The 70167-nt window shown below is 32.9% G+C and overlaps 10 protein-coding genes across 10 annotated transcripts; all 10 read left to right on the top strand.

The window, feature by feature from the left end:
• The first annotated feature begins 3491 nt into the window (after nucleotides 1-3491).
• LOC142976281 (uncharacterized) lies at nucleotides 3492-6003 on the top strand. The gene is made up of 5 exons (XM_076119570.1): nucleotides 3492-3559; nucleotides 3930-4146; nucleotides 4818-4951; nucleotides 5329-5484; nucleotides 5852-6003. The coding sequence occupies exons 1-5, from the start codon at nucleotides 3505-3507 to the stop codon at nucleotides 6001-6003; spliced, it is 714 nt and encodes a 237-aa protein (XP_075975685.1). The 5' UTR covers nucleotides 3492-3504.
• Nucleotides 6004-9244: 3241 nt separating this feature from the next.
• LOC142976105 (protein takeout-like) lies at nucleotides 9245-12214 on the top strand. Its single transcript, XM_076119335.1, has 5 exons — nucleotides 9245-9300; nucleotides 9922-10135; nucleotides 10379-10512; nucleotides 10864-11019; nucleotides 11372-12214. Exons 1-5 carry the CDS (start codon nucleotides 9246-9248, stop codon nucleotides 11533-11535), a joined length of 723 nt encoding a protein of 240 aa, XP_075975450.1. The 5' UTR covers nucleotide 9245; the 3' UTR covers nucleotides 11536-12214.
• An 823-nt stretch (nucleotides 12215-13037) lies between these two features.
• On the top strand, nucleotides 13038-14728 carry LOC142976184 (uncharacterized). Its single transcript, XM_076119442.1, has 5 exons — nucleotides 13038-13100; nucleotides 13282-13495; nucleotides 13751-13884; nucleotides 14161-14319; nucleotides 14512-14728. The coding sequence occupies exons 1-5, from the start codon at nucleotides 13046-13048 to the stop codon at nucleotides 14673-14675; spliced, it is 726 nt and encodes a 241-aa protein (XP_075975557.1). The 5' UTR covers nucleotides 13038-13045; the 3' UTR covers nucleotides 14676-14728.
• A 1799-nt stretch (nucleotides 14729-16527) lies between these two features.
• On the top strand, nucleotides 16528-20027 carry LOC142976136 (circadian clock-controlled protein daywake-like). Its single transcript, XM_076119375.1, has 5 exons — nucleotides 16528-16603; nucleotides 17047-17260; nucleotides 18912-19051; nucleotides 19350-19508; nucleotides 19836-20027. The coding sequence occupies exons 1-5, from the start codon at nucleotides 16552-16554 to the stop codon at nucleotides 19973-19975; spliced, it is 705 nt and encodes a 234-aa protein (XP_075975490.1). The 5' UTR covers nucleotides 16528-16551; the 3' UTR covers nucleotides 19976-20027.
• A 1019-nt stretch (nucleotides 20028-21046) lies between these two features.
• On the top strand, nucleotides 21047-23913 carry LOC142976097 (circadian clock-controlled protein daywake-like). The gene is made up of 5 exons (XM_076119324.1): nucleotides 21047-21163; nucleotides 21642-21861; nucleotides 22383-22516; nucleotides 22844-23002; nucleotides 23436-23913. Exons 1-5 carry the CDS (start codon nucleotides 21106-21108, stop codon nucleotides 23585-23587), a joined length of 723 nt encoding a protein of 240 aa, XP_075975439.1. The 5' UTR covers nucleotides 21047-21105; the 3' UTR covers nucleotides 23588-23913.
• Nucleotides 23914-24936: 1023 nt separating this feature from the next.
• Nucleotides 24937-29525, top strand: LOC142976060 (circadian clock-controlled protein daywake-like). The gene is made up of 5 exons (XM_076119266.1): nucleotides 24937-25043; nucleotides 25486-25705; nucleotides 26073-26206; nucleotides 26535-26693; nucleotides 29205-29525. The coding sequence occupies exons 1-5, from the start codon at nucleotides 24986-24988 to the stop codon at nucleotides 29354-29356; spliced, it is 723 nt and encodes a 240-aa protein (XP_075975381.1). The 5' UTR covers nucleotides 24937-24985; the 3' UTR covers nucleotides 29357-29525.
• Nucleotides 29526-33186: 3661 nt separating this feature from the next.
• Nucleotides 33187-38227, top strand: LOC142975947 (circadian clock-controlled protein daywake-like). Its single transcript, XM_076119111.1, has 5 exons — nucleotides 33187-33306; nucleotides 33896-34115; nucleotides 34575-34708; nucleotides 36648-36800; nucleotides 37916-38227. Exons 1-5 carry the CDS (start codon nucleotides 33249-33251, stop codon nucleotides 38065-38067), a joined length of 717 nt encoding a protein of 238 aa, XP_075975226.1. The 5' UTR covers nucleotides 33187-33248; the 3' UTR covers nucleotides 38068-38227.
• Nucleotides 38228-43075: 4848 nt separating this feature from the next.
• LOC142976116 (circadian clock-controlled protein daywake-like) lies at nucleotides 43076-55087 on the top strand. Its single transcript, XM_076119351.1, has 5 exons — nucleotides 43076-43236; nucleotides 44554-44773; nucleotides 51501-51631; nucleotides 53175-53327; nucleotides 54569-55087. The coding sequence occupies exons 1-5, from the start codon at nucleotides 43179-43181 to the stop codon at nucleotides 54718-54720; spliced, it is 714 nt and encodes a 237-aa protein (XP_075975466.1). The 5' UTR covers nucleotides 43076-43178; the 3' UTR covers nucleotides 54721-55087.
• A 1773-nt stretch (nucleotides 55088-56860) lies between these two features.
• LOC142976282 (circadian clock-controlled protein daywake-like) lies at nucleotides 56861-59100 on the top strand. The gene is made up of 4 exons (XM_076119571.1): nucleotides 56861-57090; nucleotides 57496-57626; nucleotides 58351-58506; nucleotides 58946-59100. Exons 1-4 carry the CDS (start codon nucleotides 56861-56863, stop codon nucleotides 59098-59100), a joined length of 672 nt encoding a protein of 223 aa, XP_075975686.1.
• A 1842-nt stretch (nucleotides 59101-60942) lies between these two features.
• Nucleotides 60943-65242, top strand: LOC142976146 (circadian clock-controlled protein daywake-like). The gene is made up of 5 exons (XM_076119395.1): nucleotides 60943-61079; nucleotides 62632-62851; nucleotides 63185-63315; nucleotides 64323-64478; nucleotides 64932-65242. The coding sequence occupies exons 1-5, from the start codon at nucleotides 61022-61024 to the stop codon at nucleotides 65081-65083; spliced, it is 717 nt and encodes a 238-aa protein (XP_075975510.1). The 5' UTR covers nucleotides 60943-61021; the 3' UTR covers nucleotides 65084-65242.
• Nucleotides 65243-70167: the final 4925 nt, after the last annotated feature.

Genomic DNA, 70167 nt, shown 5'->3' on the forward strand with positions numbered 1-70167 from the left:
TTATGCAGTACCCCAAATGTTAAGTTACATAATAAATTGTCGTCTCAAAATGCAGAAAAAATATTTAAAATACTGCATCTATTGCGTTGTAGTGATAGTGTCTACGTATATTGATCACGAGATCTCTTACAAAAATATGTCATTTACTACTTTGTAGGAGATTTTCATAAAACGGAATCGAATTTCTTCTGGGATAAAAAATACCAAGAGCAAAAAATTATCGATGAGTTGTAACGCCTGCCATTCTACATAGTCATGACTGTATTATTAATAGGCTCATACAATTACTGCCACCCACCATACAAATCACGTCAAAGGCCTTCGGGCGGCTTGAACAACTTTGACACTAGGTTGACCACTAACCATACGATAAGAAGAAGACCATACAAATATTTTTCGAGTGCAATGCAATAAAACATATTAAATCGATTGGTATCGGTGCACTAACAGAGAAGGAATGACACTTGAGCAAATCATTATGGTCCGGGAGCGAAAAATATTTTTATGTTGTTAAAAAAATTTAGAGTATATTGAAATAATTCGGAACAACAACAGACCCGTCTGATCTGCAAAATCTATGTCACATGAGAAAGGTTTATTTGTTAACTTATCTTACTATTTGTGATTGTAACTAAATAGAGAACTTTTTTATTTGTTTGTGTTAAGAGAACAACATTATTCAAAGTGGTCTATAATCTATGAATGGGTTCTATGGTAAAAAAGAGCAATGGAAGGAAGTTGCTGATAAATGTAACCTGTGTCGTAAGAAATAAAACTAAGACGAATTTATTCAAACGTGTAACGACTCAATTACTTTGGTCTAATTTGGTTAAATATGAATAATTAAAAATAAATAGTATGAGAAACAATGGTTTCACGTGTACGATACTGTTGTACAGATTGTAGCTGTATTAAGCGCCTACTTATTTGCAAAGGGTACTGCTGAGTAAATAACCGAATAATATAATTAAGTTATTGTATTTTCCTCTCATTCATGACGTCTTATCATGATATTCATTAAGTACAAAAAATATTCTTTTTATATCAGAAGGCCTATTATTGTAAATGAAATCTTTTAAAACATATTTCAGAGTCCAATCTAGTTGTTTTCAAACAAAATGTTGAACCATATGTGTTAATTCGGGTCTATCCCACTAGTCCCGTTGAGTTGTCCCGTGACGGGACAACTGGCACTATTTTGTCCCAGTTGTCCCGTGGCGGGACAAGTGACACTGTTTTGGTGCCAGTTGTCCCGTTGCAGAAAAATCACGGGACTAATGGGACAGACGGAAGGGTCAAAACGACTGGTTCCATTGAGTTGTTGTGTGACAACAGGTAATTGGTACTTTGGTAAGATAGCAGATGATGAGTTGTATGCTTATCTATGTAAACTTTAAATTCACAAGAAGATTTTTTACCATTTAGGCTTGTATAGTAAGCAAACTCGCAGAGACTCTTTTAGACAGTTTTAGTATAACAAAGATGTAATGGGACACAATCCGGTAACTATCCCTGTGTACACTTTGAGTATTTTTACTAAGATATAGGTTTAAATACCTTTGGTTTTACAATTTATCTACACAAAAATAGTGCATATTGCATTTGAGATATCTACCCTTGTTAAAATGTACTAGTTTGTATAACGTCTGCTATCTTACCAAAGTACCAATTACCTGTTGTCACACAACAACTCAATGGAACCAGTCGTTTTGACCCTTCCGTCTGTCCCATTAGTCCCGTGATTTTTCTGCAACGGGACAACTGGCACTAAAACAGTGTCACTTGTCCCGCCACGGGACAACTGGGACAAAATAGTGCCAGTTGTCCCGTCACGGGACAACTCAACGGGACTAGTGGGATAGACCCGTTAATTCGATTAATTAACATTTGTAGAACTTAACAAAAATTAAGAGATTGACCCTCAGATTTTTCATGTTTGTTTTATAGCTTTTTTAAATTGTTAAACCATGCACTTCTGAGCATGCACTTTTAAACAATTTAGCAAACCATAATTGCTAATAGCGATGCAAGACCTTAATTGCACTATTCTATTCTTAGAAAGAAATACAAAAAGCGTAGTTCCCACCTGAAAGTTTGGTTATCTATACTAATATAATAAAACTGAAGAGTTTGTTTGTTTGTTTGAACGCGCTAATCTCAGGAACTACTGGTTCGATTTGAAAAATTCTTTCAGTGTTAAATAGCCCCTTTATCGAGGAAGGCTATATAACATCACGCTACGGTCATTAGGAGCGGAGTAGCAACGAAACAGGTTACCAAAACGGGGAAAATTTTGACCCATTCTCTTAGGTGTCGCAAGCGAAGTTGCGCGGGTCAGCTAGTTTAATAAAATAAACTTGGTCTGATGAGTTTTACAATTTAGCTAAAGCAGGTACAAATATTAACAGATCGATTTATGAAACAAAAATATATAACAAAAAGAACAAGAACGGGTGCTATCTACTCCATCAGAACAAAATAACATTAGTTTTGTTGTAATAATATTTGTGGGTAAAAATGTAATTATTTTGGGTTTTGTACTTAAAACCCTCATAATTATATTTAATTTCAACAGTTCTTGAAGGAAAGTCTCAACTTGTCTAGACCGCGAGACTTACTCTTCCTCATTCCAGTAGGTCTTAAGGGTTCCTGCAAGAAAAAATAAATACATAATCGGTTGACAATTAAAATCACTAAATATAATTTTATAGATCTATAATGTCTGCAATGACCACGCTTTACGTTAATTATTTGTATTAATGATGTATGAAAACATGTGAATTTTGGTTAAGATCAACCACCTAAGACTTGACCGGACTTCACCTCGCTGATAGTTCAATCCCAGGCGTCATAATGAATCACCGCTAATAAAATAAAATTAACATTAAATATAAATTAACTACCAACTAGCTGTCTAGTCCAGCTGTGTCTGACTATTATAAAGTATTATGAAACGAATATTTGCGCAATTGCTAAGCTCTTAGACTTAGTTTACTCGACATTCCTCCGACCAGGATTTGACTTCTTTCGACAGCCAAGTAGCCATTGATCAATTTTGCAGTAAAAACTAATCAGTAACTATTAATTTCGCAAGAACTTTTTTCGCAAACCAATAATAAATATCCGAATAACACAAATTAATGAAAATTGGACGTACTAAAATGCTTGTTAACCCGTTACAGGCGTTAACACATTTGTAATGTGAGATATTAAAACTAGATACCTGAGATAGTATTGGAAACTTCCGTTGCTATCCCTCTGTTGGGCAAGGGTCTCCCTCAAACGAGGGAGGGGCCTAAAGTTCCTTGGGGACTTTGCATGCCCTCAAAAAATATATTAACACTTACCTAAAAATGTTAGCGTCTTGAAACAAAGTATATTATATCAACCGAACCATTACAGGCTTAGATCAAACTAACTTGATAGTGTTAATGAACTCGTAACTTTTGAAGAGGACTATAAAAAATGGGCAAAGGTGTAACAAACGTCATTTCACTTCTGAAAATGTTGTCCATACGTTGCTTAATATTTGCTGCGATTTGCTACCAAAATGTTTCGTGTAAGTTTTTATTATTTTCTACATTATAATTAATGAACGGTATTTGTTTATTGCTATTAATTATATTTTTTTGTGTATTTTGTTACGGTATTCTATGGTACGTGGTAGGTACCATTATAGAGTGGGTTTAAGTTTGCAATTACTGATAATATCCCAGGTCGAACTAACAGAAATTGCATCCCGAAAATATGTTATAGAATTATAAGAAAAAAGTAAAAGTGCAGAATATACCTGGTTTGAAAATTAAACGGAACGCATATTTTGTTGTTCTATGTTGAGTTAATTCATAATTTGCGACGAATAATAGATTACTGAAACCCCGTAAAACAGGCATTCTAATAAATTCAATACTTATTATTCAAAATTTCAGGTGGTCATAAACTTCTATGTAACTTTGAAGACTCGGACTGCCTCACATCGGGTACGAAGAGAATATTTCAAGAATACGTGAATGGAAATCTAAGAGGAGTGTCGACTTCTGACCCTCTACACGTAGAACTAATTGAAGCAAGTCTTCCTACGATTGATTATAAGCTATTTAATTCAACGCTTTCTGGAATGAGGACTTGTGAACCTGAATTAGTGAAGTATGCTTTGATTCTTCTTCATCTTAACAACGCCGATACAATATTTGAGTCATCCTGGTATAGTAGAAGTTGGCAGTTTTCTTAGAAGTACTCGAGCATTAACATTTCAGCATTCAAAATCGCGATTAAAAAAAACTTGCACAAGTTTAGTGTAGCATCTTCCATATTTTCTGCAAAGGTTTAGTGTGGAACTTGAACCTACGACCCTGTAGCAGTGGCGTAGCGCTCAGCTTAACTACTACATTACGTAAGATACCGAAAAATAAAACATTGCCTTTATTATAACAGTTTATACCTTTCACCATATTTCAAATTTTCTGCTCAGTAAGCACACTACAGTGCGCGCATTACCTGTAACGAGATTTTTGTTTGTAAATTTGAATTATTTTACCTGTATTTTTTTGAGTTCATTAACCTGGCTAATTCATTCAAACTATTAGAGTTTGTAACAAATTGGATTTTAGTATACGTTGTAAAAAAATACCAAGATTATTTTTTATGATTACTCTTCGTTACACGAGCTACCACGTTTATAATTCATTCTCATTTTTTAATCAGATAGTAATTAAGTAACACCACTAGCTACAATCCCCATAACGCACGTTAAAAGACGTAATCATTCTGTGTTTTATTTTAATTGCAGCGGTTTAAAATGTTAATTCTTTTTTCAGGATCAGACAATCAGACCAAACTTTTATCTACCACGTAGCATGTAAACATCTGATTTTAGAAGGCCAGTATGAGTGCGATGGTGACATTGGTCCAATTTGTGTTAAAGGAAACGGAGACTACGAGATCAATATGTGTAAGTGAAGGCCTAGAGATATTAATTCATTTCAATTTAACGAGAGGTGCCTTGTATCGCTGTCCTGTGATTTTCTAACACGATCCACAAAGCTGAAATTTTAAAAATTTGTACCAAAACTGGACCAGCGCCTCTACCGGGACCAGCGGGAACTAATTCTTAAGTACATTTTATATGTCAACACTCAATACAGGACCTACTAGTACTGACTTAGAAATTTTTATTTTTTTTATTTTCCATAAATAAAATTTATCATTTGAACCCTAGTGGCACGTGGTCTTAAAATGACCGAAAAATCAAGCTAGCTAAAACTTGAACATCAAGGAAAAGCTAATTTAAGTGACGACAATCTATTGCGTATTTCCTTTCTTTTTCAGATGACTACGTTTTCATTTTAACTGGTGAATACAACACATTCTTTGATAAGGAAGAAAGGCTGCATCTCCAAGCTAAAAGTTTCAAAGTAGATGTTGATGCCAGAGGAAAAGTGGTATACGATTACAAGAACTTATTTGATGGAGACGAAGAAAAATGTGAGTCTGTTACTATTTTATTCTGAAATTGTGTCCAAAGAAAAAAATTAGAAAAGGAGGTGGGATAATATACTTTTGGCAAACATGGTGGAATATTTAATATTACTTATAGGTAACTTGAAACAGTCTTGCAAATCAGAATGTCGAGAATCTATCTCACTCATTTCGAGATATCGACTCCTCCACTAAAATAAGACATTTTGTTGAAGAGGTTAGCTTCATTGTACTGTATAATCCACAATTATTAAGAAGTCGTCAAAAATAAGTTAATAAAATTGATAAATTTCGATAATCTGTCAATCGCCTGGTAAGCTTTGGCCTTTCTACGTGACACTTGACTAAATAACGTATTTTTCTATAATTACAGCTGCAGCCGCGCATAAGTTCGCGAACGCAAATTGGAAGCAAGTTGATAAAATTGTCAGAGGACCAGTATGGGATCAGTTCGTTGGGTTATTTATGAAAAATGCTAATAATTATTTGAGAATAAAACCTATTGATTATATTTTTAGGTTTTAAACTTGTAATCTAAAGAATCTGTGTTTTATTCTACCCAGTATCAGTATCATAATTGTTACAGTACCTAACAGCATTGCAATAAGACATAAAAAAAAATAACATTGAAATCGATCATACTGCTACCGCTCTAGCGGTAAATCTTGACAATACGACGTCCAAAATTACTCTCCATGTGTGTATATCACTTGAAAAAAACAAATTAAAATACACGCAATTCTACCTACCAATACTTCACATTCATAAACAAATAGGTAATGCGACAGCTAAAACTGAAACTCACTATAACAAACGTACTTACTGTACGTTCACTTAAATTACGAAACAGCAAACCTGTACGTAAACCCTTACATTACAATAATGTTTTAAAAACAACAATTACTGACGATTTAAACAAGCAATTTACATTAAATAATAATTATTTTTATAACAATAACATAACAATTAATACATACATTTTATTACACTTGAAACAAAAGTCGATTGTATTCTCAGCGTTGGTAATTTAAATGCATTTTAAAATTAATTAAAATCCCTTAAAGGTTTAATTAAACAATTTTAAGTAAGTTAAAAGAATGCTGTCTACAAACCTTACCTTGCCTTGGAATAATGTCCTTAGTGTAAAGATTGATAGAACATGATGTGTTTGGGTACATTATATTATGTAATGTTAACTGATCAAAAGAAGAGGTTCTCAAGTCAGCTGTATTCTTTTTGACCGGGATATTGATTGAAGGCTAGCGCTAAAATTGATGCATACCACATACCCGCATGCCCTTTTGAATGATGATAACCATGTTATTTTATATGGAACCAAAATTTATTTGTTGAATTGCCACGAAAGATTTCAATACTAAAGAATACATTTTGCGGTAACACTTTGTAATTGTAAATATATAATATTTTCTATATTATGTTTCTCGTGGAGATCTCACGCCTCGAATTTTTATTAAGTTCTGCTGAAACAACATAGTTATTACATATAATTTTATTCGTCATGGTATTTTGTACTTCTAGCCTACACGTTTTTTTTTGCAATTAATGTTATCATTACCATTACCCAAAAAAATCTATCTCACTACCAGTGCTTTAAACGAGGAAGGATATATTTTGTCGAACAATAAAAGTTAATTGTGAGAACTAACAAACGATTAAAGATTAAAAAGACTATATTTCTAATGTTTACGGTACTTTTTGAAACAACTGGTAGGTAGCGCAATTTTTTGACCCCTCTAAGAGGTCCCATAGGTACTAGTTTTTAATACATGACCTCACGATAATTGATAGTACCGACTGTAGAAAACGCGTTTTTCGCGTCTAAACTGCTATACTGTAGCGCGATTCTGTACAGTCGATACTGTCGAGTATAGAGACTTTGATATTTAATATTAACCGCCAAAATAGTTCCTACGACGCCCCTCAGAGGCGCTGATCAGATTTTCATACAGAATTTCTTGATGACAGGTCGATTGTTGGTAGTCGATAGCAAGAAAGAATCGAGCCACTGGCCGGAGTATAATTTAATAAGATACTTTAACGTCGGTTTAAATTATTACAGATATTTTACACCACATTTTAACAAAAATATACATTTGTAGTTATTTTGAACAAAATAGACTTATTTGCCAATTCAAGGAGTACCAGACGCTTTAACTGAAAAATAAAATAGAATGGAATATTCTCTGTAATATTAAAAATATTTAATTTTTGTTAAATATTAGTTATTATTTAGCTAAATACGTTAGTTAGTTAATTACTTAACTAAAATATACAAAAATATTTTTAATTGTGACATTTCCTAGATTAACCTAATAATATAATTGGTAGGTGACTAAAAAGCAGCATTGAAACATAACACAAACGTCATAGATGTCGTGAACAAAAACATTAAAATGCTATTTTATAGTTTTTACTTACACTTGTGGGAAAAACATGAAGTTATTTTTATTGAAAATATAATATTTGTTAAAGATTTTGTTAAACACTGTGTACATTTTTATCTGAGAATAAAACACTAAAAGGCTTTGAAAATACTGAACAACCATTATAATGTCGCAAAAGCTATCAATCATTTTAAATTTTTATCATTCCCGATCTTGTAATTAAAGTTGTTAATCACTGCGTTCGCAGTTCAGGGTTAAAATATCAATAAATTGTTAAGGTACAGCCACATGTCCCGACACGAAAAAAAAATCTAAAGCGCTTATAAGATAAGATAGTCGGCAGCCCTTTGCAGGTAAACCAAACCTTTATGATGAATACAAGCAGCGGTAGGTCAACCAATAATGATAGACTTGCGTCCGATAGAACTGATGAACCTATTTCAATTTAAGTACTAGCAAAAGCCATCGAGGATGTAAGATGACTGCCAAAATGAATAATAATACTTATACTGGTCTCATCTCCTGGCAGAAAGATTTATAATTCAAGTAAGTCATTAATTCTAAAGAAAAAATCCTTACCTGACTAAAAATGTATCGAACGAATCTAACAGCTTTTCCCAAAATGTACTTTTCTATCTTAAAATTAAAAAAAATCTATTTTACGTGTATTAAAACAATACCGTACGCAATAACTTAGAAGTAAAATTGATTTAAAAATGAAGAAGAAAAACAAAAAAACTATAAAATTACAACAATGTGTAGTACTGTCCATAATCACCTTAAGTACATTACAGTAATTAAAGTTCTATCTGGTTTGTAAGAAGTTTCTCAGGCTAAGTGTATTATTTATAACATATTGTTGGTTTGACAAATTCACATCAAAAGAATTACGTTTTTTCGAAATTAGGGTTGCATGTTTGAATAAAAAATTCTGAACTAATCTTTTAAAGGGCGTCATTTTAATAGATGCCGCAATAGTTTTTCTGTCATTTCACCCTTGGGATATCACAATTGTTTTCTGGATAGTGTTTTTAATCTTTACCCCTACTATATTTAAATTACTGTACAGTAGGTATAGAAGTATGTTACCAAGGCAGACATTTCAAAGACTTTTTGAAATTGGCGTTGAATAAATAATTCGTTGGGCTTATTTTCTTGACCACAGCTGATTGACATATGCATTTTATTTGATCATGAGTAGAATGCTATATGCTAAACCTATAAAATTTGTATGAAAACAAATTAAACATATACTGAACCACTTCCAAAGTAAGTCAAAATCTTGCATAAATTGCCTATTCGTTTTGATTTGAATAAAAGCAACGGAAGTCCAGACACCAGAATCATTCTACAATCAGAAAAATGTTGTCTACACGTCTTCTCGTTCTTGCTGTGCTTTGCTGCCAAAATGTTTGGGGTGAGTTTGTATTTTATTATAATAGATTAATCATTGTCTTTAATTTCCCATTTTATATTTACATTCAAATTTCTCCTCTTTACTTTTTTATTAATGCTATGTTTTATGTTTATAATGAAAAAGTGTTTAAATAATATTAAGGTGGTATTAGTGCTTTATAATGCATATAAAAGTGCACCGAAATTAAAAGGTGTGTATTAGAATGCTTGAAGAGTTGGAGGTTGAGGGGCAACATTTTATAAGAAGCATTGTACAAGTCACTGAGCCATATTATTACAGACTTAAATCTCGTTAACATCAAAAATATATAGTCTATCAAAAAGTTAAAGGGTCTTCATGTACTACTTTTGGTAGTTCAAGTTATACAAGGCCTAGAGACTTGGGCCTTTAAAATGAATATTTAGGAGTACCTAACAGTGGGTTTCTTTAATTGTTAGCTTAACCACAGTCACGTGCAGTGAAACGTTGGCTTAAACATCCCGATTGTAATTAAGAATGACGTCAATTTCGTTATTGTTTTAGCCGAAAAACGTCAATTATATTGTTACTATAAATTAATTCTAACAATCGAGATTAAAATTCTTCCTCAAGATAAGTAACTGATTAAATTTGCAATTACAGGCAAGCAAGTTATATGTGATTTTGAAAATACAAATTGCGTGACGGAAGGAGCAAGAAGGATATACCAGGAATTCGTGAATGGTGAAGTAAAAGGAGTTCCTTCTTCAGGCACTATGTTTGCAGAACTTATTGAAGTGGAATTACCTTCTATAAAATACACGTTGCGTAACTCAACCTTCTCGGGTCTAAAGAACTGCGTTCCTGAATTTGTATCGTAAGTTTTGTTGTCATTTAATCTGGGTTCAAAATGTAGCTGCATTTTCGCGGGCAAAGAAAGCAAACATATTTTAGAATCAATTTACTGTCATAATAATATTTGTTAATTACTTTCTGCAATATTTCTGATAAAGAAGATATAGTATTGTTGACATTCAAAAAGGGTTTTTTTTTGACATTATCTAAATAATTAATAAATTATTTTGCTCAGACTTATTAATAATTAATATTGTGATTCCAGGATCAATACCAAAGAAAAGTCTTACCAGTACAATTTGGCTTGCAAACATATAACTATGCAAGGAAAATACGTAGTAAACGGCAAGGTTGGCCCGATGGATGTTGAAGGAAATGGTGATTACAAAGTCGATCATTGTAAGTATACAAAATATTGATTGTCTCTTCTGACTTCTACAATGCCAGCTTAAACAAAAGTTTTGTGTGAAAAAGCTTTGTGTGAAAGTTGTAGGAGGGTTAAACAATAATTTAAAATCATCTTCAAATACTTTATGCGTCATATTTTTTTAGCATAAGTATAGTAAGATCGATCAGGTTTTAATTAAGACTAGTCAAAAGGTCATAATACGAAATTTTTAAGATAATGTTTTGAGCTGATAAATAATATAATCGAATATATACGGCAAAGAGATATTTTGTTCTTTATACATACAGGTTTAAGCTTGTTATTGCATTATGATGTTAATAAAATAATGTTTCTTGTTTCAGATGACTACGTGTTTCAATTATTTGGAGGATGTGTGCCTTTTGTCAAAGACGACAAGCTTCATATTAAAATAACTAAAGAATTCAAATTGGATATAGATGCTAGAGGAAAAGTGACCTACGAATATACGAACTTATATAACGGCGACAAGGAAAAATGTAAGTATTTTTAAAAAGTAATTTCATATTCTCAAAGTGTGTGTAATTCATAATAAGTCGAGGCACAGTTTTATACAAAAGCCAAAGCAAACTACAATAATAAAGCTGCTATTGCTTCTTGTATGATAGCATTCAAAAACTTATTAGACTAGATTCACTCAATAATATCATTGCCAGTTAATTCCAAAGATAATAAAAATATTTTAGTCATAAAAGCTAATAAGTATCTTTTAAAAGTTGTCCACTGCAACGCAAAATTTAGCCTTGATTAAAATTTTCTTTCAATTTCTTTAGTCTCTGCTACCCCAATAAAAGAAAACTTAATTTGTATGTATGTTTGTTATATTTGCAGCGGACGCCATGCATAAGTTTGCGAATGAAAACTGGAGACTAGTGGACAAGACTATCCGTCAACCATTCATGGAGAAGTTCATGGCCTTATTTGTAGAGCACGCTAACACTTACCTGGACATTCTTCCGATAGAACATTTCTTTTACGAAGAAGTTTTGGACTAGACGTTAAACAAAGATTTGTTACAACTTGAATGGTAGACTGAAAAAATATTGCATCTTACTGAAGAATCAGACAAAATGTCACTAGTATTAGTATTTATTTGTATTCAGGTTTAAGGTAGTTATATACAAACTGTTAAGTAACATTTTATCGATAAAAAAAAATATCAGTAGTTACATACTACTGATATTTTTATATGATTGGTCACGATAGAATGTCGGGCGTTTGTTACAAAGTTCGTAATCTCTCTATTATTAAAACAATTATTGTTGTTGACAAATATTTTTAAATTTGATTGCCCAGGGGGGCTATCACATATCTCAATTGACGACAATTTGAAAGCCACTATGCTTTACATTGTGTTCTTTCTAAGATTATTGTGATTTACAGCAGCAATGTAACGCATAGTGGCTATTAATTTGACGTTCACTAGTTGTCAACTGAGATACATGATAAGCCCGCAGAGTTGTAAGCATTGTTGTAAGCTATTAAAGAGTTAAGTAAAGTTATTGATAAGTAATTCTGTTTTTGCTTATTTCTGTAGACAGGTACACGTAGTAATTGAAATTCAGGCAACCATTTATGCTTTGGGTCTGACAAGATTATTTATTGTGTTTTGTAATAAATATTTTATGTTGATAATCGAGTAAATTTAAATAAAGGTTTAAGTTGAAAAATGTTTATGATGTTTTATTTTCAATAAAAAATATTCCTGTCTGTATTTGTGTATTTCCAAATACAAAAACCCAGTGCTGAAGCACTATCTTACTTGTCCTAGTAGCTGCTAAACAACCACAACTGCCAATTTTTTCTAATCTCCTCAAACACGAAAGTCAATAGTATCGAAACTGTTGTGCTACTTCTATATATTTTAACTACACCGCGTATTATAGATGTCAGTAAGGCTAAAAATGAAACAACATAAAAAACAAAACAGTAACTACAGTCAAAAACTACTTGCGTATTACGTAACATGTCTTTTCATTGTTTGTATCTGGAAAAGACAAAATATAATTTTGAAGATACGTTTACTTGAAAAAATTCACTGGACTATTCCCATCTAAAAAAATGGTACCTTAAGTGTTGTCTTCCTGTGATTATCGAGGAAAGACGGGAAATCAATGGTTTCTGTAAAGACTGACTTTCAAAAGGCATCCGTGGGGTGATTTCATACTATTATCGACTATTGACTAACCAGTCAGCTATCGAGAAATGTATTAAATCCTGATGAGAGCCCGGATAGGGTGTGGTAGGAACAATAAGTTCCTATGACACCCTCTCCATCACATTTTAAATGTAAAATCCTCGATATTAGTTAGTACCGGCTGTAGAGTATCGCGCTACTGGGAACAAATCCTAAATCAGTGTTTTACATAATTAATTGTTTTCTTAAAATTCATGTATTACATACTGAACCAGTATCAGATAGACATATTTTTTATTTCTTCCGTCTTATAAACACTATAAAAACGCCAAAAACCTACATTAGCCATCACTTTATCTACCGACAAAATGTTCACAGCTAGTCTGTTAATTTTAATCGGACTTTACAATCATAATGTTTTAAGTAAGTTATTGTTTTATAAAACATTCATTATTATATCTTTACTTTATTAATAACCAACTGTTTGGTGACTGAATGGTGACTTTTATTAACAACTTTCAGTTCATTCCATTTTTGTATCGTTTTCTTCCATAACCGTATCGGTTTCTTCAATGAAACAAAAATGTTGCAATTGTGATTACAGGCAAAAGAGTTATATGTGACTTCGATGACACTAATTGCGTCACAGAAGGTTCGAGAAGAATTTACCAAGTTTTTGTGAGCGGCGAAATAGAGGGAGTCCCATCTTCAAATACATTGTGTGTTGATACGATTGAAGCAAATCTTCCTACAGTGAAATACGTACTACGAAATTCTAAAATACATGATTTGAGGAACTGCTACGTTGAGTTTGCGTCGTAAGTTTTATTTAACATATCACTGGTGAAAGATGGATTAAAATAAATGGTACAGGAATAAATAAATTTGCAAGAACTAAAGCATTATCAGGGAGAGTTCATCACGCTCTTTGTGTAAGATCCTTAATCAAAATAAAAAGAACATTATTAATTCGATGTATTATAAACCATTCTAACTTCTGTAAGAAATATGTAAATATTATTAAAGTAACCTAAGAAATTAAAGTTGCCTAAAACAATCGTTGTTGATTTCAGAATTGATACCAAGTATAAAAAGTTTAACTATAACCTTGCATGCAAAAATTTGACGCTTGAAGGAGATTACGAAGTAAATGGTTATGTGGGATCCATGTTTGTTGAAGGAAAAGGAGACTATCAAATTGACATGTGTGAGTACATTGTATAATAATATTTCGCGGTTTACTTTATTTTCTCGAACCCCCAAAAATGATTTGTTTTAAAATCTGTTTTTTTTTGGATAAATGAGACAAAAAATGCTCTAAAACGTTTGAGCGAAATGAAATCATGAAAACGGATTATAGTAAAAAGTCCGTTAAAACTCCGCTCGACCCGGGAATCGAACTCGATAGCTTGTAATCAGCAGTCGTAAATACTACTGCCTAGTTTTTCTCAAACAAATAGCCTTAATATTGTTTCTGTTTCAGATGACTATGTATTTCTTTTATCTGGTCAAATAGAACAAGATATCGATAAAGAAGGAGGTATACATGTACAATTAGCCAAAGATTTCAAATTTGATATAGATCCCAGAGGAAAAGTGGTGTACAATCTTAAAAACTTATATGATGGTGACGAAAAAAAATGTAAGTTCTATTTAAATTAAGCTTTTATTATAATTAGGTATATAATTACTTAAAAGGAACTTAAATGCAAATGTTTAAAAATTTTGCTTCAAAGCCTGGTTGAAACTTAGAGCATTAAAGCATGTAAAAATGTAAAAACCATGTATTGCATTTTAAATAACATGTCTTCTTATTAGATTCTGTTGTTTTCAGCTGCCGCAATGCATAAGTTTGCAAATGAAAACTGGAAACTAGTAGATAAAACCATTCATCGACCATTCATGGAGAAGTTTATGGCCTTATACGTTGACCATGCAAATACTTTTCTAAAAGTTCTAGCAGTTGAACATTTCTTTTATCAAGAAATATTAGACTAAGAGCTAAAACATTTAGTGATAGACCCGAAAATTAAAGAATAAATAAAATTAAAATAAACATCGTAACTTTTATTGTGTTATTTATTGTCCCATTCTACTTGTCAAATAATAATCATCCTATTATTTTGCTTTTAAAAAAAAATCATAGATGGCGTTGGTTGCCGGCCATGTCGATAGAAGGAGAAGAAATAAATATTCTATGATTTCAACATCTTAAAAAAGCAGCTGAGGAGTAAATTACTCGTAGACTTTATAGAACACCTACAATAACCTAAAATTTAACATTCGCTACAATATGCAAAAAACCTCCTTTAAAGAACAATTTACGTATAAGTTTGCTAAAATCCTTCAACAATAAAAGCTATTTTAAGACCAACAGCAGTTCATGACGAAATGCTCTTGTCTGCTAACCTACGGCGTGATTTTTTGAAAACAAAAGTTTGACATTTGAGATACGTTTCATGTTTAAGTGTTTATGAGCGTGGTTAACATTTTCATAAAAAAAATATATATGGCTGTAGATAGCAGATAGTACCTAGTAGGAAATCGGCCCTGCTGACTTATTTGAAAACTACTACCAGAATTAGGTAACACTTTCCAAACACGCAGTCACACCTTACATTCCACCTAACGGCGACCTGTAGAACCTTCAAGTAGACCTGTAGTTACCCTTGAATCACCCGTAATAAGTTTGCAGTCAGACAACAAACATTATATTCAACAAAGATGTCAGTAAATCATATTGTCACGTTTATTTATTTTCGTGTGAAACTTTTTATTGCCCCTTTATTTTTTGTTATGAAAGGGAATGTCCTTCTTTTTATTATGACAACTCCTAGTATTTTATTCAATCACAAATTATGCTATATATATTTGTGTCAATTTATTTATTGAAATATTTATTAACGATTTTATTTCTATCAATACACAATCATCCATTTAAACAAAACTTTTCTCGTTGTGCCGGTTACAAGAATTGAAACAACATTGTTAATTATGGTATATAATCATAGAAATGTAATAAAAAAAACTTAAATAAATGCAAGTTCCATTTTTGGGTTCCTTGTATAAACATTGCATAATTCAATTGTAAATTACCTACGTTTAAAATGTTGCTGTCTACACAGCTTGCTAAGCACGTAGTCGGAAACAACGGTCAGTCTAAGTCTTAAGGGTAAAACATAGATATTAAGTATTTAGGACAAGCCAAGGTGTTTTAGTTTAAAAGCTTAGTGAACAAATCTATACTAATATTATAAAGCTGAAGAGTTTGTTTGTTTGATTCTTTGAACGCGCTAATCTCAGGAACTACTAGTCCGATTTGAAATCTATACTAATATTATAAAGCTGAAGAGTTTGTTTGTTTGATTGTTTGAACGCGCTAATCTCAGGAACTACTAGTCCGATTTGAAAAATGATTTCGGTGTTAGATAGCCCATTCATCGAGGAAGGCTATAGGCTATATATCATCACGCTATGACGAATAGGAGCAGAGTACCAGTAAAAAATGTTATAAAACGGGGAAAATTATGACCCATTCCCTCCTATGAGACGCAAGCGAAGTCACGCGGGTCAGCTAGTATTATAATAAAGTGAAAATTCTCTTTATTGTACACTGTAGAGTACACATCTTTGATAGGGAATATATTTCAATACTGTTCAATTGGCGGCCTTATCGCACTGAGGCGATCTCTTCCAGGCAACCAATAAGTATTGTTCACGTATTACATATGAATTAAAGAAAAATACAACACTAGAAAAATAGTAAAGAACCACTCGTAAATAGTTAAACTTTGTGCTTATCTGAATTGGGTAGTAATATAAACAGATGTTGGGTTAATTTAACATACATTTGATTTTTGGTAATTCAGCAAAGATGTTTTATTTTAAATTTGTTTTTATATTGTTCTGTTCAAACTACTCGTTTGGTGAGTAATAGTTTTATTGTATTAATGTAATGTAAATGTATTTTTTTTCATGTGAACACACATAAATATATTAAAACATATGTATTTATCTTATTTATTTTGTACATTTTTTTTATTACAGCAACAAAGTAATCTAATATACCCTAGATCCAGATTAGGTTTTCAAATTTGAGTGTTCTTGAGGTAAATTAACAGTGGCCTCTCTCTATTGCAGTTTAAAGCAATTACCATTGCTGTACCACGAGATACATAAAAGAAAAAACATTTCAATCAAATCAACCCGTTGCTATTTTACTTCTTATAAAAGGCATTATTTTTAAATACGGCCTTGATTCCACAATTCATTCAAAGTTGGGTCGGAATCATTGCACTCCTTTAATGGTATTGCATAAGTGAGTTTTTGAATTGCAGAATTTTCACTATCAATATTCATATATTTGCAGGTCTTAAAAAGCAGCCATGTGGTATAGACAAGGAGTGTCTGATCAACTCAGTAATAGACCGAGTATACCCAATGTTTGTAGCGGGAATGCCTGGAGTGGAAACTTCAGATCCTTTACATCTCGATGCCATAGTTGCTGATCTTCCTACTATAAATTACTCCTTGTATAACGCTTCAATGGTCGGTTTGAAAAATTGTGAGTTTGTGAAATTGAAGTAAGTATTTATGTACATAAAATTTCTCATTTTTGTTTAGCCCTGGGGAGGATAAAAAGATATACAAGTGTTTTGCTATTTATAATGTTTGTCTAATTTATTTAACGCGCACGGTTTACTCTTGAAAAAATGCTAATATAAGTTTTAAGAGACCAATAATTTCAAAAGTCTATATTGTGTTTACGGTTCGGCTACACTTCGGTCTGAGAATTGAATGGAACTAGTTATAATATTCAGCAAATGTTTTATTAATTATTTTAGGACACATCCCGAAGTTGGGTACCGTGGCCAGAAAATTGCCAACACTATGCCTCCAAGAAAATCTTTAGAAATTACCAGCTCTAATTGAACGTTATCTCAGTCAACAGAATTACTAAGTATAAAAAATATTACTAAAAATTAATTTAACTAATAATATTTTTAAATCATAGTTAAGTATTCTTGTAGGTAAAATATTGAGATAGTATCTATCATTTTGTTAATAGTCTCACGGTTATTAGGATGTAAACTGAACAATGACTTATTATGACGCAAAAGCATTGAGCGTTTAAATAAGAACCAGTAGTATCTATGTATGATACCGTCTAATCATATTTTGAATCAGTATATGAAGACCTCTGACTGAGATAAAGTATTATATCCAAATATTAAAACAACATTCAGTTATAAGTTACCCTACACGTTCGGTTCAAAATCACCCTTGCATTATTGACACAATATATAACTTACATACATGTTCGACGGTTGAAATATAACATAGATTATCACTTACTACGAAGTATTATGTACGTATTGACTGTATCGATCACATTTATGACGAAAGAAGAAAATAGAAATAACCGTTGAGGAAGGTTCGAAGTCAATAAATGTGGTTCGAAGTCAATAAGACAAATTCCATAGAACCATTTTACGATTCGCGTATGTTCTACCATAGACATAATAATACCTATGTAGCTAGTGGCAAAGAAAATTCGCACATGGTCTACTGTAGTTTCAATAATACGTATCAAGTGGCAATGAAAATTCAAATTTTTGACAATCGATCTGGATGAAAATACAAGTCATATAAGTCTAATAATAGATTACACATAAAAAAATCTGAGTCACATTCATTTCATTTTACAATACACTTGTATATTCAAATAAAACGTGTACTTACACGTTTTTGAATTAATAAACTAATTAACTGTTTTAAGAAACTGATTCATTGACAATATAATTTAGGGATACAGTTGTTCAAACTGATACACGTGAATAACTATCGAACAATGAAGTACTAATATTTGATGAATAATTTTGATGAACTGTCAATATTTGCCCTCGTGAGAACGTTTTTGTGAATATAATAAGTTTACTACGTCACGTGGCGCCGCGTTGAACGTCATCGACCATGTGTTTTTCCGCGGCGTGTAAATGTATGAATGCGTGAAAGCACTGGGCATAGAAATAAATATGTATATTTTCACGTGCCTTCACGTTACATGTGTCAGAATTTATTCTAATATTCAGGGTTTTAACTATTGTAGTATTAAAAATACTAATCTGGGCCTTCCATTAGTCCAGTCAATAGCATAGTCCTCCATAGTTAGTAGCAATTGAATTGATGAATAATGCAGAATAAGTAATTAACATTTTATTTGTATTTTTTCAGTGTTTCAAGAGAAACCGAAAGCACACTCTTTGACTATGCAATAGAATGTCCAGTTTTGACGGTCACTTCAGAATACGAACTGAATGGTATCGTCGACTCAGTACCAGTTGAAGGAAAAGGGACTTGTACCATGACTTACGGTAAGTAAATAGGCCGTGAACATCTTGTTCTAAGACCTTCAGATGGGCTAGATTTAATTTCATGATCGATCGTACTCAAAATCATTTGATACAAAGCATATCCATTCCTAGATAGACTAAGAATTGTTATAATAAATATCTATAACCGCTTCTAGGATCGGGGCCGCAATTCAAGATATTACACATATAATGCAATAATAATGGGCTGTAATGACAATAATTTATTATTGCTATTTCAGAACAGCACATAAAAAAAACACATTCATAAAGAACATGATGAATTTGATATTAATTTCAGATGACTACTATATCTCAATATCGGGCAAGCACGTGAGGGAAGAGGACAGTGAAGGCAAATTCCACGTGAACATTATAGATTATACTGTAAAACCAGTGTTAAGAGGAGGTGTCAAGAATCCTGAGTATAGCGGTCTGATCTTCAGTAACGATGAGACTTGTAAGTTGAATCTTCATTTTTTGCCATTACTGTTAACGTAAAATAAAATTGAGAAAACCATATAAAAACTATTAACTAGTTTTAATTATGGCTTTCAATTTTATATTATTTTTACTGGCTTGAGAGAGAACTTATTTACTAGCAACAAGTAATTAATTCAGAGATATTGAAATGAATAGGTATTTAATGCAGTAATAATTAATCTGCATATTTTAAAGTAAAGCGACCATATCCGATGATATTATATATAACTTTAAGGACACATGTATTGTGTACTTATTTAGGAGAATAGTTCAATAATGTTTTAATCATCTTTTTAATTTCCAGGTGAAAATCGTGTGAAATTAATAGAAAAGATCACCCGCGATACTGTAATGGATGTCTTCATGCACAAATATATACAGAATCTGAAAAACTTTCACAACCTCGTACCTATCGAGGATTTACATTTTAAATACGTCTCCTAAAAATGTATTATTATCCTATATCATTAATTTAGTCTCAATAAATTGTTTACCTACCTATTCAGTTTTTTTTTGTTTCATTTGTCTGAGTTGCCCGGTGTTTATATATATGTAGTTTAAGTTGTGTTACTCTGAATACATAGGATTTGCGATAGGAGACTGGGTAATTGACTTGCACAAAAAATCTCCCAACACGAGAACTTGAATTTAGCTGCAAGAGTCGACATGATTAATAAAAATTGAGTGACCCACTGATGGAAATATGAAACTGTCTTTAATATTTGTTAAGGACAGTAACGATTACCGACAGTGAAAACCGGCACAGTACATTAAGGGCCAGTTTAACGCATGGGTGTCCGATAATCTACTTTATAAATAAAGTGACAGCAAATATATGAAAACAACTATCAAAATTAGAGATAATCTAACCGATACTTATTCAGGAGAGGTAAAACGAGAGCTAATGACAAACGTGTAGAATCTAGATCATTGTATCTCAGTGTAATAGACGACTACTAAGTAAATGAATGAGCGTGTGTCACCAAGTCACTAATCAATACACACACAAATATAAATAGTAATATACTAGGCGATGAAACGAGGTTTCTACATCAGTTACAAAGATAAACAGCTTTCGAACGAAAGCCTGCTAGAAAGTCGCTTTAATCTTAAATTAATTTACGCTTACTATCACAAAATATTAACTTGTCAACATCATTAGCGCAGTGGTTTTGCTGGTGCTACTTGCATGAGTTGTATGACCTACAATTTTTTTGACGAGTCTTCGTTGTGTATTTTGAGTGACAGTATTATTTTAAATAAAAAAAATATCAAGATCATCTACCGAGTTTTCATTACCATGTATTTTTAGTACTCGGTTATTTTTGGTTCTCGATTTAAACTGAGATAAGTAAATCGTTATAAAGGTAACAACAAAAGAGGCTTGCATTAAATAACTCGAAAGCGTATGCTTTCTTTTTAAGACCGTTATCAAAAGCAATCAGGCATTCGTGTATGTAAATATAGCATTCATTTTTATATTTCTTTAAACTTGTTTCTCTGATATTTCTGGGATATAAGCTGACATTGCGAGAAATGTCGGTTATTCGTTCCAGAGTCGAGAAGTGTTAAACATGTATCGGGAAGTTTTCTTCATAACTTGTGTTTTTGCGGGAGTACTGTCAATACAAAGTGAGTGATATGTTTACTAGTACTAATTAAAAGTGTGTCAAAACGGATTAATTTTGGCGGTGTGTTCTGGTGACCTACTAAACTCTTGAACTAGATATTATTATCTCCATCTAGTAAAGCTTATTCCACAAATAGATATAAGGCCCTCTTTTGGTTACCTAAAACTTGTAGGGACTTCCGAGTTTTGACTTGAAATCATATTTCGCACAGTTAAGTGTGTGTGTGTGTATGTTAATATGCGTAGTAATGTATGGCATACGAAGTGCCGTAGGCCTAAAATGTTTCCTATATCTTCTAATAAACTATTGAGTGTCATCAACAACGTATATGAATTTAAATAAATATTTAGAAATATCTAAGCAATGTATTTTTTTTTAATAAAAGTGATAACACCTTTTATATAACAGGCTGGTTTATCTTTTCCAAAACACTTGTTACTAATTGGATGTAATAATAAGACAGGCTGTTACTATTTCAGGATTCAATATCACACCATGCCGGACTGGAGATAAGGTGTGTTACACTAGAACATCCGAACAACTGTACGCTATGTCAATGGCAGGGGACCCTTCATTGAAGATTGACTCCCTTGACCCAATATACCACAAGCAAATTGATGGAAAGTTTGCTATCGTCGATTATAAAATGTACAACAGTTCTGTAGAAGGATTAAGTAATTGTCATGTGGCACAATCAGAGTAAGTAATAGAGGACTGACTTTTATATTCTCAGAAATATCGACTGCTGATCCCCAAGTCTGGGTTCAATTCCCAGGCTGGACAAGTGTAAATAGCGAAATGTGGATGTATTTCACACACCTCTGCCTACAGCTTAGGATATAAGGATCTCACGCGATTTATGTACATTTAACTACTACATTTGAAAGAAGAGCACATTAGCTTTTCCCATTTTGTCAGACTCTAACAAAGTTTCAAAAAACCGTTGTATTTGTAAATTGTAAATGTAAACTAATTGTATAATAATATATGCAAATTGTAAAGTCAAGCAATTCAATTTTCCTACATACTGATTTATCTTTCTACTTAGCATTCCTTATAATAAATACTTTCAACGAAACTGTAACAATGAAGAACATTTTTTAACTCGTTTCGTTCCGACTGCTGCGCATGGGCTCCTCCGATTTGAAGGAGGGGTTAGGCCTTGAGTCTAATGAAGTTATATAACATTATTTTACTTGTAATTTTCTCTCACGTTTCAGGCTCTCATTGCAGAAAAGTACGCTGGTATTTGAATTATCTTGTCCGTATATTCTTATGACCGGACAATATGACATATCCGGAATACTGATCGTTGTTCCTATTGAAGGATCGGGAGACTTTGCTTTAAAGTGCAGTAAGTTTATGTTAATCATTCTTTTGATATATTTATTAACACTTTTGCAAATCATACGGCAATATGCCAAAATGCCACAAAATTTAATGCAGCACTTAAATCATGATTCTTCTCTGTCACTCTAAAGTGATTTGTAGCGACAGAAATACTTTTGAGTGTAACTTAAAGTTGACTAATAGAATAGAGTACAAGTTTATAAGTAATATTTCTTAACTATTCTCTGGCAAAGGTTTTTAATACACAAATTGCTTAAAAAATTGTTAGGAGTTACAAGTCATCGTTTTATACTGTAATGTCCAGTCGTGACTTTTTTTTTTTTCATTCCAGAAAACTATCACATTTTGGTCGAATCTGATATAACGGTTAATCAAGGAAAAGATGGTCATAGACACGTCCGCATAAAGAACTTCAAAGCTACCGGCGATTTGAGAGATGCATTGAACATACATCTTACGAATTTATTCAATGGACAGAACAAGGAATTAGGTAAGATTAAAAATCTTTAAATTAGTTTTAAGCAGATATATGCTACTTTGTATTGTATACGACTGTCAAATGACTTAAATTCTCGGTTCGTGTGAAAAAATATTGAGTTTATAATCTTATTGCAAAAGCCTGGTTTCATTAGGATACTTTGTTATCACCACTCTTGGGGTTTATCTACCAAAGAACAAATATTTATTTTGGATCTGTTTAGTGTTAGGTCAATTTGAAATGATAACATTGGTTTCAATTCAGGAGTCCTTGAGTGGGCGACTTTAAAACAATCTTTAGATAATTTTCATATTTGAAAAACTCATACCTGCATGCTAAATGCACTCAATTCTATCTCTATATCGGACTGCATTATGATCTCACAATGATATTGGAAAAGCTTTTGGAAAAAATCATTAAAAGAAAATTTTGTTTTTCTTTACAGCGGATGCTGCGTTGACTTTCGCAAACACATACTGGAGGCCAGTTGCAAGGGAATTCCAAGGACCTGTCATTACCGCCAATGTTAAAAGAATTATCAAAAACCTTAATAAATATTTGAAACTAATTTCTTTAGAATCAATGGTTTTCAACTAGTGTTATGAAGAGTCGTAATATTTGAGGCTATAAAAACTTATTGGAACTTATAGTGAAATATAATAATTTATTTATTTATTTATGACTAAGATGAAGTCTGTAGAAAATAAGAAAACTGTAATAAAATAAATTTGGATACAATTGGTATTTTTTACTAATTCCCTTCCAAATCGTATTTTACATACGTCATTTGAAGTTTGACTCCCATCTACTAAACGTGAATTCACCAGCCTGTTCCACGAAGTAATGTTATGCGTTTATCTACTACTTATGAGTAGAGTGTAACTTAACTATGTACCTACTTTACAATAAACAATTATTTACTAGATACTTTTATTTTACAATTTTCACGTTATGACAGTATTTAATTACTGCCTTTAGGGCTCGTGCAGCCTACCTAGCCAACGTGTTGTAGTGTAGCCGGTAGCCGATTGCTAACAAAGGCAAAGTGCTAAAGGTTTCTTCTTATTTTATATTAGGATATTTCTCAATGGTATCCTGGAGTTTGAAAACGTGCCCAATACATGGCAATAAGCTCCCCCCTATTATAGGGGACTAACATTATGAATGACGAAACGTGGGTGTATTTCATACACCTCTGCATACGCCTACCGGTGAAACAGGTGTGAAGTTATATAAAATCTTAATATCACGCCTGTTCAACCCGGGGTACAAACGCCTGTTACACCCGACGGTTTAGGCTTCCGAGTAATGTTTTTATTTTGAATTTTAACTCAGAACTGACCGCCTGAAATGCGCGTCCTTATTTATATCAACAGAAGATCGTTTTAAAACAACTTCAAAAAGAAGCGGTTCTTAATTCGGTCAGTAAGTTTTTTAAGTATGTATTTGTACTTACGTGTACACTGAGATTTTTAATCGACCGAGGACGTGATTCTTTTTATGTTTGATGTGAAATAATAAATTTAATTTATTAGTAATTTGTCAGATAGAGACTCAGGACTCATGACAAAAGGCTCAGACCATCAGCGTTTCCATACAATGTGACCAGCTTTTTGGGCATGTTTCGGTCGACAGCGCCCGGGAGAATTAACTTAATGAATTGTATCACTGTAAATATGTTTTCTTTTTTAAATTGATAGTCATAATAAATACAACCATCAACCAATCACTTACCAATTTTTTTTATATTTTTGGCACATAAAACATAAGATAGAATTAATTTTGAAACCAAAAACGAAGACAAGACTTGCATTAAATAACTCAAAAATGTATGCACCTTTCTTTTTAAAACCGTTAGCAATCAGGCATTGGCGTATGTAAATACCGCATTCATTTTTTATGTTTCTTTAAACTTGTTTCTCTGATATTTCTGGGATATAAGCTGACATTGCGAGAAGTGTTGGTTATTCTCCTCAGAGGCGAGAAGTGCTAAACATGTATCGGGAAGCTTTCTTTATAACTTGTGTTTTTGCGGGAGTGCTATCAGTACCAAGTGAGTAATTATTTATTGATACCTAATTATACTATATTTGTTGCTGTTGAATTCATTTCGAAGTGTGTTTAAACCAATAGAATATGATAATCATAAGTTTCGTGGTGACCTACTAAACTATTGAACTAGTTATCTTCACCTTGTAAGGCAACTTCCAGTGATAAAGTTACAAGACCTTCTTATAGATTTTTGAACTTGCCAGGCCTTTTAAATTAATTGCATAATGCACGGGAGGTTTTAGAATAATGATAATTGCCTGCAAGCTGTTTCAAAACTACTACGGAAAAGCATAGGCCTTAAAATGTATACCGTCAAATATAAATCTTTCGGTGGCGCTGCTAGAAATATCTCAGCAATGTTATTCGTTTGAAAAGTACCGTATATTAATTTCACCAATTTGTTTTATGAATCATTTAATAAGGAATTCTATCACCAATTCCAGGATTCAATATCACACCATGCAAAACCGGTGATAAGGTGTGTTACACCAAATCATCTCAACAACTGTATGATATGTCAATAGCAGGGGACCCTTCAATGAACATAGAATCACTCGATCCTGTTTACCACAAGCAAATTAATGGGCAGTTTGCTATCATTGAATACAGAATGCTTAACACTTCCGTAGAAGGATTCCGGAACTGTCATGTTGTTGAATCAGAGTAAGTAATAAAGGTTTGATCTTTCGCGTCTTTCGGCAAATGCGACTGTTTTGGTGTGGCCCCATTACAGAAAAATTGTAGGACCAGTTGCACTAACAAATGGGTCTATCCTATATATTCAATAGATTTGTATCAACTGTCCAGTAGATCAATTGTTGCTAAAGGTTCCATTGCGGCAATATATTGAGACCAAAGAGTCATTATATAATATTATTCAAAATAAAAATCAGCATTTGGTTAAAAACTTTCTCAAGATACAATAAGATACTAGAGGTACTATCCTATATCATTGATATCTTTTTGCAAACACTAATAGTTCTTTCCATAATGTGATGATGTAATGATGTAATTTTTTATTACTTTTCAGGCTCTCCTTGAAGAAAAACACGTTAGTATTTGAAATGTCATGCCCATACGTAGTGATGATCGGACGATATGACATATCTGGAACATTGATAGCTGTTCCTATTGAAGGATCAGGCGACCTTATTTTAAAATGCAGTAAGTACCATGCATCTTCAATAGTTCTCAAAGTTTTGATTTTGTAACCTCTTCAGTATTTCCTTTGCAAGCCTATGGAATAGTGCTGTACGTCACACAATTTGAAAAGCGCTGATTCTTCGTGCCGTCCCTGTCATTTCAATGTAGTGACAAAAATACTATAGAGCTCTATTTAAAATTGGATTTTCTTTGAATATTTAGTTAAAAAAATTATAATTTGCAAAAAATATTGTATGCTTAAAACAACATGATTCTAGTTTTTGAAATTATTGCTACAAAAATAGTGACAGGAGTTTTGAATTTTCAACTACAATATCTTATTTTTCAGAAAATTACCACATTTTTGTCGAATCTGACGTAACGGTTAATGAAGGAAAGGATGGTCACAAACACATACAGATTAAGAAATTCAAAGCAACGGGTGATTTGAGAGGAGGAATGAAAGCACAACTAACCAATTTATTCAATGGAAGCAGCAAAGAATTAGGTAAGCTAGCTTCTTTAAAACTGAAACTATAATTGCCATATTTTGCAATATTTTCTGAATTAGGCAACATTGTCACAGGCCCATTATTCTCAACAAAATACATATAACACAAGACTGATCTCAATTTCAGAGTAGCCTCTTATAAAATATCGTTATAAGGTTTTTGGTACCCAACAAACTTACTCAATTATTTTGAAAAAGAAAGTACCAACGATCAAAACCCTTGAGTCCTCGTACATTCAATTACGTAGTGATTAACAGGACATTTCTCCGTGTCTGCATAATTGCCACTCACCTTAAAACTGGGCTCTGGATTATTTGGGTCAACTGTTTTCGGCTCCAGTAACTAGGGCAAGGCGGTCCTATGGGGTAATAATGTACTATGTTTACGTTAGTCACACTACATTGGGTTTAACATGCGGTTATTTGGGAAAGTTCATTTGATTTTCGCAAATGTTTTGTTTGAGAATTGCTGCTATTTTTTTATTTATTTGCTGTGTGATTAAATTTCTTAAAAAATCAACTCCCTCACTTAACATTGTACAAGTAACGCGAGGATTTTTACAAATATACAAACATCGGACACAAAGTACAACCAGATCGTAAAAACTACTTGTAGATCGCACAAATAATTGTTTCGTTTAACCACGGAGGCTATTATCAAACTAGATTATATTTTGAGTAAAGTGATCTACAATAGTAATTTATTACAGAGCACTTTCTGGAAAATATTCAAAATAAAATTTATATTTAAATGTTATAATAATACGCCGCGTCGCACGTCGTAGCGGCTTAAAGTTTGGAGTTTCATTACTAGATGGCAGTAGCAACCTACCGTTTTTATATAAAATAATTATGAGAATAACTTTGCGCCTTAATTTTATGGTATTGCAAAACCTTTGTAAATTAACGCATTGCTATACGTAAATTGACAAATACTTAATTAAATAATTAACATTTTCTAATAGCGATAATATTCATAAATGTGGTGTTTCGTGTACGTAATATAATATGATAAAAATGTGATAATTAAGTATAGGTCATTATTTACAAACGAAAAAAATCTAGAAGTCATAATTTATTATTTGTGCAATAAATCAAAGGATAGTGAAAGAAATATATGCATATGACTTAGACTTCCGGCAACATAAGTTAATGCGATAGTCTTTTCTCTTCATAAATCCGCAAGGAATGCGCAATATTTCAACACATTTAAGTTCTTTTGCTTAATGTATCTGAAAACTGTTTATGTCTGAACTTTTCTTTGGCTCAAACCGTGCGTATCTTTTATAAGTATGAGGAAAATATATAAAGATGACATTTATTTAATGGCGTCATAGGTGCAATTGTTAAAAAGGTCTCCACGCTGTAATCAAAGATGCAGAAAGTTGCGAGTTTGGTGCAAATCTGGTTGTATTTTATTAAGGGACTAGCAAAACCGGTCCTAAATGAAGTATATTTATATCATACTGGTTTTGTAAGTTTTTAAATACTTACTACATTATCCCACCCGGAACAAATCTTTGTGTGATGAGCACAAGTATTTGTTCTGAGCCTGGATGTTAATGTATCTATATAAGTATGTATTTAGAAGTATATAAGCATGTTTATCAGTTATTTGGTTACCATAGTACAAGCTCTGCTTAGTTTGGAATCAAATGACCGTGTGTGAGTTGTCCAATAATATTTATTTATTTATTTATTGAGTTTTCCAGTACTTGCGCTATTATTATTGTCATTGACGTCATTCAGAAGCAAACCAACAGTGATTAACATAAGTTATTTGTTCAAGAAATTATTGTTATTTGCTGCATTATTAATATATATCTAGTTTAAGTGCATCTTTATGCAGTATAATAAAATTGTTCAATCAGGGTATAATCTTCGAGATAATTTTATTCTTTGATCATTATATCTACTAATTGTACATTCAGATTATTGATATAAGAATTGACTATATTATATATTTATAATATAAATATAAAACGAATAAATCAATTTAATATTAAGTGAACTCAAAATATAAATACATACAATATGCTGAATGCGAAACTGAGTACAACAATACTTGGTTTATTTTCAAAATTGATCAGATAATAAAATTATCATAGTCGATTCGACTTACAATTTATCATTTACAGCCTTCTTTAATACAAAACCAGTCTGGGTATTATATTTCTCTATCTCTACATCAGCGTCATAGGTCAGGTAGCCTACAAGTGACCATTTAAATGTTCTTATTAGCATGATTGCTCAGACCTTATTCAATTAAAATGGCAAATTAGTGTCACTTATGCTTAACACACACGGGTCATTATATACCATATTCATATTTTAATAAGTAATTGTATTTTATCCTTACGTGTAATATGAATAGGAACTTTTCCTATATGTTAGTCTGTTTGTTTGTCCATTTTGGTCTTCACCAGACTGCGCTACGATTTCACAACGATATATTCGAAGTTTTTGGAAAAGAAGCAAAATGATTCAATTTTTTTTCTCTCTTTTCAGCGGATGCTGCGATGTCTTTCGCAAACACATACTGGAAACCAGTTGCAAAGGAATTCCAAGGACCCGTCATTACCGCCAATGTTAAAAGAATTACCAAAAATCTTAATAAATATTTAAAACTGATTCCTTTAGAATCAATGCTTTTCGACTAATAGAATACAGGAACGCAAGACTCAAAGCTACAAAAACGCAATTAAACTTTCTTCAATTTTAGCTCTTTACGATATAATTTACCAATTAATCTATTGTGAGTTATACATTGTCCTGTGTGAAATGTGATGTTAAATGCATTTAGATAGAGTTAGGTGTATTTTAGTATTTATTATATTATTTAATTTTATTTATGAGTAAGATTGAACTATGGTAATAAAATGAATTTATGTAGGTACAAATGTGTTTTATTCTAGGTTATTTTGAACTAATTTCGGACAATCCCTATTCGCACTATAAATAACTAGCTGACCCGCGCAACGATTGCGTCACTGAAGAGAGAATGGGTCATAATTTTCCCCGTTTATGTAACATTTTTCGTTGGTACTCCGCTCCTAATTGCCGTAGCGAGATGTTATATAGCCTATAACCTTCCTCGATAAATAAACTATCTAATACTGAAATATTTTTTTAAATCGAACCCGTTGTTCCTGAGATTAGCGCGTTAAAACAAACAAACTAATTTTGATAATTTCATGTAAATTTGTCAGGTAGCAACAAAACACAGAAACGATATCACAAAAAATCTATGCAAATGTGGAACAAATCTAAACCATGTTCGTACTAAACTTGTTTGACGTTGAAGGTGACATGAGAAATAATATTCCAGTTTTGATATTTATTGTATTTTGTATGTAACAAACAAAACTGGTTTGTTAAATAATAAAAACAACATTTTTGAACCAAATTTTTTGGAACTATTTTGAATAATATTTTTTTTAACTGCCTACATCCGTTGATGGCATATTTGAATAAGATAGCATCGAAAACTCTACATTATTTGGTACAAAATTATAAACATTTAACTTACCCGAGTATTTTTGCGGAATTTATTTATAAATATATATAGCTCAAAGGTGACTGACTGACTGACTGACATAATGACGTATCAACGAATTGCCCAAACCACTGGATGGATCAAGCTGAAATTTGGCATGCAAGTTGGTGGTTGCGTCGTAGGCATCCGCTAAGTAAAACTTCATTTTCTATTAATGCCTTAATTTTTTTAAAAGGCTAGCCTGTTTTTGCGATACAGAAATAGTTTAATTGTTAGTGCTGGTCCTATAGCCGTCCGAAATGAACCGTACAAATTGCCCTTACGGGTATCGAACCTAAGACATACATAGGGATAACCCGGACAGCTGATGTGAAACCCGTCAAACATTTGAAGTTTGTTGTAGTAACACTGCAATTTTAAATGACTATAATTGTGGACTGGGGACAATAATCATAAATTATTATGTTATGGTCAACTAGTAAAGTTATGAGCACATAAAGTTACTTAGCATGACATGTGGATGAACTAAATTAACATAATATTGCATTCTTTATTTTCCTGTGTTGTCTAGATTTCATAATAAAATCATGATTATAATTTCTTGTTAATGCGTTTAAATAATCATTAATCACGATATTGAAAAAAATGCATACATAATTAGGATCATAAATTTTGATTTGATTTTTAAGTTCAAGGTGAGTTTCAAACTTGATTAGAGGATTTATTAGCGAATTTTCTATTAGTTCCGTAAAATGTAATAGGTTATTATCAACGCAATAATCAAATCTTATAAAGACATAATAATATTATAATGCATTTCCTTTCAAAACTATTATTACGCGCAGAAATTGCGAATGTAAATGGAAACCCCAGGAGGGGACTCTCTAGAACAGGGGCTCCCAACCTTTTCTTAGTCCGGGACCACTTTTATATTATTATTGTTGGCAGGGACCACTATGTAAGTATATTAGAAATAAAGTGTTATAATCATTCTGAAAATTTTAAAATCATTCGCGGACTACATTTTGAATTACAGACCACTGGTTGGGAACCATTGCTCTAGAAAGACATATTATTATGCTGGTAAAACCGGTGATGTTTTCCAAATAGGTCAGCCTGTGTGTAATACTCGTAACAAGTTATCCTGAATAACAAGATGTATAAGTGTAAATGGAGCAAAAGAAGTTCCCAAATGGCTTAGGAATAGTAAATGACGTTTTTTGGTCTGGTTAAGTTTTATTTACTAAGTATAATAATGACGATTGAAAGAATTAATAATAATGTAAGATGCAGCCGATGCAGGGATATTAAGAACAAATGCCATATTAAAATTTTATTAACGTACCTCAAAGATAAATACAAAAATATTAAGAACAAAAAACAATGTGATGGAATTTAATTGCGTTACATTTATTTTTGGATTAAATTCAAAACAAACCTTGCCGAGTAATTATTTTGGAATATTAAAGGCACAAATCAAATAAAAAAATCTGAGTAAACAAACCTTTTTAGGTTATTACCGAGTATCTTTATGTAAATGTATTATTTTTAAATAGTTTTTTGCAGTCATCAACATGGCACTACCGATTACTCTAAACAAACCAAAATAAAATATAAATCAGTAGCGCTATTATCTACAATAGATTCTATTGAGCAACGAGAGGCTGCCATTTCAGACAAATCTGTGGCGCGATTCTCGATTTTTATCGACTATCAACCATCGGTTAGCTATTGGAATTTTATATGAAAACCTGAACAGTGGCTCTAACGGTCACCGCGGGAACTACTTTAGAGTAGGTACATTTAAATTGTCAATCTCGATATTCGACAGTAGCGACTTTTACTGAACAATTAATTATTTTTAGCCAGTTGTTGATAGTCCATAGAGGTGGAGAATCAAGTAACAGTTTTTTAAAACACATTTGTCAAAAGCTTGCCGGTTGTCGATAGTCGATAATGGTAGGAAATCGTAGGATATCAAAGTAGAAGATCAACTTCTTTTATTGGGAAGGAAATGTCGCGGCTAATGAATGATACGTTACATTCCTCATATTCGATTAGATGTAAACCAACAATTTAAAACATTTTTATGAGCTTTTTACCAGAATATTCGTAATAGTAATTCCTATTGTGACAAGACAACATCTGGGAACTCAAAAATATTAAAATTCAGACGTCATTAAGTATTTTGTTCTGAAATAATAATAAACAAAATAATTCGTTTGTAATAATTATCTTAATAGACTATTATTCCTTCGCACTTCTATTGTTTTTAATTCGGCCGCAGTTATTTTTTATTTTTTAGCTGTCTAAATATTAACGACTAGTTTGACAAAACATCCGTGATTTTTAAATTCATTTGTATTAAAAGGAATTTGAATCTGAGTGTACAGTAGTGTACTTAACTACTAGTACATCATGCCTCTGCACAAATTAGAACAACGAAAGTTCGTATCATAATCAAAACAATAGAGCAGCAACTTTGTCTATAAAGTGCTCAAATACGTATAAAAATATATAATTATGTGCCCACTGAATTTACTATTTGACCAAAAAAATTTAAGCTTTTAGGGAAAGGTATCCTTATCCTATCTTGATATTATAATATCTTGATGCCTTAATTATTATTCGTTTATTTTTATTTTTATTGGGTTGCATGGTGACCATTAGCCTAAATTCCCAAAATTATAAACGAAATGCACAGTCAATAATCATACTGATGCTTCAAAACATTTATCAGTTTATATAAAGTGAACACTTAAAATAGCGATGTAGATCTCTAAGAAGCATAAAGCGTATCAAATGATAACATGATCATTAATCAGTAAACTAAATTATTAATTTTAAGGCGCTAAATTTTCAAATGTTGTTGCACGTGAATTTGTTCAAAAGTTGCACATGTACATACAAACTTACATAAATACAGTATACATATACAGGAAGAGTTTATTTTTTTCTTTGTAGATATATTTATTGTACATATAAAGAGAGACGAGGCTTTAAGTTTAGCATTCGCTTGTCAGTTTCGTGTGTCGTCGGAAGTAAAGATTGCGGTCATGAGTTTCGTATTAGTATTATTGTTTTGTGCTTTTAACAGTGCATTATCTAGTCCTGGTAAGTGCATTTTTGTTTAATTTTTGAACATACTGCAAATATATAGACTACATTTCTGTTCTAATTGTGTGGAATAATATGCTTAGTAATTTTTAAATTATCGTCATCATTATTGGCCTGTATACATCTATTGCGGATTAAGATTTATTTTATATTATAATTACGATAAAATGTAATACTTCTTGAATTTTTAATAGATATTATGCTTTAGTTTGTTTTATGAATAGTCTTCATTTTAATAGCAAAAATGCGATAGTCGTACTTATTCGCGAACATACAATTCATTGAACAGTTAATATGCGTGATAATTATAAGCACAATAATCCCTTAGATATTTTTTACGATAAATTTATTACAACTTAAGGTAATTTAGCATCTTCATACGAATAAGGAACTCGCTATGATTTTGAGTGACCTTGGGAACTGTTGAAGAAATCTGGAACATGAAATGTTTCACGATGTTTTGTACCAACATTTTAATAGCTGAACTATATTTTTTATTTTAACAGGCACATAACATCAATAAGTCATTTGTGGTCGTCTTCGGGTTTAAACAGTATCATCAAAAAATATTTTTATTTATTTACAGCAATATCTCTATTCCAATGCAAGCCAAGCGATGATGCCTGCGTCACCAAAGCTGTTCAGTTAGCGTACCCACTGATCCTGGAACCAAACGCTGATATAGGAGCCGTTGAAATGGACCCCATGCACCATGACATCATTGAGGGAAACCTGTCCATCTTGAAGTTCAAACTGTTTAATACCACTCTCACTGGGTTCAGGGCTGCTAAAATCAAAAGCGCAAAGTAAGTAAAAAATATTAATGGACCTATATTTAATCAGGTATAAACTAGGTATGAATTTGGTAGGAGAGCTTTGTCCAGCAGTGCAGAGTAATGGGCAAAAAATTACTTAACTGGTAGCAATCAAATAATTTATATATGAAGTATTTACTTTTAACTACAAAATTAAACCTCATAGGAATGCAGTTATAGATTCGAGAATCGTTGCGGAGGATTCGATTCCTGCTTCGGTAATGATAATAATTTAAAAAAGTTATGTTTTAACGATTTAATACTGTTATTAGGCTAAAATAGATAGTAACAATGAACATAACATTACGTATAGAATGTCAATAATAATTTTATTGTATTCGACATGTAAACCGAGTTTCGATAGTTTGACATTAAGCGATAAAGTTCGAAGGATCGCTATCGCGCGACACAATTTCTAATTTCTAAATAAAACATCTTTCAATGTTTCAGGTATGATGAAGCAGCAGATACACTGAAAATTGAACTCCACAGTCCGGGTTTCCACTTAGAAGGATTATACGATATCAATGGCCGTCTCATCATATTGCCGGTTGAAGGAAACGGCGACTACTATATTGATGCACGTAAGTTATTTGTTTCCTTTAAAAATATGGACACCTGATGGCCCACTCTCGGCATTCGATACCAATGGTGATGAATTCGAGTTTATGTCAAAATCAAACTAAAAAATTCCATAATAGCGTGTAATTAAAAACATATTTCAAGTAAAAATTATCTAAATTACATAATCTTATTAGTATCATTAAAAAAATATCGTTTAATCATGCGTTAGGTTAGAATATAAAAGTATGATTTGACATAAGCAAGAGATTAATGCGATTGGAATCTAAATCAAGTGTCAGGAGTAAGCCAGCTGGTGAAATGTATAATAACTATGATTAAAACATTTAAACTTAGTAAAAACTGTAGCATTTAATACAGAATTTTTGCAACTCCTGGAGCAACCATTTGGATAGTCCAAATAGTACAAGCAAAAAATTAATTACATAAAACCCATACAACTTTGGATAATAAGGCCGTATACTTGAGAAACAACGCATAAAACAAAAAAAATACGTACGTGCCTAAAATGTTTAAGATCTGTAACAAATAAAATCTAGTCAACAAGTCCCTATTAAATCACGCAAAAAAAAACAAACGGTCGGTAATAAAGACACATGACCTTGTGACAATTTGCATACATTTGTATCCTTAGACCACCTCGGCTTATTGCGCCTCGTGTAAATAATATAAACTTTGACGCATAAGCAATTAGTAAGTAATACTGCGAGCATTTTATTGCACTTTACAATGCCAGGCGGCTAAAGATCACTCCTAGCTAAAGACCGGTCTCAATAAAATAGCAAGGGATACGGATAATAAGTTGTCTAGATGAGGAGATTATTATTCTGACTTTTAAAGTGCAGCTATTACTAGTTATAAATCAAAAACTCTTTATGTAACAAATCTTGAAAGGTGTAAAATTCGGGCTCAAAAACAAAATTTAAAGCTTAACAACAAAACTGTACTGATCCTGAATGAGAAAAACAAATTGATGGCAGATATCTTAATAAGGTCGGGTTGTTTTGTGTCGTCAAACATTTTGTAAATTATTTTTTAGTGCGGAAGTTATCTTTACGATTAAGAGTATACTGCATCGGATGTTATCACGTAGTAAATCTATTCATTCCGTGCTCTTCGCACTGATGTAGATCGTCCTTCGTAAATAATTCAGTGTTAATTTGATCACCACCTTTATCATAAATATTAAAACATGTTATTTATAAACAAAAACAATCCGATTAGAATATTTTATTGTAATAATAATGATTTGTTGAAGGTTATATACCATATACAATAGATCCAAAGACCGTGTGATGTATACAAATGACTTAGTTAAGGAAATGAAGGACTAATATTTTATTACGTACTACCTTTTGTCCGCGAAATCATCGAAGTTGAAAGATTTCCGTGATCATCCTTACTGCCTGAGAATGTTCTTCTTCTTCTCAAAAGTGATATTGACTTGTTTCTATGATTTGTTTAACGGAACAGGAATTTCTAACTGGTTTACATTTCAATGTGTAGTCAATCATCGATCCACATTGCCACAACTATATGAATCACATTGCCAAATTCAGATTAAAAACTTTATCATTAAGAAGAAAACTATACACTCAGAAATACGCCGCGTTGTCTAGCACGACGAAGATTCAAACTATCAGAAACTGTTGAGTGCGCTCGTGGCCCAATGTTGAAAGACCCCGCCATTACCAGTGCATCGGAAGGTCGTGAGTTCGATTCTCACACGGAACAAATATTAGTAAAGATCCACAAGTTGTCTCGATGAAAATATGTTTGAAAGAGTCTCCGCGACGCAAGGGTATTTCTTAGTGCAGTGGAGTTGTCTTAAAAAAACAAAAAATAAACGAAATGGGCAAGCGCTTATACAAACTAGTATTTTTAATTATTGTTACCTATTCTAAAATATCTATCTCATAATTTTTGTCTTATTTTTTCCAGTTGACTACATCCTGATCATCAACTTGGAGCTGAAGACCATCACTAAAGGAGGAAAGACCTATAAAATAGTCAAGAGTTTCACTTTCACGGCCGAGCCTACAAAGAGCGTGGTGTTTGACTTCAGAAACTTATTCAACGGACAGAAGGAACTAGGTAAATAAAGCAATTTATAATAATATTTAACTTAAGACTCCCCTATGCTACAAAGTCGATTGAAAAGTTCGATTTAGGGTTTGGTTTTTCAGAGGATGTAATTTTATTCTTTAAATGTGTAGTCAGTAGAAGCTTAAGTCCAAGTTTGTGGTATCGCCGCCTTTGTCTCCCGACCTGACTGACTTTTTCTAAGATGGCGCCCGGGGGACCAGGCAATCTGTGACTAAAAATAATACATATAAAACAGAAGTACGCTGATCCCAAGCAAAAATAAGCATAACCCTTTACCCGTTCACATTTACAAGTTTCATCGGGTCATTTTATAACTTCTTTTTCATTGTCGAAACTTTGGCAATTCTCGGTTTACCGAATACTGAAAAGCAAGAGGCCTTATCCAAGCGTTTTGCGTCGATTGTTAACTGTTTAACGCTAGAAATATATTTGCACTGGCGCCTTATGTTAATGTCAAAGCAACATTATTTCAAACTTAGATTAGCAGATTCGAATCTTTTGCTATGTACAATATTACAAATATGTATAATATTATTTCTTTCCTTAATGGAAGGAATATTATCAAATGCGTCAACCATATATCCTGTATAGGGATACAGGTTTCCCACTGTATTCTATGATAAAAAAATGCGACTCTACCAGTGATGGTTGTAAGAACAAGTAACTAAGTTCTGTATTAATAGAATATTAATATCACCTTGGAAACACAGTGTGAAGAAACTATTTTTGTATGTTAAAGGTTTTTAAAACCGTAACTCTGTTGGTACTAGTCTAATAAAACGGGCCTAATCCAAATTTTGTTATTTGTAGTCCTTGGCGCGGTCATTCCATAGATGGGCGAACGCATAGTGGTATTTGAACTGGACGCCTCCGTGCTTCGGAGGTCACGTAAAAAGTCGACTCCGGTTGTTGTCAATTAAGATCACAGTTGTCAAGCCACGTCAAAGGCCTTTCGTGCGGCTTGAACAACTTTGACACTAGGTTGACCAACAAGACAAGATATTATATGATAAGAAGAACTAATTTAAAGTTACAGCAGTTAAAAAAACACCTAGTTTAAAAGTACTATTTTATTTATTTCTTATTACCATTTTAAATTTCAGGTGATCCCGTACTCAAATTCGCCAACGAAAACTGGAAAGAAGTTGCCAACGAAGTACAAGAACCTGTGTTCACAGCTAACTGCAAAACACTTATTACTAACGCGAACAAATATTTAAAGACGTTACCCATAGATGAATATAAACAACAGTAAAATAAGAATACATTTAAGTATAATTTAACTAATATGATGTAAATGGGAAGTACCAAAGGATGTATGTAAAGAAACTAAGATGTACATATACAGATATGTACATCGTAGTCCGATTTGACGATTAAGGTTTATTAATTAAATTATTTATGATAAGAACGTTGTTGCCTCCAATTTTTTTTTCTTACTTATTCCTAATCCATATTTGAGTGTATGTATGTTAACAGTCTAACTGTGAAAGCTAAAAAAATACTTATTTATCGTAAGCGAATGAAATAGGGCATTTTATCTGTATGAAACTAGTAGATATCTAGATTAACATGCTACATCAACGTGCTTCAAACTCTCCGTCGACCTATGGCTCTTTCATCTGTAGAAAATGTAGTTGCCGTTCTTTAACTGCCAATGCGGGGTTACCTTCGCATTGTTTTTTTTGCCCACGAACAAAAATATTGCTTCGATACATAAATCTTCTATTTAATAGCACCTGAATCATATGCATTCGATGGACGCAGGCCATAATGGTGACGATGATTATGAAGCTAAGTATGAGCCATTTAACCTTGTGGGTCTAAAATCAAGCCACTTTATGGAAGATAAATAATAAAAATACATTGTCCTAAAAATCTTACGACACGATTGGATTGTTCACGATCATCATGACGCGTCGGCTTGTGTCTGGTTGCATAGTGGTAAATGCCTATAGTAATATACTTTGACTGACTCCGACTCCTGAAGGATCACTTTTTATTATACCTTCAAACATTTTGACTTCAACATTTGAACATGGGAGCTCTCTCCACATTTTTGGAAGTCGATTACAACAAGAGAATGGCAGGAGAAAAATGCGGGCGACAAATATGTAAAAAAAATGGAGTCTGTCAATTCAACCCTCACATTAAGCCACACGTAATTAAATGCCTGGTACTATAATAGTACTTTGCTCCACCCAGGAATCAAACCCAAGATTTGCAGGTTATACTACCAGTCGCGCCACTGAGTCAGTCAGTCAGCCACAGAACATTACACAAATTACCGACACTGCAATTATATTTTAATAGTTTTGAACAATTACAGAGCGTTTAAATGCTTTCGATGTAAAGATTACTATTAAATACATGATAATAATACGTGTTATTTCTCGTAAAGTGAATTATATGAGCATAATAGGAAGATATAATTAGATTTATAATAGAAATAATATATATTTTATTAGTCATCTGTGATGGGTAATATAAAATTTATGATGACAGAATAATATAAAGATATTATTTCAATAGGAAAATTACGAATAGATCTTTGTAAGATTTTTATACAGATTTTTATACAGCTCTGGTGGCAAACAAGCACCCCGTCTACGAGATGGTAAGCGGTTACCGTGGTCTATGAACACCTACAAAATACCCCGACAGTTTAAATACCACTCTACTTCCTTTTAGGAAAACCTCATACTGGAGCTCTCGTGAGAAACCTCTCAGCGGGGAGTTCATTCCACAATTGGACTGTCTGCTATTCTTATAAGATTGATCCAGTTAACCTTTCTCCGGCAATATTAATTATCTCTCATTTGCTATTGTTTAATTGTAGTTGACACGTAACACGTTGAACGGCAATGCTGCCGGTATTCTGGGGACATACCCGATAGACAGCGATGTGAAGGAGTAATACGACGCGTTTTAAATCTTTTATTATTTTAACTATTTGTATATAAAGTAAATTTTGCTTATTTAAAAAAATGTAGTAAATAATGCATATTATAATTAAAAAGATTCTAAAATGCTTTGACATTTCGGTACACGAATCAATTACTTGTGCTATCTTTATGCCGACAATCGACATCTATACTAATATTATAAAGCTGAAGAGTTTGTTTGTTTGATTGTTTGTTTGTTTGAACGCGCTAATCTCAGGAACTACTAGCCCGATTTGAAAAATTCTTTCAGTGTTAGATAGCCCATTTATCGAGGAAGGCTATATATCATCACGCTACAACCAATAGGAGCGGAGTAAGAATAAAAAATGTTACAAAAACGGGGAACATTTTGACGCATTCTCTCTTATGTGACGCAAGCGAAGTTGCGCGGGTTAGCTAGTTTTATATATTTCAGTATCGCGGTTATCTGTCACTATCGACTAATCGATAAACTTTGCATGAATCTGTGATCAGCGCCTCTAGTGACCATCGTAGAAACTATTTTTGTAGTACATTCTAAATGCCAAAATCTCGATACTCATTAGCACAGAGAATCGCGCTACAGTTTTCAAAACATAATATGAAACAAACATAATATAAAACATAATGTATTGTATCATTTCGAAAAATATTAAGAGTCCAATAATAACATCTTGTGAATTGTAAGATCTATCTATCCGATACAAAACTAATTAGACTTTATGTCACATTAACATACTGGAGGTTTACAAAAACTGACTTTAACTAGTTTATTATTCACTTATTAAGTTCAGCAAAAAATAATTTGGTTATGAAAGATTCCGTATTAATACCTAATTGGAAAAATTCTTATTCGGCACCATTTTTTTAGCACCTAAGTTATTCCTTAAATTAATAAACTTTCAGGGATGAATTAACAATAAGAGAATAGTAAATTATAATAATGACGTCATGAAGTTACTGATATTCTTTCTATATATATATATGTATAATGTATAATATATATATATGTATGTATACTATGTATATATATATAGAAAGAATATCAGTAACTTCATGACGTCATTATTATAATTTATTATGTATATATATATATATGTATATATATATAGAAAGAATATCAGTATATATATATTTCTATATATATGTATACCTCCGCCAGCCGCGAACCTTTTGCAAAAGGCTCTCTACTTAGTTAGTAGTTGGACTATAATTTAAATAATAGCCGCCTTTACACACACACTTTATCGCACGTTCTTAGGACCGTACAGGTATACGCGCAGGAAAGCAGCGCGGTCTTCACTCGCGATTTTCTTTTAGTCCATTGAAATGTTACATGAATTTTACATTTCCTAGAGGAGGCAATTTTATTTTTAAGGGGGTCAATAGAAGCTTAACTTGAAGTTTGTAGGGTCGCCACTCTTGTCCCCCGGCCGCCATCTTAGAAAAGGGGATGGAAACACTTTTTTCGCTATATCTCGGAAACTATGCGTCTTACAATAAAACTGTGAAAGCATAATTTGTAGCAAATTATTTTGCCTACAAATATGTTGAATAACTTTTTGCCCTAAATTAACAATTAAACCCCAATGTTCCAAAAATAAAATTGCGTCCTCTAAGAAATGCGATATTCGGCCCTCAAAATGTAACATTTTAATGGACTATTTCACGGGCTTGACAGATGAGCGCGGCGTGGTCTTACCTTTCCCTTACACGCGGGCTCTTTCACGCGCGATTGTTGTTTCATGCGCGATAGAGTGTGTGTTAAGGGGGCTAATTCAGCTTAAACATTTTTTTAAGGTTTACAAATATTTCGCGGTCCCCATATTGTATTTTTCCGCTGGTGCTGAGCTGTCTCACAGCACGTTATTAGGCGCAACCAGTTTCAATGAAATAATTAATTAATATTCTAGAGTCTATAGTCCAAACGCATAAAATTATTTTTAATTAGACTTAGACTATGTATGTCTGTCTTTGATTTTCGACACATAATAATAAATAATACAAATAAAGTTCCCTTGTTAATTATTACTTGAATGTGTCTTGAATGTCAAACTTTCGATACTCGACAGTACCGATTGTACAGAATCGCGCTACTGGTCGCCCCCTATTACGTAGGAGCAACAATACTACTTACGAAGAGAGAGTATATCATAAACCTCTGCTTCAGGTATAAAAAACAAAAGTTATAAAAATAAAACGTTTTGTTGTTAATGTTTCTTTCCAATTAAGCGTAAGTGTTGTTTTATTTTCATGTATCTCGATACTTCTTTAATTCTAACAAGTCATCAAAGTAATTATTCGTAATTATAAATAAGAGTAGGATATCATGTTATTTAAAGATGACAGATAGTACATACACACGCAATGACAATTTATAAGCCTATTATAGTTTTTAGGTTGAATTATAAAATTATACAATTACAAACATTAGGATTATTACTAAAACTGTAATAAGCTCGTTCATGTAAAATTTACCTGTCACATAGTCACAATGATGAAGTCTAAAATATATTTTAGGTCTTAAATAGCTAATGGGATTCCTTGAGTCACTGAGCCCCGTCTTTTTTTAACATTGGTACGGAAAAGGATTCTATGGCATCTCATCGGAAACTATACTTCGCATTGCGTAAGGACACGTCTACATCCCTAAGTTCGTTGCAGGATGCAATAGAATACTTTTTGACAGGTTTGCAAAAGAATTTCCATTGTTGAGGCAAAAGATGGTGACACAGATAATGCCAATATATCTTACTAAACAATTCCCTGTGCATATAAAATAATATACATATTAAATCATTATTAAAGTACGTATAGAAAATGTTCTATAAATTTATCTATGAGTCTGTCGAGTGGAAATGCTTTATACATTTATGCCCAGGTTGATCGAGGACATATGTCGAACTCCCAGTGGACAAGCTGGACGGCTGATCGACTAAAACCATCAAAACGTATCAGGGAGTAGGTACTATTCAAAGCATTGCATCCAAACAATATAAAATTATCTGAAAAAAAATAGATTGTTTATTACATTATTAAAATTACGGATATCCGAGATTCTTTCTGGAGGCCACACAATCGATGCTAACATGCACGCATGAATTGAATATTATTTGACAGATATTTTATATAGCCTTGGGACTGTCAAGTTTAATAATAATTAGCTCAATCTCTAGCCTACCTATTGGAAGAGAATATAAAAACGTGCTCCTATAAAAATTAGAGCAACTTTTTTCTTTGACGCACTCTTCAAATGTCAGGTAAAAAAGGACTTTATTTTATGACAAGTGGTTGTTACTTAAGATGTTTCTGTATTATGCGTTCTGTATATACTTAATTACATAATGACGGACTAGGTATATAACGCTGGTCAAACCTCGGGGACGGAAAAATTACAATTATTCTATTAGTGGTCAGTCGTGTTGAGAAAAATCTAGGCGCAATGTGGAAGCAAATATTTTTGTGTGTATCTTTTACTTGCCTTGCGAGTTGCAGTTTAGGTAAGCTATTTTAACCTTTTTGGTATCAAAAGCTTTTAATGTTATTTTTTGCGGAAATAAAATAATATTTTTTAAACTCGGTTTAATTTTACACAAACATTTTTTTTTTCAAAGTTTTATAATAATAAATAATATTTTGTATTATTAGATATTTCTATTTTAAATTCATTATGATTTACATCTAAAAAAACACTTATAATTTAAATACTTTTTTTTAATTCATTACGATGGCGCTCAGTAGAGTGTATGTAAAATTCATAATTTCATTTAAAGTAATTAGTGGTATTTGTAATTTCTTTTAAAAAGTACTTAGTGTCCATTCTGGGCCCAACGAACTATGGCATGATGGGCCCCTTTGATATTATTTTAATTTAATGATTCAATATTTAAAAAAATATTTAATAAAATATGATGAAATGCAGTGCAGTTTATAGGTACATCTATAACTAAAATATACGCGAGAACATAAATATGCTTTCATAACACTGCACTTGTTACACCGATTACAAGTACATTGGTAGATAAAGTACCTATGAATGTATAAAATTATTATTCCATTTCTTTTAAGTTATACTGATAAGAGGTCTAGAATTAGTTAAGTTTGCTAGTTCCATATCAAAACATTGGTCTTATAAAAAGAAAACACATCAGGATATGTCAAGCAACACACAAATACCTAGAAACAATTCTATTGTGATCATGAGAACGAGTCATTAATTAACTAAATTATATCACCATAATAGTGATAACAATGGCTTATCAAATGTAAAGAACGCGAGGGATAATTTACACTTTTTTATATGAATGAACTAACACGTGTTTAAAAAAGTTGTCTACTATTTGTTCAAAATATGCTTACACATACATACATTTTATCACGCCTGTTATATCCGAAGGTTTAAGCAGAGGTGTATGAAATACGCCCACGTTTCTCGTTAACACTATTAGTTCTAAGTAATCAATATTTGGCAAGCTTTTTGCCCTTTGCCGTCACATAGTGGGCGTGCTTATTACCACTTACCTCTGTTCTACTATGTTTCCAAACTTGGAGCTACTGTTGAAAATATTGTCATATGATTTGACCCAGGAATCAAATCCGAGAGCTCGTGATCAGCAATCCGCGCCGCAGAGAGAATAATTAGCAGACTTGACACTAAAAAAAAATTACCGTATCATCCAAAGTCGACACAATTTTTTGATACTGTATAAACACTATACACAGTCAGAAAATATTTTAAAGACAAATGACACTCATATACGTGTTTAAACTGAAGCATCGAATCAAACAGAACATTGAATTTATCCTATCTGTTACAGCACCTTTCATCACACCATGCAAATGGGACGATGAAAAATGTCTAAAGGATGACATGGTGAAGGCAATTCCAATATTTGTTAATGGAATACCTGAACTGAAGGTGGAGAACATGAATCCAATGAAAATTAAACGAATCAACGCTGACAATCCCAATATCAAATTGGTGGTGACTGATGCACAGGTGACTGGATTGGAGAATTGCGAGGCTAAAAAATTATCGTAAGTACTGGTTGATACATTTTATTAGGGAAGTAGTATAGTCTCCTTATTTTGTTAAGAATTTACTGTAAATAGCTGTAGTCCGGTTACTTGAATAAAAATATCTTGTGAAAATCATGAAGGGCGCTGATCGGTATTTCGTATAAAATGAACCGAAAGGTAACAGATTCTATAATGGTTTGCTTCTGTTCAATTTTTGTAAGAGTTACAAAGATATACTTACTACCAAAAAGCTTAAGAAAATTTTGTCAGATAATAGTACGATGATTTTAGCGGAGTTTACAACGGTCGTAGTTATAAAATCATTTTCGACAATGACCAGTACATATTATTCAATTAGTTATGCCCTAAAAGATTACGTTTATTGTACGTAGATAAGGTTATTGTACGTAGGGACCGTCGATATCGACGGTCCCTACGTAACTACTAATTGCAAAACGCAAATTTTACAGGAGAGCGGTTTGAAGTTTCAAACACTTGTATCTCAAGTTCTATCAATCGCAGAGCTATGAAATTTTGCACAAAGTCTTTATTTGTTGTCTTTTATGAGAAAATAAAATAAAAACGTTAAAATATATTCATTTTATGTTCCATTATTGGTCACAACCGTCGTTTTAGATCGGAAACATTCTGACTAGCATTTTCCTAAGTGGTACTTACTGATCTTTACATGGGGGATTGAACAACGATCAAAATTGTAACTGCTTTTTACTAAATTTTACGTTGAGTATAATATTGAATTACGGTGTTTTCATACTGGGAGCCATGAGGTGAGGGCTGATAATAAAATAAAAAGAAATATTTTAAAAACTTTTTTTATTAATTTCACAATAGACAACCCTTTTCTTCGTCATAAAGATATAAAATATTACATAGTAATAATATTGAGCAATCATAATTAGGTACTTGTTGAATATGGTTGCTCGAGAAAAATGTTTCAAGTATACATCAACACTTCCAAAGAAGGATGATGAAGCGGAGATCGAGAAGGATCAAGAAGCATACACGTTAATATGCCTTCACTTAGAATCTCATCTGTATCCGTATGTTCAAAATCTTACTTACGCAAAAGAAGTGTGGGATGCATTGACAATAATTTTCGAAGACAAGGGAATAAATAGGAGCATAACTATGATGAATTGTCTCTTGGATGAGAAGCTGGAATGCTGGTGCACGCTCAAAATCGTAAAGAAATCAATCAAAGTTTCGGTGATGATTTGGTTGCCGTGGTACTTTTGCGAGGTATGCCTGATGTTTACCGACAGTTACAGAGCTCTTCAAATGATTCCTCGTCGAACTCGGCTTTAGTAGTGAAGAATCAACAGTCAGTATTAAGGCTCAAGTGCTTTTAATGTGGAAAGAAAGGTCATAAGAAGTCCGATTGCCCGATGCTGGACGAGGATGTGGATGGTGCACGCTTACCAACGGTTTCCTCGAAGTTGAAGAAAGTTGCGTTATGCTGTTCAAGTGTTCACTGTCGGTGCACAAATCCTTCAGCCCCTCGACGTTTTATCTCGATAGTGGAGCCTCGACACATATGAGTTTTCAGAAGCAGTGGTTTAGAGACTTTAAGGTTACTGATAAAAATGTTGTGACGTGTGCAAATGATGATAGAATGTCAAGTGAAGGCAAAGGTGATATTATAGTTAATGTGAAAGGAGTTTTGTTAACTGCAAAATATTGTTCCTTTGTGCCTGGCTTGAAAGTTAATCTAAGTTGGTACAGAATGGATGGAGAGTTATTTTTGATTCTGATGGCTGTAGGATGTTTCACCAATCGATAAGCGAGATAACGAGTAAACTTGTGGTTACTGCTAGTGAAGTCTCAGGTATCTATAAGTTGGATGATTGTTTTCCTATTGTAGATGGTGCTTTGGCTACGGTTCAAGTTGAAGACTCGTTGGCACTTTGGCATCGTAGATTAGGGCATGTTAACTTGAATGATTTACGGAGGTTATAACATCAAGGTTGGAGGTAAAAGTTTAATGGAACCTTGTGCTGCTTGTATAAGTTGTAAAGCACATAGAATACCTTTTCCAAAGGGTGAAGCAAGGCGAGCGAAAGACAAACTCAGTTTATTACATGCTGATTTGTGTGGTCCCATGTCGGAACGTTCTTAAGGTGGAGCTTGTTACATGTTCGTAATAGTAGACGATTTCACTAGTAAATTTCTTTCTCAGGGAGAAATCTCAAGCTTTGAACTTTTTCAAAGACTCAGAGAGCTCAGACTCGGCATATGTGGATACAGATCCTTGTGTTGAATCTGTGGAGCCTGTGAATTCAAATGAATCTGATGCTGAACATTGTGATACAAGAGTCAGAACAGTAAGTGTGAATATCGAGGAAGAGCCTAGGTATCCTCTGAGGAATAGGCTTCGTAGCACACAAAGTGGACTATATTGCTACAACAGTACATGCAAGTTACAGGAAGAACCACGTTCGTACAAAGAAGTCCTTCGAAGACCTGATAGCCATGAGTGGATAGCAGCGATGAAGCGGGAGTTGGAGTCCATGAAGGAACACGATGTTCGGAAGGTGATTGAGAAACCCCCTGGAGCCAAAGAGAAGACGTCCGTTGTGGCGATTCCAATATTTCTACTATACTTGAATCTGACAGTATTTTGAGCAAACTTGAAACTAATGGAGCCGAGGGTGGCGTGGGACTCATTTTTGCATGGATTTGAGCCAGATCTTAGTGTTCATCTTTTGATGCTAGCGAAAATTGACCCGAAAAAAATAACAAAAAACAACGTAAAATAACAGAAATGGTAATTACTTACATTTTTTATTTAATATTCCCGATGTAAAATAACTTAAGTGGCAGTTACTTAAAACAGTAGTATATGTTCTCCCACGTAAAAACACTTATGTAACACTTAAGACTTTTTTGATTCAAAACATTCCCAAGTAAAATAACGTAACTACCAAAAGCGACTAATTAAGTCGGAATTGAATAAAGCTTGTTTAGATTACCAAAAAAGTAATTTAAGTTGATAATGTAATTAAAAATATACTTTTTACTGACCAATAATTAAAGTTGAAGAAGGTACAATAAAATAAAACGTCAAATTCAGCTTACCTGATGATATTTTGTTGGTTTTACCTTTATCTTTTACATTTTTCATTTTCTTTTTTTGCGCGAGCGCAACAAGCCCGCATGTGGGAGTTACGGGGGAGGCGCGCGAGGGTGTTGTTGACTTGCCAATGTAAAATGACTTAACTCTCACTAATGACATTTTACATTGGAAGTGTTGTAGTTCTGGGGTTTGTCGAGTGTTGATTTAGGGTAGAATTAAAGCATTTTTACCAATTTTTCTTTAATCAATCGAAAGTGTATGACAACCGGAAGGTCACGGAAACAAAAAAGGCAAATCCCGTAAGTACCACTTGAGGGAATGTACGTAGGGACCGTCGATATGTAGGTACCCTACTTTTTAATGTCAAATAATTTCCTCTGCTAGCAATTTTCCATAATATATTGTAGGTATCACTAGGTCAACCAGATGACTCAAACAGATCTTTACGTAGTTAAACCAGATAATTTAGCAGTAATAGACGCTATTATAAATAGAATAATTCTAGACCATATGAATAATGATTACAAGAAATCATTACATGATATCCTTTGACATGTGCATCAATTGTAATTGTTTGTTGTAAGATGCTTCAAATACATGCTATTAATGGTTAAGGAAGGAAAAGAATGAAGCTGAATAATGATTCGATTTATGATGTTCTCGTTTATCAGAATTTGCGTACATTATTTTGTCTTAGTAGTTTTTTTCTTATTGTATTATCTGCTATCGACAACCGGCTAGATATCGAGGAATTTTGTATAAAAATCTTATAAGCGCCTCTAGTGGGGGCCGTTGAAATCACTACTGCAGTACATTTTAAATATCAAACTCTCGCAATTTGATAGTTCTGACTGTAGAGAATCGCCTTACTGATAATACCTGTAGCTTTTTTACACTAACTACCTACTCTGTGTTTTAGTTAGTGTAAAAAAGCTACATCCACATAGGTATACAATACATTCTGCATGGGTGTAGATCATGATAAAAAAAATTATACTTGTTTAAGTAAATAAACTTCTTCCTAGCAGTACGTTTGCCTAATCTTCAATAGAAAAGCTGAGACAAGACGACAAAACAGTTCTAACCATACTTACATGATTTTTTGCGTAGTATATATTTCTAAGATCAACTTACATCTTAAATGAAAGGTTATAAAAGAGAGCCTTAGCACGCACGTTTTCTGTAGATTGTAGCTTCAGTGTTTTTTCCAAAATAAAGTAGATAGGTATGTCTCTCCGGTCATCTGCATAAACCACGGGTCATTGATGTTCACAATTCTGAGTTTTGTATACCTAAGTTGCTGGACTATAGAAAATTATTGTGCACGCTAGGACTTATTCAATTATTATCACTAAGTACCTTGCTATTCTTGACTTCCACTTGACTATACTTTTGACCTTGATGTTTCACATAAGATGCACTTGTTTTGTATTTATATTTTTCCCTATCCTGGCCTTGTAACTGACGCTTTTAATAAAAATAATAATGGTCGTTTCACTAAGTGTCTTATCTCAAAGGTCAAAAGGATATTTCTGAAGTGGTCATGATTTATTACTACATAACACAAATGCCTCCTATTAAATTAATAGATACTAATGACGATCAGTGGTAGCTTAGCTAGGCAGTGGATAAAACAATTGCTTTGCACGGCAATAATCAAGGATTCCAAATTAATTTTAACTTGCTCTAATTGAGCTTTTGATCTGCTTGGCAATTATTCTTTTATCTTTTTGCAACATTTTTATTACAATAAATTAATATAAAATACATAACAAAAAAAAATCCTATAATTTACCTTAGCTTATGTCGCGTATTTGGCTTACTACACACATATTCGGTTCGGCACGTTCGGTTCAGCAATATTTATCGATATATAACCCGATAACCCGATCGAAATTGTGCCGATCTGGTTCATACACACACATACGATGCCGCCCGGCTAGGCCGATTAATGCCGAACCCAAAACGTGGGTAGCAAATCTCATTTCCGTTGGCTCTATTCTTCACGTTTCTAGAAGCATACTAGCTGTTCAAGTATATTATGTACTCGTAAACAATACTCAAACTTCATTCCAAAAAATATCTTAGTCAATTTTATTAATCACGTTTTATTAAAGAAGAGTTGATCGAGCACCTTATTCATGTTACATTTCTCTCAATTACGGTAAAAAAAGGTATCTCCGGGTTGAACATAATCAATCTTAATTGATTGCAAACACGAAGGTAATTGAGTGTGAGCACATTTTTTTAACAATGATAATATTATGACCTATTATGATGATAGACTTCTTAGTTACTACCACTGCTTCTAGTAGCCTGGCAGTCATTCTTGTCTATTGCTATTGTTAATCATTAATAATTGTTAACTAAAAGAATACGTATACTCTTCTTTTATTAATTCTTTTTTTCTGCTGTCGTTATGCAAAAACTCCTTAGTGTAGGTATATTTTATCTGGTAAGCTCCGGGTTTTATAAATGTTTAGGTAACACCTGTCCAAAGATTTTGTAGTGTCCATTTTATTTGTATTTGTATCACATCAAAATAACTGATACAATTTGAATGAAATTTGGCAGTCAGATGGTTTTTAATGCAGACAAAACTGAGAGAATGAGATAGTCAAAAAGATTAAACAAAAAGGCAGTACTAATTTGCGATATGGATCAGCTGTTCATGATACTGCGCAGAATCAAGTATAACTAGTTTTACGTGTTCTTTAATCCAGTTATTGACATTTGAGATCGGCTGGAAACCTTCCTATACACGTGTTTTAAATTATTTTTATTTGATCTATTTTAACACAGTTTTTGCATTAAGTTTTAGTATTCTGAAGGACCAAAAAGATAACGAAGATAGGGTAGTAGATATTATTAATGTGATGAATACCTTTTAGATGTGTTTGATGCTCGCAGTCGAACATTTGAGTGGAAGTAGCTTATTCGGATGGTCCAAAATTGAGGAAACATTCTACTTACAGTATAATCTAGGACTTTAACTAGTTTTAAAACTAAATGGGTACAGCAGCATTTTTGTAAAAGATGAACAAAATAACAAATACAGAAACATATTTGCAATATTACTATAGATTTGATTTTTATTTCATTCATAATAATAATTAAGGCTTACATAACCATGATGTAGCTAAATTGAGTATTTAAACTGTTCTTTTATCCGTAAATATAGAAAATTGTGCATATTACTGGAGGTTGCTGGCCTTGACTTAAAGAATAAAGTCGGTTGGAACTAGTGTTTTTTTCTGCACGCGTCAATTATTGTTAAGTCTGCATTCATATCAAGCGACTTTTAATCGCGCAACTTGTTATACCTATATATGAACATACCTACTCATTTATTATAGACAATCTATCGCTAGTTCCCCGTTAGTCATAGTGTCGATATTTATCCCTAATACAGTAAAAGGTAGCTTAGAACTTAAAATTTTTGCAACCTGATTGTTTTGTAAACTTTTTATTTACTTGTGCCTAACGATGATATCAGTAAAAAAATATTTGTCAAGGACACGATCATGTTCGCAAATAATATTAAATGTGTTAAATGTTTGCCTACGCGTGACTCAGATTGTAAGCAACTTACAGTAATTCGCTTTCAAGCTTCAGTAGAATCATAAATTAACAATTTAACTTTATTTTCAGACGTGACATAGAGAAAGACAAAATAATGGTAAAGGCTGTGTGCACTTGCAATTTTGAGGCACACTATGATATGGACGGTCAATTGTTTGTCCTGCCCATCAAAGGAAATGGAGGATTACATGCTAAAATCAGTAAGTACTTCAAACTTTAATTCTATTACCCAATTGTCTTAAGATAAAATCGGATAACGTTTCCACTACGTAGCTGTCGCTTTGAGTACTTTAAACTAGGGGCCACCGAGCCACCGTCCACTCGCAAAATACGACGATAAAAATATACTCGCTTACCATCATTCCTCAATGAGTTTACTAAACACCCATCAAAAGGCAATGTCAGCTTTCATAACATGAGTAAAGAAAAAGTATGGTATTCACATTCGTTTGTTGCTTACTCATTCTAATCTCTTTACTTCTATGATTTTTATGATCCTACATAACATCCACATTGAGCGCCGTTTGCTTTATCTGCATTTTTTTATTACACAGAAAACTCTTTAATATAAAATTTATGGGGTCCCATAAAACCTTATCTAATGATATATCACATGCGTGTGTGAAATGTTAAGTACGTTTTTTGAAATTGGGTCATCTTTTGTCATTAAATTTTAATGTACTTAGTTCTAACCTATGTATGTATACAACATCAGAAAACCAGAAAAATGTGAACCAAAAAGCGATACAAAATTTTTATAATATAAATGTTACACCATGTGTGCAAAATTTGACACAAGTCTAAAATTTATAACCATAATCACATTAATCGCTGCGCAACACTCGCTCGACAAAATAGTCGCTTACAAAAGTTGCCAAGTCCGAACAACTCCTTACCAATTCTCGTAATACTCAATGAGGTTATATTTATTTATAACAAAAACAAACTTCGTAAAAATGTACAATATTGGAAATTTTATTCGTCACCTTGATCGAACTTCCACTGGCGGTAACTTCCGTAACCCTCTTTAAGGTCAAAGCTGTTTCGGCGAACACAGATCGCGTTGATTCTGAATTTCGATTATGAGTTAGCAAATATTGAAAATCTTTTTGCTGACAATTTATTCTAATTATCTTGTAATGTATTCTTCCTCAAAATTCGATCAACTCAAAATAGGGAAATGCATGTAACATATGCACTACAGTTCACAAAGTGCAGCACGAGCCTTGGGTGCGATTTCTGCATGGAATAAACACTTTTGTTCCAATTTTGATTCAGATTATGTTAAGCTCTGTGTCAATTGTGTGTTTACTTTTAAAGGTTCCAGCCACACAAGATTACACACATGCTAGGGCGATGTCTTTAAAAAAATAAAACCAATGAAGGTATAACGCCTGCCAGGTTTTATACCTTGTTAAGACGCTACTTTGTGTCTATAAATATCCAGAGTCGAGATAATTCGATTATTAACTATTTTTAGTCATTTGTTTAATGCTTACCCGTTCTTTACCAGTGTATCAGTAGCGCGATTCTCTACAGTTAGTACTATCAAGTATTGAAAGTTTAATATTCTAAATGCGCAATCTAAATTGTTAGGCGCTAGAGGCATTGATAGATTTTCATACAAAATTAATTGATAGCTAGCCGTCTGTCGATAGTCGATAGTGGTAAAGAATCGCACTACAGGTGTTTCTCGTAATTTTTATAGACATTTATTAACTTTTTCTGTTATTTCAATTACAGATAAGCTGGTATTTAATGTGGACGTTGATGTTTCCGAGTACGAAAAGGATGGCAAGAAGCACTGGAAGGTTAAATCCTGGAAGTACACTTTCGAACAAAAAGACAAGTCGGAGGTGAGATTCGACAACTTGTTCCCGGACAATGAATTATTGCGTAAGTATTGAACACAATCTGAAGTAAAATAAATTTAGCCCATTATTGACCCCCTGCTGGGCAAGGCTCCCGTAATAAGGGCCTTGAGCCTACTACTCTGGCCAAGTTCGGATTGAGGACTTTACATACCTTCGAGAACTATATAGTCATAAACTGCTTCTACTTAGTAATACAATACTTCATGTTTTGCACAGGCCTATTTAATGCCCAAATGCTTTGTCTCCAAACTATCCTTTGGATTTTGCAGATGTTTACATGGCATTCTTGACTTGATTCATATTAGTGTGATTTAAAAAAGAAACTATGTTTGAAGCAAAAATTATATTGACACTTATATTGATAACACCTAACGAAGGACATTTAATTAAGATCGTGACTTCAGTAAGTGTATAGTTTTCTAAATTGAAGCTTACCATGTTGCCTTATAGACTTCGCAGTAGAACATGCTACTGACAACAAGAAATCGTGTAAAGTAATTAAATTGTTAAAATCATTGTCTTAATTCCACGATTTGTATTTCATATTCCGGGTCTGTAAAGTTTCCTCATCGACGTAGCCGGTTTTTAAAATTGATTTACTGTTATTTTAATAATAATAGTTGAATTTTTTGAACAATAATGGTTATGTGAATTCTGTTATTTTAAAAAAATATGACTACTACTTGAACAACGTTTGAATTGAAATAAATAATGAACATGAACTAAATATCCGCAGTATTACTATGACTTGTAGTAAAATATTTTTATATTATAAGTATCGAGTGAACAGACAATATCCACACATAGTAGTGACGAATTTTCGAAACAACGCTATTATTATTCCGGAAATTCGTCACTACTAAAACCATAGTTTCCGGTATTTGGTGTGTAATATTTTTTACATAATCTTATTGAATAATACTGTACGGTAAATAACGCAAACATGAATTTTAGATACACGCTATAATGCATCATGTTACTCTGGTTGGCTTCGCACGCTGACTGTAGTCAACGGTAGCCTGGCCTGAAACGACAAGAATTGTACAGTATTTAAATAAACATGCGACGTGAATGTACAATATGTACCACCTGAACAACTAATAATTGCAAACTTTATAATATTGTTTTCTTAACCACTACCAAATGTTCTACTGAAAAATCGAATAATCTTGCTATGTCACTTTGTATTATAAACTTTGCATGGCATTATAAGTATTATTTAGTATTATTATTTAGTTCAAAATATGTTTTATTCAATTTCAGGCACAACAACAAATGACTTGATAGCAAAAAGCGGCAATGAAGTCATCGAAGAAATCGGTCAGCCCATCATCACGGCTATTATTGCTAAAGTTATTAAAAACATTGAGAAGTTCTTCACAGCCGTACCTCTAGAAGATTTGATTTTAGAATAATTTTACGCTAATTGAATACAAGAAAGAGAAACAGATAATAACAGATATAGATGGTGTGGATCAATGAAAAAGTATATTAATTACATAAGTGCTATTGCAATAGAACATTACGATGCTTAAGAATCATAAGTGATTTTTTTAGGATTCTGTTTTTTAGACTTGATGTTTTTCATATACTCAATGAGGTTTTGCTCAAGAGTAATTTAAGTAAGACAAAAATGCATTATCGTTGAGGTACACAATCTATTGCCAACTATCTGTCGTAGAAACAACAGTATTTGAATTATTTAAACAATAATATGGATTGTACTAGCTTCTTGGCTACAAAAAATAACGGTGTTATGGCAATAAATAATATAAAAATAAACGTAGTTTTACTTTCCCCGAATGTACAGGTTAAGGAGTTATGCTCTGTCTTTGGCTTAGATTCGACTGCCTCCGTGGCGCAGTGGGTAAATTCACCACGCTCGCCGCTATCATTGCGTCATGAGGTCGTGGGTTCGATTCCCACACATAATTAATTGAATAAATTGTCCTATCCACCTTATATCCACAACAAATTTCGGGTCTATTTGTGCTTTGTGTCCGTTGTTTTTATGTTTGTAAAAGTCCCCGCAACACAAGAGCAATTCTTAGTGTTGAGTTGTCTTTAAAAAAAAAAAGATAGCTAATACTGCATATCAGCTTAAATGAAAGCTAGGCAAAATCGATTTACAAAATAATTCCAGCGGACACTTTAATACCCAGGACACTGAGGAACTCAAATATTTTATCCCTGTATGAATAGAGCCTACGATACAAGGCCGAATGGTACACATGTCATTTATTTATAAAAAGAACACTTTAAGTGAGATATGAACCCGCACAAGAATTTTATATTTTTAAATACTCGTAGGTACCTGTAAGTTACAATTTTTATTCTAATTTTGATAACTAACTATGTAGTATTCTATTTTAAGATAGGTGATTTATGTTGATGTACTATTTAAATTGAAATTTTGTTTAAAACATTTTTTTTCCTTCTCTCCCTTTCTTTCTCTCTTCTCCAATAAACTTTCGCTGTCGACTGTACCAAATCAGCAATGATTTGAATTGTCATGCGAGTTGACTACATGAAAAAAATATATTTGTTATCCCGATTGGACGAGATTGGTCGGGCAAGATGACAAATAGCCTTAAGACAAAGTGATAAGTCGCTGAGCCAAACGCACTTTTTATATTACAGAAGGTATATATATAGTTTGATAACGGACGTAGTTATTTTACTGATTTATTTTTACAGGAAATACATATAATAATATCTAAAATAATATCAATAGAATTAGTTTCCTGTCAATTTTTGCCAAGTTCTCGAACAATCGTTTTGACCTACTATAAAATACACATGTAAAATCAGTACACTGACTCTTGCAATACACAGCATTAAAGTACCCACCGGAAGTAGAATACGGTTAATATGAAAATCTTTCAAATTGCCATTGTAAGCGTATTGACCATCGTTGACCTTGGTCAAGCTGCGATATGTGAGTATGACCGATTTTTCGTTTTATATTGTTATAATTTCTGCACAAGGCATAAATAGTTCGTTAAAAATATTTTTTGTCAAATAATGAAGGCATTTGTGTATCTGAAGAGACGAGCCTACCTTATCTTCAGTGTTTCGTTGTCTATATATTGATGATAACAGAAAATGGGCTATGAAAACCGACACTGCTGATGTGCAAAAAATACATTAAAAAGCCAAGAAAAAAATAACATTAAAAAGACTGCCTAGCTACTTACAAAATAACTGAAACCCCAACAAAAACATATCATGTAAAATGTTGTCAAGGCAAAACATACACGGGAGCATGTAACGATTGTCCAGTGAAAAAGATTTCAGATTTCATGTAGAGATAGATCTTCTGAATTTACACGGCCTAACTCTACAGCCCCATACTTCACAAATTCTACATATCAGTAAAAATGTTTCGTTACTTTCTTCAAAAACTAAATATTTGCCTCATGTCCACGACGGTGCCGAAACGGTGACGCCATACATTTTAACTGGTACATGTAATTTCTGAACTGAATTAACACATAAAATACGTTTTATCTCGGGGAATCGGGGGTAAAATAAATTTATTAAATAATGAAAACTATGATTGCAGCAACATTCGTCACCAAATGCAAATCAACTGACGCAGAGTGTATAAAAGCAAATACCGCTGTTGGAATACCAATATTTGCGGCAGGTATACCAGAACTTGGCGTAGAAAGATTGGATCCAGCCTGGTTTGATTTTGTGGATTCCAGCAAACTAAATTTGAATTTTATTTTGACAAACGTCACAGTGATGGGATTGAAGAAATGTAGACCTCTCGACGCCCAGTGAGTATAACTTATTTGAATAATAATGCTACGAGTTTATAACGGTATTTAAGATACGGTAAGCGGTCATATAAGTAGAGAAAGACCAAAAAAGAGACGGATGGACTGTGAGAAAGATGATTTGAAAGGGGTGAAGACAAAGTGGACGGCTGAAAGGGATGAGTGGAAGAGGAAAACATGTTGATAATATGCGTGAAACAAACAAATTAGGATTTGATTTGTGAGATTTCTGGAATTTTTGATACGATTATACAAAAATAGCTACCATATTTTGTGAACCGTTATAAAATAAAATCTTGGTCAAACGCCTTACCTTATTTCTGGAAAATAACTTGCAGCAAAAATTTACCTCAGTACATCATTTACGGGATCAGTTTTCAATATCTTTAAATTTAACTTTTTCAGTCGTGAGCCATCGAAGTCAAAATTGTACGTAAAACTTACGTGTTCCACGTTTTGTACTGGACGCTATGAGTTGACTGGAAGAGTCTTAGCACTTGATGTGGAAGGTCGTGGAGCTATAACCGTCCGCCTAAGTAAGTTTATAAATTTTTTATGTAGTTTTTGCCTTACTTGTCGTACATATAAATCCCTACAAGCCTTTTTTTAAGACGATTTCCTCCTGCTATCGCCAAGTGACTAGCTATCTAGCAAAAAATTATGAAGAACTGTAGCGCAATTCTCTATATTCGTTACTGTCGAGTATTGAGATTTTGACATTCAAAATTTCTGCCGAAATAGTCCTACAGAGCCCGCTACAGGCAAAATTTCTCGACAGGCAGCCGCTCTAGAAGGAACCGTTTTGCAGTCCATTAAAAATATAAAATTCTCGATACTTAGCAGTACCGACAGCAGAAAATCGCACTATTTTACAGTGGTCTTTATGTTGTTGCCTCCTTCAAGCTTCCATCCTATTTATTATGTGTCCTGATTTTTATTTATAAAACGTTATTGCTATAAATTATCCATATTCTGCTAAATCATAATTTCCGGAGAGTTTACCATTTTTATCAACTGCACGTTTGGCGCAGTGGTTAAAGCGGCCTCGCCGCAACTACTGTAGTGCCGAGTGTGGTGGGTTAGAATCCCACCCGGGACATATTTTTGTGTGATGAGCACGAGTATAAATATGTTCTGAGCCTGGTTGTTAATTTATCTGTATAAGTGTGTATTTAGAAGTATCTATCGCTGTGCTTAGGTCATTAGGAATCAAATGACCGTATGTGAGTTGTCCCACGATATTAAATTATTTATTTTTAGGACGAGTTGAAATTTTTGCTGACATGGACCTAAAGGAAGTTTACGGTGCTGACGGCAAAAAACATTTGAACATCACGAATTTCAAATACACGTTTGAACTTATTGAAAAGTCTGATGTAATATTCGAGAACCTGTTCCAGGGTAACAAGGCATTGAGTAAGTTTTCTTTTAAGTCGCCTAAAAAATCCTATTTACTAAATAAAAATATCTTGCTTACTGATGCTGCGTCACTATTAATTGAAAGCTGTTCTTATTACAGAAGGTGTATTGATATTTTGAACCATAGTGATGACGTCATTAACACTCAAATTTCTTGTTATTCTACAATCTTCAGCTTTAATAATATCCTTTACTATCATTCGAAAGTCGTACATGTCTCCAATAGGACTAATAAGATTTAGGACTTAAATAAAATCTTGGAGATTGATAATGAAATTGTCAAGTAATTTTAAAATAAAAAGCGACTTAGTATTTTATGTATCCCATAGTTTTTTACGAATGAGCTGCTGCGAGACTTTTTTTATAGCTTTCTCATTTGCATGTACAAAATCACGTTGTTCAAAATTCTGTAGTTACTTCTGATGTTTTGTTACAGGTCAAGCAGCTTCTGAAGTCGTCTTGAATAGTGGGAATGAAATAGTGAGAGAAATTGGTGACCCTATGTTTCATGCTTCTGTAACAAAAGTTATCAAAAATTTTAACATTTTCTTCAAAGCTGTACCTATTGAAGACCTTTCTCTTGATAATTAAGGGCTCTTAATAAATACATATTTGTCTACAAATATTATTGTACATATAAAAATATATAATGCCATCAAAAACATTCTGTAAAAACCTCAAGTCTCGCCGTAAAAAGTTGTGAGATCTATATAATACCAAGTCGATTAATCTATTTAGTCTCTACTTAAAGGACCTTCTGTCTTAAGTTATTACGTATGTTACGTATATTACGATGACCAAGTCGATCTATTTGTTTTAAAGGTATTTTTTTTTAATTGGCATGATAATAACATACGTAATAACTTAAGACAGAAGGTCCTTTAAGTAGAGACTAAATAGATTAATCGACTTGGTATTATATAGATCTCACAACTTTTTACGGCGAGACTTGAGGTTTTTACAGAATGTTTTTGATGGCATCTCACTTCTTTTTGTAGAGCGAACATAAGTCCAATTTGTATGGAAGGACGTTTTTTTTTCATAATTCAACATATTTTCCTATGGGAATGTTGTTCAGTTTCATGGGCTAAACACCCTTACCCACCCTATACCCCCTCCCGTTATGCTTCATATAGTAGGTACCTATTTACACCTATTTATTTTATTTTCTACAGTAATAATAATTCATTAACTGCAAATGTAACCTTGTAATCTTATACATTTATATGGGATTACAAAGTTATTGTTGCAGTTGGTGTATTTAGAAAACTGGACCGAAATTAGAAAATATTAAATGTTTCCCATGATAAAAACACTAAACCCTATATGTATTCTAAATTTTAAGCTTCTAAGTCTGCTAGAAGTACCTTAGACTTTTGATGATCGGTGAGTCAGTGAGTCAGTGAATCAGTGAATCAGTGAATCAGTGAGTAACAAAATTCAAAATTTTAACAAGTTGTCATTCTTAAACTACTGGTTCAAATTGAAATTTTAAATAAACCGTGTTTATACAATGACTGATTAGTTGCGGAAAATCCAGGCTTCTTGTTTTATCCACAACGAAATTATAGGGGTGTCAAAAATAGCCCGAATTGCTTCGAGAAAAGGATGTTACGGCCGTGCCGCTTTTTTTTGCTCGACTTGCGGGGGCACTTCCGTGCCCCCAGATTTTTGATTTTTGTTTATATACAAGACAAAACCATAAGAGAGCAAAATTTTGTAACTTCTCTTATAATTCATCGTTGCACCATTTAAAAACAAATGTTAGACCCTAGGAAGCTAACCCTATTTCCCGTTACTTCGAATATCAAATTCTGGACTGCGATATATGGTTTGGAGGACCAACATTACTAACTCATACTATTGAAATGTAAAAAGCCTTTCATTTAAAATACATACCGTTATCTAAAAAATCTGTTTTTTTGCAGAGTAATTATCAACACATTTTCTATAATATTTTCCCTAGCAACAACAAAACTTCAACACAATTCAAAAATAATTTGTAAATAGTTTCTTCTGTATTTCTAAGTGATTCTTATTTATTTACAGCTTATTTAGTAAGTAGTAAAGCAATCTTAATTTAGAATTAAAATATAAGATGACATAATTTCTAGCCAATTTTACTTTTTCAATGCTACACAAGGCCCTTGTTATTAGAACATTCCACTGTGTAGATAGTAAGTAAGATCAAATGTAGCAATGCGTGAACTCAACTTCGGTACTTGGCTGCGAGTCCAGATTGTTCCATTCAAACCACTTAGGACTTCCACCCCGCCCGCACTTTTACACAGAAAAAAGCGAAGACCATGTCAATGTACTATTAAGATAGTCTAAAAAATGTATATAATAAAAGCCTGATCATAAAAAAACTTGTTTGTCTACACGCTTACGTATAGGTAGATATGTTTAATTATCCTATATATAAAAGTGGATCTTTGGTTGTCCTTATAAGCGCGGAATAACTCGAAACCAAACAGTTGTGCTCTAGTGAGAAAATATTAAAATTGGAAATATGTTGTCGAGATTTTTATTTTTAGTGTTCTTTGTTTATTCGGCCAGCGGTGGGGCGGGTGTGTATTAATTTATTCGTTTTTTATTTCTTCACTTTATTTTCTTTTCATATCATGTACATAGTAAACCATCAAAATAAAGAAATAAAGATATGTCTAAAATAATAATTAAATATTTTATATATCTTTACTTCGCCATTTTCCCCAAATAGTGTTTATTTTTAAAAATAATGATTTTTATAGCAGAAATGGAATATGAGATATTTTGTGAAACTATTATTTGGTACAAAAATATTTGATGTCATTGATCCTAACTTAAAACCAAACATATATGACATGGCGCGTAGATAGAATTAACATAAATAAATAAAGCATGAATGATTTTAACACTCAGTCAAGTTAGAAAAATATCTCGAATAATAAAATTATTTCTTAAATCTTTTTTATCTATTTAAAGTAGACAAGCACTAAGATTACTCTTGTGTAGGACTTTTACAACATAAAATCAACGGACATAAAGTTCAACCAGACCCAAAACAACTATTAGTTGATGGCACAAATATTGTTCCGTGTGGGAGTCGAACCCAAGACCTCTCGACGCACTGGTAGCGGCGTGGCGACCATCTCAACCACTGCGATACGGAGGCATAGCTACGTCCGTGGTACAATGTTTAAAGTGATCACACCGTCGCGACCCCCGTGATCAAAGTTGGTGGGTTCGGTTCCCGCGTTCTCTTGACACAAGACTATTAAGGAATAAATATATGTGTGATACATAAATATTTATTACAAGCTTGGACTTGCTTTGTGTCTATTATTTAAGGAAAAGATTAAATCCAATTGTTTTATTGCATTTAACAAAATGATCGATTAAAAATTAAAATCAAACAATTCCTTTAAAAGATCAAATTTTCGTAGATTTTATCGCATGCAAGATTGAAGGTCTAAGATGAGGCCTTTGACCGCATTTGCCCTACAAAAGTGACAACAGTAGAGTATTCTCGTAAACTAAAAATACTTAATAAAATGACATTGCACTCATTACCTCTCCTCACTTCCTGTAATACTGACATTTGCTATATTTACATTTTCGTTTTTTACTTCCTTACTATTTTAAATTAATTTTGAATGTTATCAAAATTTAATCAGTGTTTGTTTGAAATTATGAGATTGATTAACTTAAATACAACATTTAAAGCTTTGGTGACGTGGTATATGTCATAGAGACAATTATTTATTTGGTAATTGAGGTGTATAGGGCTAGTGCTCTCTACCATAATTTATGTGCAACATTATTATATTTATGACTGCATCAATGTTACTGGCTGGTGACCAGGCTTTTGGTCATGGATTATCAAAGAATAGGTAGTAATTGTAAATTTTATTTTTTATATAGCTTCAGCAAATAGGCATCTTGTTGAAGTAAACCACCTTATTACATTCTTTTAAAAAAAGTTTAAGTAATTACTGTAGAACTAAAAAATATGTATTTTTAAAATTCTTATGGGTTATAGTTTCTTAGAGACCATCATAAATTGCTAAAAATAATTACGATGGAGGACCATAAATCATAATAGTAACACAAAAATACATGATTATCTTGTTTCCACAGCACCTTTCATCACGAAATGCAAATCAGATGACACGAAATGTATGAAAGTGTCAGCACAGAACGCGATCCCCGTCGTAGCGGCAGGAATCCCAGAACTTGGAGTGAAACAATTAGATCCTCTACGTATCAAATATTTGGACGCCAGTTCAAAAGGACTAAAATTAGTACTGAATGATGTAGTTGGCACCGGACTGAAGGGTTGTGTCGTAAAGAAAATACAGTAAGTATTTTATTTTGATCTTATTGTATGACCAATTAGGTTTTGGTATTGGCTATATGACATACATACATGGACTTATTTGTAAATACACAAAAGTGGATGTATTTAAGCTCTACGCTATAACAAGCACGATGTTTGACAGGTTTAACCGCTGACTTCACTCAGAATACGTTTAAAAATTAAATACCTATTTGCCGCAATTTTCCATTATATAAATAGCAAGCTATGAACCTAGCAACGCTATTAGATTTTAATGATTTGTTAAATTCAAAGCGCATTTAGTGTAAATGTAAATCATTTTGCGAAATATTACAATGTTTATTTCTTTTTCAGGCGTGATGTAGAAAAATCAAAGCTGTTTGTGAAACTGCAGTGCACAGTTGACTTTGTTGCCGATTACGAAATGACTGGACAGCTGCTCATTTTGCCCATCGAAGGCAAAGGAAAGGCTCATGTTGTACTGAGTAAGTAAATACCAACTCAAAAAAAATAATAATTAAACGGACTATAATAATACTGCCTCTAATAGTACAAAAGTAAGTCGCGACAAAGACTGTAAATCAAAGAAGCGATCGAGAGAACTAGTTCTCGAGCACCTTCTAACAATGCATAAACAAAAGATTGATATTGTGGCAAGCTCCACCTGCGCCGATGTCATTTCCCTCCCTATGTTGTAACAATTCAAACATCAATTAATTAAAAGAGATATACAAAACATATGAGCCTTTTTTGGATAAGTAAGGTTTCATCAGTATGAAAGTGTTATTCCCACATTGGGTTTTTGAAATTGAACTCGAGTTACCATTATTAGTTTCTGTGTCAATTTGCTTTTGTTTTTACCTTTTGCAACATCACTGGTCTGAACTAAAAATACAACAAGCGGAATAGCTTGTATTTTCATACAAACCGGTTCATTCTTATGAATATTAATTTTTTTTAAACTGATTATTGGATCAGGAAGGAATTACGATGTAAATATTGCTAAACACGGTCGACAACAAAAGTAGCGATACGAATTCGAATTTTCAGAAACAACGTTTTAATAAAAGCTATGATTTGCTATTACAAATTCGTATTATAAATCAGTTGCAAACCGTACTTCTGAGATACCAGAAATAAAATAAGCTTGAATTAGTAAAACATATTAATTAAAAACAATCGAAAACTATATAGAAGGAAGTAATTAGTGACGTTAATGTGACGTCAATGTTATTATTTTGATCAAAGATTTCTTAATCGTAAATAAATACACCATTTCCGATATTTCAGTATCTTTATGAATCCGACCTCCTTTATGACTAATTCACGAAACAAAACTTTACAAACAAAGGCCTCCTTCCTAATCGCGGAAGGGGTCAAGACTTGAGTCCACCACGCTAGCTAAACGCTGGCAAGTTGGAGACTCTGCAAGGCTTCAATAAATGCGGTAAACATTTTTTGGACATAAAAATTAAAATAAATTTATTTGCAGGAAAGATCACAATCGCAGCTGAAGTAGACATGGCCGATTCTATCGGCAAAGACGGAGAAAAGCACTGGAACATCAAGAGCTGGACGCACTCCTATGACGTTAAGGAGAAATCTACCATTGAACTAGAAAACCTTTTCAATGGCAACGAACTTTTAGGTACATACGTATACAAAAACATATCAACCTTTACTTATGAATATAAGGATTTGATTACGGAAAATATCTGAAAGTCTCGCAATAAACAGGATAGATTCGAATAGATTGATCAAAGTTATGAACTGAAGATATTAAGTTGAGCAATTTATTCAGGGTCAATTTTGGTAAAAATATTCTTTTACAAAAATATCTTATTAAAATTTTAAAGTTACTTGTTGCGATCCATCTTCGCTTCTAGCTTGAATAGCAGGTTCTGGTGCTACTATAGCTAGAAACGTTCGACTTTCAGAACAGATGGATTTTTAATATAGGGAAAGGGTTTTTTTTACCAAGACTAGGAATTAAAACTTGTATTAAAATTATACAATACAAGCTGAATAATAAGGAAAAGGAGCGTTGGGAATGCAGTATAGACTAATTCTGCATATAATAAACAAAATTCTTATTCTACAGGTCGTGCTGCCCGTGAACTGATCGCTACGAGTAGCAACGAAATTGTACGCGAAGTCGGACCACCAATAGTGAAGGCTGTCGTTGCAGAAATTATTGAAAATGTCAAGAATTTGTTCCATAATGTCCCGGCTGATGAACTGGCCCAAGATTAATGTTCCTATACCAATATTTAACATATTTAAGTTGTTATAAATAATGAATGTTGGAGGCGGTAACTTATTCAAGTTGTTGCTGACCGTAAAGCTGGTAAAACAATAATTTTCCTGGCTGAATCTTCGACACATTGTCTTAAAATAAATAAGTTTAATTTACATCTTTGGTTTTATTTGCTTTTCTTGATCACCTACAGTATTTGCAGTTTTATTTAAATTCAAATAATCTTGGGAAATAAGTATCTTTTTTATCTTGCAATCAATAGCAATCAGTAGTTGCTTTATTCGAAAGCCGTACGTCAAAATTACATTACCACTTTTAAAATGCTTTTTTTAGCCTTCGTCACTTTATTTAGATGCCATCATATCTTCTTCTTCGTCGTAAATCTTAAATATCTAAAGAAAAGACACATATTTTTACTTTAATGATTTATTTACGGTAATTAGTAATCTCAATCCATAATAAACAAATTAAAATATTCCAAGTTAAATAAATATTATTAACTCGTCATGAAGCTGTCATCAACACTAAACACTGCGTTGGTAATGCAATAAAACATAAAGTCCCAATTATTTTGGTTCTTCACACGGTGCGTAAGAGTATAAAAACGTCAACACACCGTGAATGCAAGAAACACATGGTGGCTATGAATGTCATCGGTTTATTTACAGACAAAGTGATTGCCGCCGTTAAATCTGTTAATTCATATGAAACAATAAGAAAATGTTGAAGCTTCACATCCTCACTTAAAACGGACAATTTTATTATTTAGCATTTTGTCGTATCAGACAGATAAATAGGGAATAATCTTTGAAAAATGCCAAGATAATTCCTGAAAAAGATAGCAAGGTTTTAAAGGTATTTAACCATCCAGTACCTTAATTTTTACCACTCTCGTGTACCGACAACCAGCTAGCTATCGAAAACATTTGTTAAACAATCGGGTCAGCACCTGTAGCGGGCGTCGTAGAAACTATTTGGCAGTACATTATGTCAATTTCTCGATACTCGTTACAATTGTTGAAAATTGTGCTATAGAAACTGTCAAATATCACGTTAAGGTTGTACAAAAAGAGTTCTTCCCTTCAAAAGCTTCGTTCTCTCGACACGTTGTTTTTGTCTGCCTGATGTATTTATGAGACAAACAATATTATAAAATAACAAGCACTACGACGGCTACGATATTTATTATATTACGATACAGCATAAAAAACAATTTTAAAAACATAGGAACTGTCTAGACGATGCATTTAAAATATATTAAAACCAGATTTAAATTAATTGATAACGCTAGAAAAACTTATTCTCAAACTAAATTGATGTTAAAATATATATTTTAAAAGAGGATTGACCTTAAAAAAACTCTTCCTTTAGACTCGTCGTGCTTTTAAATTCTTCCTGAATTTCAATGAACTTGGTATTATTTGCCAAAGAATGAGTCTGGCAAATAATACACGATTTAAAGTAACAATCGAGGGAGCAGTATCCATTTTATAAATTTAATTATGAAAATAACCTGACTGAGCCTGCAGACTCGCGAGGCATTATCTAGGTCTCTTTTCTTTCAGGTCGAAAAGAGCGGGACCGAGATATTGCCTCGCGAGGCTGCTCGCTCAGTCAGGACCCGGTTAATGGAGAATTTGAATACTCACACTACAGTGAATCGCTGACTATCTACGATTTTGAGGCAAAACAAATATTCTAGTGGTCACAACGACAACATAAATAAAGAGTTCCGAAGCTGGATTACCTTTTTGGTTGTTGTCGGAATTCCTTTCCTATAATACTCAAAATTACGTATGCGATTTTAAGGGTTTCATATAAACAAGTACCTATTAGCGATATTCCAAATAAAGCGATAACATTCACGCCATCACAAACTACAAATCTCATAAAACAGGCAATAGTTACATAGAGAGCAACATACATATATCTCCGGTACATTTATCTTCCCTCGGTGCGAGATTTAACTACGGGAAAAGGTACAAGTTATGAGGGTCAACTAAGGGAATTTCTTTGGTGTTCGGAAGAGATTTGTGTTGGGTTTGTAGGTCAGCCTGACAGCTGCTTACACCGTTACCAAGGGACTGTAACGTTGTACAAATAATGAAATTTGTTGGAAAGTTTTGCATGAAAGGAGGTAAAGGGTTGGAAGTAAATTTGACAGAATGATGTCGTAACTGAATGTGTTGAAAGAAATGCAAAATTGAAGATTCAGTTCTTGTCTATATTGTCCAATCCGAATGTTTGGATGTTTGTATGCTTGATTGGATGCTTGCTCAAAGTACACAATAACACAATCATGCCCAAAGTACTGAATAGAATTTTTACTTACTTAATAAATAATAGGTATAATATAGTTTATAGCCTATACTTTTTGACTACCTCAGTGGTAGTCAAAAAGTGTACTAGCGACTACGTGGTACTACGGTAGCGTATCCGACTGCTGATCATGAGGTTCGATTCCCGGGTCCAGCAAAGCTTTTTAAAATACATTGTTAATCTCTGTTAATGTGTTGCGGTTACACAGTACTATATCATGTAATGTAATCTTTATCTGTTCGATAATCACAAAAATCAACTTTCCGAGTGCGTCACATAGATCACAATCATCTCAATTATTCGTTTTATATAAGAGTAGTCAATAATTATTTCAATAAACATAAGCGAAAAAAACTTACAATCAAGATTTTATATCGATAAATTCTTTCTGATAATTATTATGAAGCAAACACTAGAACAGCCGTAGTTGATTTATTTATTTATTTTATTTATTGTATGGTTAGTGGTCAAGGTTGTTTAAACCACCCGAAGGCCATCATGGCTTAACGACTTATCTGAATTGACAACAACCTGGACCGACTGTTACGAGCACTCTCACTTTGCGTATCCTTCTATGCAAAGTCCGTGCTAACGTTGCTTAACCCAATGATCGTTTGCCCACCGGAGGGCACGACCGGGTGGCCGCAACTTATTCCCTTTTGATATTAAAACTTCACAAGGGCGATAATAGATATATCTGACTCAGCAAGTAGAGCCCTAACGATGCGATCGTAAAGACTTTATGAGTAATAACAAACATCTTTTAGCAGATGGTTTCATACAAATGTGGTAAAAACTAACTATATTTAAAGAACTAAACTACTTTGTATGGTTTTTGTTCAATACTTTTGTTATAACTAATTATATTTGAAAACAGTCTAGAAAACTTTTGTTCAAAGCGATCAATGCTTATTATTACGTAAGTGTCGTCTGTATTGTTAATGGGATGTTGATTTATTTATATTTTTTGTACGTCTGGTAGTTTAAAGTGCGTATTTTTCAATTTAATTATCTTAAAATTTTGTCTGCTGCCTGACTCATTTCGTTTAAATTCATGAATCCTATAAGAAACCGATCTCACTTAATTGAGTAACATTTTTGTAATGGTTTCTAAAGTGAGAGAGCCTGGAGAACTGTAACAGAGGGATTCATGGAGCTCATGCTCCGAATCACTCAGTTTTTTATTTTAAAAATTCATTGTCATAGTGAAACCCCATTATTTTGAACAAGATTCTACTGTAGAGACTCACTTCACTATTTGCGTCAGTTTAATGATTATAGGTGTTCGTCGAAATTTCTCGAGCGATCTTTTAATATCTATAATAACTATTTACAATCATCTTTCTTAGAGCTTAACGCACCGCCATTATTATTAATAGAGTTCAAAAAAAGAAGTTGTCTAATAAACGTTTAGCCGAAACAAGTTGGGGCACCTTTTTCTGTCATCACCAATTTCGCTGATATTAATCAAACTTCGGCTCTCATACAACCGGGAAGCTGTATAACAGACTATTTGCTACCGAAACTAATCAAGCCGTCAGCAACACAGTAGTATTTTATAACATATCGGAAACGAAGCAGATGTTATGAATTTAATAATCAAAAGATTATCCCAAACTGGTGTAACCTGTAGCGAACCTGTTAGTAGTTATCCGACGGCTATATAGCAAACAACTCAGTCTGTGCGTCATTATCGATGTATCATGATAATGATTTATATAATACAGGTTAAAAGATTAATGCGTGTAATTTATTTATGGTTTCCGATGAATTTCAAGTGAGCTAATAATATACTAGGAATGGAATAAACACAAATTATAGTCTATGTTAATGCTGATTGTCTCAAAAGTTAAAATTATGCTCATAATCGATTTTCTGGTACCTTGTATAGTATTCGATTGGACGACCTTTTCTCACACTCCATATTATTGCAGCAGCTATTATCTAAAAAGTTTTATCCGGGGACCGAAATTACAAATAAATACATAATGTAAATGAAAATACATATATATTGTGTAAAAAAAAATAGAGACACGAGTAGCAAATAAAATAGTGTAAATAAATATGTATTATGTAATATAGTGTATCTAAAATTTACTGGAAGTCTATTGAAATCTGGGGGCACGGAAGTGCCCCCGCAAGTCGAGCAAAAAAAAAGCGGCACGGCCGTAACAACCTTTTCTCGAAGCAATTCGGGCTATTTTCGACACCCCTATAATTTCGTTGTGGATAAAACAAGAAGCCTGGATTTTCAGCAACCAATTAGTCATTGTATAAACACGGTATATTTAAAATTTCAGCCAATTTGAACCAGTAGTTTAAGAATGACAACTTGTTAAAATTTTGAATTTTGTCACTCACTGATTCACTGACTCACTGACTCACTGACTCACCGATCATCAAAAGTCTAAGGTACTTCTAGCAGACTTAGAAGCTTAAAATTTAGAATACAAATAGAGTTTAGTGTCTTAATCATGGGAAAAATTTAATATTTTCTAATTTCGGTCCAGTTTTCTAAATACACCAACTGCAACAATAACTTTGTAATCCCATATAAATGTATAAGATTACAAGGTTACATTTGCAGTTAATAAATTATTATTACTGTAGAAAATGAAATAAATAGGTACCTACTATATGAGGCATAACGGGAGGGGTTATAGGGTGGGTAAGGGTGTTTAGCCCATGAAACTGAACAACATTCCCATAGGAAAATATGTTGAATTATGAAAAAAAACGTCTTTCCATACAAATCGGACTT

This window comes from Anticarsia gemmatalis, chromosome 10 (assembly GCF_050436995.1).
Source record: "Anticarsia gemmatalis isolate Benzon Research Colony breed Stoneville strain chromosome 10, ilAntGemm2 primary, whole genome shotgun sequence".
NCBI lineage: Eukaryota > Metazoa > Arthropoda > Insecta > Lepidoptera > Erebidae > Anticarsia > Anticarsia gemmatalis.

What these genes read in the sequence shown, in the direction of transcription:
- LOC142976281 (XM_076119570.1), top strand. Translation starts at nt 3,505, where the DNA reads ATGTTGTCCATACGTTGCTTAATATTTGCTGCGATTTGCTACCAAAAT. An exon ending in TGTGAACCTGAATTAGTGAA is followed by an intron (nt 4,147 to 4,817) that starts GTATGCTTTGAT and finishes TTCTTTTTTCAG; the next exon opens with GATCAGACAATCAGACCAAA. An exon ending in AGACTACGAGATCAATATGT is followed by an intron (nt 4,952 to 5,328) that starts GTAAGTGAAGGC and finishes TTTCTTTTTCAG; the next exon opens with ATGACTACGTTTTCATTTTA.
- LOC142976105 (XM_076119335.1), top strand. Translation starts at nt 9,246, where the DNA reads ATGTTGTCTACACGTCTTCTCGTTCTTGCTGTGCTTTGCTGCCAAAAT. An exon ending in TTGCTGCCAAAATGTTTGGG is followed by an intron (nt 9,301 to 9,921) that starts GTGAGTTTGTAT and finishes TTGCAATTACAG; the next exon opens with GCAAGCAAGTTATATGTGAT. An exon ending in TAACGGCGACAAGGAAAAAT is followed by an intron (nt 11,020 to 11,371) that starts GTAAGTATTTTT and finishes TTATATTTGCAG; the next exon opens with CGGACGCCATGCATAAGTTT.
- LOC142976184 (XM_076119442.1), top strand. Translation starts at nt 13,046, where the DNA reads ATGTTCACAGCTAGTCTGTTAATTTTAATCGGACTTTACAATCATAAT. An exon ending in TTACAATCATAATGTTTTAA is followed by an intron (nt 13,101 to 13,281) that starts GTAAGTTATTGT and finishes TTGTGATTACAG; the next exon opens with GCAAAAGAGTTATATGTGAC. An exon ending in TGATGGTGACGAAAAAAAAT is followed by an intron (nt 14,320 to 14,511) that starts GTAAGTTCTATT and finishes TGTTGTTTTCAG; the next exon opens with CTGCCGCAATGCATAAGTTT.
- LOC142976136 (XM_076119375.1), top strand. Translation starts at nt 16,552, where the DNA reads ATGTTTTATTTTAAATTTGTTTTTATATTGTTCTGTTCAAACTACTCG. An exon ending in TGTGAGTTTGTGAAATTGAA is followed by an intron (nt 17,261 to 18,911) that starts GTAAGTATTTAT and finishes GTATTTTTTCAG; the next exon opens with TGTTTCAAGAGAAACCGAAA. An exon ending in GACTTGTACCATGACTTACG is followed by an intron (nt 19,052 to 19,349) that starts GTAAGTAAATAG and finishes TATTAATTTCAG; the next exon opens with ATGACTACTATATCTCAATA.
- LOC142976097 (XM_076119324.1), top strand. Translation starts at nt 21,106, where the DNA reads ATGTATCGGGAAGTTTTCTTCATAACTTGTGTTTTTGCGGGAGTACTG. An exon ending in TGTCATGTGGCACAATCAGA is followed by an intron (nt 21,862 to 22,382) that starts GTAAGTAATAGA and finishes CTCACGTTTCAG; the next exon opens with GCTCTCATTGCAGAAAAGTA. An exon ending in TGGACAGAACAAGGAATTAG is followed by an intron (nt 23,003 to 23,435) that starts GTAAGATTAAAA and finishes TTTTCTTTACAG; the next exon opens with CGGATGCTGCGTTGACTTTC.
- LOC142976060 (XM_076119266.1), top strand. Translation starts at nt 24,986, where the DNA reads ATGTATCGGGAAGCTTTCTTTATAACTTGTGTTTTTGCGGGAGTGCTA. An exon ending in CGACCTTATTTTAAAATGCA is followed by an intron (nt 26,207 to 26,534) that starts GTAAGTACCATG and finishes CTTATTTTTCAG; the next exon opens with AAAATTACCACATTTTTGTC. An exon ending in TGGAAGCAGCAAAGAATTAG is followed by an intron (nt 26,694 to 29,204) that starts GTAAGCTAGCTT and finishes CTCTCTTTTCAG; the next exon opens with CGGATGCTGCGATGTCTTTC.
- LOC142975947 (XM_076119111.1), top strand. Translation starts at nt 33,249, where the DNA reads ATGAGTTTCGTATTAGTATTATTGTTTTGTGCTTTTAACAGTGCATTA. An exon ending in CGACTACTATATTGATGCAC is followed by an intron (nt 34,709 to 36,647) that starts GTAAGTTATTTG and finishes TATTTTTTCCAG; the next exon opens with TTGACTACATCCTGATCATC. An exon ending in CAACGGACAGAAGGAACTAG is followed by an intron (nt 36,801 to 37,915) that starts GTAAATAAAGCA and finishes TTTAAATTTCAG; the next exon opens with GTGATCCCGTACTCAAATTC.
- LOC142976116 (XM_076119351.1), top strand. Translation starts at nt 43,179, where the DNA reads ATGTGGAAGCAAATATTTTTGTGTGTATCTTTTACTTGCCTTGCGAGT. An exon ending in TGCGAGGCTAAAAAATTATC is followed by an intron (nt 44,774 to 51,500) that starts GTAAGTACTGGT and finishes CTTTATTTTCAG; the next exon opens with ACGTGACATAGAGAAAGACA. An exon ending in CCCGGACAATGAATTATTGC is followed by an intron (nt 53,328 to 54,568) that starts GTAAGTATTGAA and finishes ATTCAATTTCAG; the next exon opens with GCACAACAACAAATGACTTG.
- LOC142976282 (XM_076119571.1), top strand. Translation starts at nt 56,861, where the DNA reads ATGATTGCAGCAACATTCGTCACCAAATGCAAATCAACTGACGCAGAG. An exon ending in AGCTATAACCGTCCGCCTAA is followed by an intron (nt 57,627 to 58,350) that starts GTAAGTTTATAA and finishes ATTTATTTTTAG; the next exon opens with GACGAGTTGAAATTTTTGCT. An exon ending in CCAGGGTAACAAGGCATTGA is followed by an intron (nt 58,507 to 58,945) that starts GTAAGTTTTCTT and finishes GTTTTGTTACAG; the next exon opens with GTCAAGCAGCTTCTGAAGTC.
- LOC142976146 (XM_076119395.1), top strand. Translation starts at nt 61,022, where the DNA reads ATGTTGTCGAGATTTTTATTTTTAGTGTTCTTTGTTTATTCGGCCAGC. An exon ending in TGTGTCGTAAAGAAAATACA is followed by an intron (nt 62,852 to 63,184) that starts GTAAGTATTTTA and finishes TTTCTTTTTCAG; the next exon opens with GCGTGATGTAGAAAAATCAA. An exon ending in CAATGGCAACGAACTTTTAG is followed by an intron (nt 64,479 to 64,931) that starts GTACATACGTAT and finishes CTTATTCTACAG; the next exon opens with GTCGTGCTGCCCGTGAACTG.